General features: G+C 47.8%; 1 protein-coding gene across 1 annotated transcript; it reads right to left on the reverse strand.

The window, feature by feature from the left end:
- Positions 1-1,449: 1,449 nt before the first annotated feature.
- Positions 1,450-45,013, reverse strand: Tep1 (telomerase associated protein 1). Its single transcript, XM_057786103.1, has 55 exons — positions 44,914-45,013; positions 42,649-43,239; positions 41,383-41,568; positions 40,773-40,907; positions 37,810-37,971; positions 37,134-37,292; positions 36,758-36,835; positions 35,587-35,711; positions 35,273-35,430; positions 34,435-34,544; positions 33,354-33,444; positions 33,060-33,243; positions 31,098-31,266; positions 30,421-30,579; positions 29,533-29,610; positions 28,393-28,523; positions 27,886-27,945; positions 24,893-25,051; positions 24,113-24,289; positions 23,766-23,886; positions 22,780-22,904; positions 22,417-22,530; positions 22,207-22,324; positions 21,881-22,075; positions 21,603-21,778; positions 21,370-21,526; positions 21,094-21,273; positions 20,587-20,679; positions 19,756-19,888; positions 19,493-19,643; positions 19,143-19,276; positions 18,930-19,018; positions 18,575-18,689; positions 17,538-17,778; positions 16,147-16,261; positions 15,260-15,384; positions 15,071-15,170; positions 14,727-14,882; positions 14,398-14,610; positions 14,051-14,204; positions 13,727-13,939; positions 13,055-13,215; positions 12,666-12,779; positions 11,280-11,387; positions 9,456-9,588; positions 9,199-9,275; positions 8,989-9,118; positions 7,758-7,894; positions 7,485-7,609; positions 4,417-4,560; positions 4,188-4,284; positions 2,399-2,498; positions 2,095-2,294; positions 1,871-1,975; positions 1,450-1,674 (listed from the first exon to the last, which is right to left on the reverse strand). The coding sequence occupies exons 2-55, from the start codon at positions 43,213-43,215 to the stop codon at positions 1,507-1,509; spliced, it is 7,905 nt and encodes a 2,634-aa protein (XP_057642086.1). The 5' UTR covers positions 43,216-43,239; positions 44,914-45,013; the 3' UTR covers positions 1,450-1,506.
- Between the last annotated feature and the right edge of the window lie 15,771 nt (positions 45,014-60,784).

Here is a 60,784-nt window from a genome sequence, read left to right on the forward strand (position 1 = left end):
CATAACCATATGACTTCTCTGCTAACGTTTGCGAAGCAATGCGTGGGAATTGTGCTGTATTTCTGTTATAACTATGAGATAATGAGAACTGTGTGAGTTATTGCCCACGGTTGACGCACGAAACACAGATCGGTGACGTAGGTAGAGTTCCTTCTTTTCTCTCACTCATAAGAACAGCATTTTAGGAAACCAAGGAGGTTCAGAGAAGGTCTGTCTTCATTATTTCCCACTCTGTGTATTTACACACACGGACATTCTATGGTGTGCACGCAGAGGTCACAGGACAGTTTGCGGGAGTTGCTTCTCCTCCTGTTGTGGGCTCTGAAGATCAAACTCAGGTTGGTAGCAGGTGCTCTTACCCGCTGAGCCATTTCACTGGCCCCTTCATTTTGTGTTTTTGAGGCAGGATCTCACTCTATGTACCCGGCTGTCTGAGAACTCACTATGTAGGAAAGGAGGACCTTCCTTCCTCAGCCTAAGCACAGAAGGCAGTCATAGACCACTATGCTTCACAGTGACTTTTACAGAGCTCACACCATTAATCCCAGCACTCAGGAGGTAAAGGAGACTCCGGCAGATCTCCGAGAGTTCAAGGCCAGAACTTGGTAGGTCAGAGTCTTGAGAAGCCATGGGCGTGGTCATTCCACTTGCTAACATGCTGTAAGCTTTATGGAATCCATGCCTCCCAAATGCTGGCATTAAAGGTGTGCACCACCACCAGCTTTTTTTTTTTTTTTTTTAGAACTCTTTAAGATCTGCTTCTATTTCATGTGTATGAGTGTTTTGACTGCATGTATGTCTGCACCACATGCATTGTCTATGGAGGTCAGAAGAGGGCGATGGAATTCCCAGAACTGTAGTTACAGCCATTTGTGAGCCACCATGTAAGCGCTGAGAACTGAACCCCGGTCTCTCTATGGCCAGTGTCCTTGACCACGGAGTCATCTCTTCAGCACTGTGAACTTCAATTTGAGGGAGAAATGGTCATGATTTCTTTTAAGAGTGTCAATTTGTCTATTAATGAGTGCTTGCAAGTCAACTACAAAGTCAAAAGACTCATTCTGCCTTCAGGGCCTTGGTATCTCTCTCTGGCCAGTTTAGCTCTGGGAAGGACCCCAGCACTGCCCTGGGTCTATCCGTTTTCTAAATGCTCACAAATCTATTGACTTTAACTCATTATTTCTTGCTTCCTTTCATGACCAAACAAGGTTCCTCCATTCTATTCAAACTAAGTACCGTGCAACAATGCTCTCGTTCTACCTCCTGGCGGGAGTGGGACTTAAGATCTCGATGAGAAGGGGGCACAGGACTCCAACCTGCCCACAGAGATGTGGTTTGTGTTCTTGCAGTTCTAAGAAGAATGAACGCTAAGTTAGAGAACATCCATACCCCTCCCTGCTGACGCAAATCCACAACAGGACGCAATCAGGGTGTACTTAAGATCTTCCAACACTTTATTCTTATAGTCTCATCAAGAATGTAGACACTGTCGTCCTCTGGTTTGCATCATCCAGTACAAGTGATGTCACCTTTGTCCTGAGAACTGCATTCTCGTTCCCAAGATAGAAAATACAAGTTTCCTTGTGTGTCACCCACGGCAAGCTGCAGGGTAGAGTTGGGCCCCAGGCAAGGTTCCAGGCAGCTCACTGGCCCATCACATCGGAATAAACCTAACTAAAATGGGAGCAGAAATGGGAGAGGTGAAGCTATAGGCCTGGGATCTCCCTTAGAAACAGGCCAATGCAAGAGCTTGGAGAAAACAACTTTCATCTTTTGCCCCTCCTTAGGCCAAATGTTTTCCTGTAATAGCCTTTCCCAGCTTGCGTGCACACACACACACACACACACACACACACACACACACACTTACCAGCTGCATACTGGGTCTCTCCCACAACTTAACATCTCTATCCTTCGAAGCAGTCAGCAGCAATCCAGGAAGTACGTGGAGGGCTGTGACTGGGCCCAAGTGAATCTTAGAAAGGAGGGGAGCAACCTGAGTTCTCCTTTCAATTAAGGAGGCAGCGAAGGCTGCTGCATCAACAGGTTTAGGACCCCCTACCCCCCACATCCATGACTCATCCCACAGCTTACCTTTTTACCCTGGCGTGCCTTCAAATGCCTGGGCTCTGGCCAGCGCTCCATGCGGGAGTCTGACTCAGAGTTTGTCCCTGGAGTTTTAGGTGTTTCTGCTTTTGTCTGCCAAATGTTGTCTGCAATCCATTCTCCTTCCGGGGTGCACTCCCCTAAGCTCCAGAGCATTCCATCAGAGGTGGCACACAGAAATGATGACTCTGCCGTTTTGAGAGCGAAGTTAGAACACCAGGTCTCAAGTCTTTAGTACCCACTGCCCCCCGAGCCACCCCAGAGCTCCTCTGGTCTTCCCACTCCTACTAACCAGACTCAGGTTTGGCCTGAGTGATTGATACTGGGGATCCATTAGGATTCTTTAAGTTCAGATTGAAGAGCCTTTCAAACTCCCCTGACTCCTTCGGCTCCTGTGAAAGGTAGGTGATTGGGGAACTTCGTTCAGTCTGTCCATAAGACACAACTCCACTAACAAAGCCACGATGTTCTGCTCTACAGTGCTCAGGACATTAAAAAAAAAATCCCTAAGTCCAGCCCAGGTGTCAAATAGATGCGTGTAAGAATCTGTCCCCCCAAGAGAAGATGCAGAAAATGTCTATCATCTTGCCGTTGCCACCACACCTGTCCCCAGCTGGTAGAGCCCCAGAGCTGGCAGCAGATTTTAGCATCAGGATGTTCTCCACCTGTTCGAGTGAGATTGCCAAATTGTGGACATGTTTGTGTCTAGCCTCCTTTGGCAGAACAATGGCATGTCTGTATTTCCCATTTGTCAACACTTCTGCCACAGTTCTACACTGAAGCTACCTGTCTTCTTTCTGGTCCGGGCACTTACATTGTCTTGGCTATGTTGAATTAGGCTGACCTAGATGTGCCTTGCCTGGCATTTGGGGACCAGGTACACTTCTTTCACTGAGGTACATGTTTGGGGACAGAATCACTGCCTCCTAGACAGCCTTTGTAGGTTACCTTAGAAGGTATCAGGTTAGAACTTCATAAACTTTACAGAAAAAAAGAGACCTCAGGAATCTTGGGAATGAAATCTCGCTTTGACATTCCAAATCGCTAAGTGTAAAAACCTACGAGGTAACTGCATCATGACCGAGGCACGATGCAGCCCTTGCCCTCAAATGCTAATGCTGAGAGCCACTACAAAAAAAAAAAGAAATCACAGTTGAAAAAAACTAGGGGACAGGCTGGGCATGGTGGTGCATATCTTTAATCTCAGCACTAGGGAGCCAGAAGCAAGCGGATCTCTGAGTTCCAGGCCAGCCTGCTCTATGGAGTGAGTCCCAAGATAGCCTAGGGTTGCACAGTGAAAGCCTGTCTCAAAAAATAACAACAACAACAACAACAAAAAACAGAAAAGGAAGGAAGGAAGGAAGGAAGGAAGGAAGGAAGGAAGGAAGGAAGGAAGGAAGAAGAGGAAGAGGAAGAAGAAAACTAGGAAGTCAAAGAGATGGCTCAGCAGGTAGGAGCAATTGCCACCAAGTCTGACAACCTGAGTTGTCAGATCTCTAGAACCCACATGGTAGAAAGAGAATCAACCCACCTGGTTGTTTTCTGAGTTCTACATGCATACTATGGCATACAAGTGCCCACACAGACAGACGGACGGACGGATGGACGGACGAACACACACACACACCAATGTAAAACAAAAATTTTAAAAAGACGAAAAAGAACCGGCACTGTGGCACACACCTCCCAGCACTCAGGAGGCAGAAGCAAGCAGATGCCTGTTGCTCCAGGCCATGTGGTGGGACCCTATCTCAAAAGGGAAAGGAAGGGGAGGGGAGGGGAGGGAAAAGGAAAAAGGAAGGGAAAGGGAGGGAAAGGGAAAATAACAACAACAACAACCCTCCTAGGTCACTGATTTTAAAAATTCTACAACCTTTTTTTTTTCATGAAATCTTACATGGAAACTCAGCATCCAGTGATTTAAATTAGAGTTGCTCCAGGGAAAGGAAGACAGAGGACTGCAGTCACCTGCCTTTCCCTCCCCTCTGTCCCCCATGATGGGCTCCAGTGTTTAAATGCACTGATTCTAGAGACTAGAATTTGGACAAATGTCTATTGTAACACATCCAAACAGGACTCACCAAGTAGGAAAGATATCCAGGATCCCCCTGCTGCAGGTAGAACACGCCGTGCTCCCGGCTGGTGCACAAAATTGAAGAATGTACTCCATACTTCTTGCTGTTTATAAGAAAGAGAAAGACGCCACTCTTTAAGATGCTGGTGCTGTACCTTGAGCCTGACTGGGTCTGGGGTAGCCACTAAACCGCCTTTCCTATTTTCAGCTCAAGAGGTTTTCATTTTGTATCTTACCAGATCAAAGACGGAGGACACCCAGGCTTCATCTGTAGTAATTCCACATTCTCTTTCATTAAGATGAAAGACTGGCCGTCAGGGGCCAGCGCCAGGCCTGTCAAGACCCCCAAGCCCTCCTGCAGAACTCGCTTCATGTGAAGACTGTAGCTCAAAATACAAACACAGACAGGAAAGAAAACTTCTTTAGCTCCTCCCCACACACTTCTCATGAACAAAGTATAAAACACATGCCTGACCGTTCCCAGCCATCTGTGTGCCTACTCATTTGCTTTTGCTGTAGCGGGGATGAGGCCGGGACCTCTGGCAGGATCCAGTCACTGAGCCATATTCCCAACATCACCATCACCTCCTGTACCTGCTCAAAGGATGATTCTCTGCCACTGCTGGCTTTTGCTTCCTCAGTTAGCTCTGTGGTTATCTCCTTCTGTAACAGGGCCCCAGACCTTAGTAGCCCTCCAAGCCTCAGCACAACCAACTCCATGATGAAAGTACATTTATAACTCAGCCAAAAACTAAAACAAAGACTTGATCCATCAAAGTTCATAGCCCTGGGCAGGTCTCTAAATGTACTAACCTGCCTGAAACTCTCTATGTAGACCACAAGTTGGCCTTGAACTTTAAGAGATCTACCTGCCTCTGCTCCTGAGTGCTGGAATTAAAGGAGTGTGCCACCATCATCTAACTTCTTCTTGGCCACCATCTTCCCCATCCCCTCTAGGAACCTGCGATCTTGGCTAGACTCAGAATTCTGGCCCTTCACTCCAAGAAGAGCGAGAAAGATGGCTCAGCAGGTAGTCACAACATGTAGAAAAGAACTGACTCTAAGAATTGTCCTCTGACCTCCACATGAGTGCCTTGACCAAGCACATCCCATCACACACACACATCATCATCACCATCACACATACATACACACACACACCATCACACCACACACACACATCATCATCATCATCATCATCACACATACATACACACACACACCATCACACCACACACACACACACACATCATCATCATCACACATACATACACACACACACACCATCATCGTCATCACACATACATACACACACACCATCACACCACACACACACACATCATCATCATCATCACACATACATACACACACACACCATCACACTACACACACATCATCATCATCATCACACATACATACATACATACACACACACACATCATCATCACACATACGTACACACACACCATCACACCACACAAACATCACACATACGTACACACACACACCATCACACCACACACACACACACATCATCATCACACATACATACACACACACACCATCATCATCATCACACATACATACACACACACACACCATCACACCACACACACACACATCATCATCATACATACACACACACGCACACACCATCACACCACACACACACACATCATCATCATCATCACACATACATACATACACACACATCATCATCATCACACATACGTACACACACACAAACACACCATCACACCATACAAACATCACACATACGTACACACACACATCATCATCATCATCACACATACATATACACACACACCATCACACCACACACACATCATCATCATCACACATACATACATACACACACACCATCACATCACACACACACATCATCATCATATTCATCACACATACATACATACATACACACATACACACACCATCACACCACACACACATCATCATCATCATCACACATACATACACACACACACCATCACACCACACACACATCATCATCATCATCACACATACATACACACACACACCATCACACCATACACACACACACCATCACACCACACATACACACACACTAATAAAAAAAAGCAGAATACTCTGTGAACTCCCACGTGTAAATTTTGTTAACACAATTTACTCTTCTGGGTCATGTTAACACTGTTGGCTTTTCTGGAACGCCATTCCCTTCCTTTACGAGCCCAGCAAATTCTTCATCTTTTTATGTCTAATCTTAAAAGACAATCTTTTTGCTAACATTTCTCAAATTTTGCAGACATATCAGCTACTGGAGACTTTTTAAAAATTCAGCTGGATTTGGTGCCACCTCTAATTCTAGCCTTTCAGAAGCTCAGCAGGAAGGACTCTGAACCACTAGCCTGAGCAATATAACAACACTCTGCCTCAAAACAAAACAAAACAAAACAAAAAAAAGTAATAAATGCCAGCCAGTGGTGGCACACGCCTTTAATCCCAGCACTCAGGAGGTCGAGGGATACGGATCTCTGTGAATTCAAGACCCAGGCTGTAGACCCAGCCTGGTCTACAGAGCTAGGACGGGTTCCAAAGCAACACAAAGAAACCCTGTCTCAAAAAACAAAACAAAACAACAACAACAAAAAACAAAATAATAAATAAAAACAATTCATGTGTACCACACTCTCTGGTTCAGAACTTGACATCAGGTAGGCATTTCGGAATTACTCATTTAGCTGGGCGGTGGTGGCGCACACCTTAATTAATCCCAGCACTTGAGAGGAAGAGGCAGGTGGATCTTTGTGAGTCTGAGGCCAGCCTGGCTTACAGAATGAATTCAGGACCTCTAGGGTTACTACATAGAGAACTCTGTCTGACAATGACAAGACCAGAGGCTGCTGTGAGCGGGCTCAGTGGTGAAGACACTTGCCAACAAGCCTGATGACCTCAGCTTGATTCCCAGAACCCACATGTGGCTGGAGGGAGAGCCAACCCCCTCAGGTGAAGGCTACAAAGACATAAACACACAGAGGGAGGCACGACTTTAGATAACCTACCTCAGACTCCTCCATTTCACAGGGTATTACTCACAAAGTAGCAGAAAGCAAAATGACTTAGCTGCCCCACACACCCAATTCCTTGTCACACAGACGCCCAAGATCAGTAGATGTAACCTGAAAACCACTGATAAAGTCAGGGGCAGCTGACGTCCTAGCAGCCTCCCCCGATGCACAGAGAGATCATAGCAAAACCCCCGGCACACGGACAGCAGCATTCCCAGCACGGCTGCTTGCTTCACCTGCCATTCCTCAGCGCTGAGCCTCCCATCGGGTCCACTTGCCACTCGCTGACTTTTTCATTAGCACTGAGAACAAAGAACGAATGTGCCGAGTACCAGATCACATGACTGATACGGCCTGGAGCCTGTGTAGGAAGCAAGTTCAGTTCAACACCTTTGAGGAACAAACATAAACCTTTCCCCTCCAAGGCATGCAAGCAAAATTCTAGGCCACAGAAGTTCCATTAAACACACAGAATTTAAAATGTACAGAATCCACCCAGACTCAGGCACCTGTGCGGTAGCCACAGCTTTGCCTTCCTGCCACAGTGTCAGCTCCCCTGCTTCATCTCCAGACACTGCCAGAGAACCGTCTGGTGCCCACGCCACAGCCGCAATGGCCACAGAACTCCTAGGTTTGTACGTATCATCTGGTGAAGAAAGGAAGGGATACTCCAGCTAAGACCCTAAACAACAGAGGAGAGGGTGCCCGAACCGGCCTTGCCCTGTAGTCAGAATGATGAATATCTTAAAAATCACCATAGAACCTTCATCCAGCAACTGATGGAAGCAGAGGCAGAGACCTGCATGGGAGCACGGGACTGAGTTCCCAAAGTCCAGTTGAAGAGTGGGAGGAGTGAGAATATGAACAAGGAGGTCAAGACCATGAAGGGTTCACCCACTGAAAGTTTACCTGAGCTACTGGGAGCTCACCAACTCCAGCTGGACAGGAAGGAAACAGCATAGGACCAAACTAGACCCTCTGAATGTGGGTGACGGTTGTATGGCTGGGCAGACTGTGGGGCCACTGGCAGTGGCACCAGGATTTAGCCCTATTCTTGTACTGGCTTTTTGGGAACCCATTCTCTTTGGATGGATACCTTGCTCAGCCTAGATATAGGAGGGAGGGCCTTGAACCTTCCCCAAAGCAGTGTGCCTTACCCTCTCTGAGGAGTAGCTGGGGGGTGGGGGAGGGTAGGAAATGGGAGTGGAAATGGGAGGAGGGGAGTGAGTGGGAACTGGGATCGGTATGTAAAATGAAAAAATATTGTTTTGTTTTGTTTTTTTTCAAAAAAATAATAAAAAAGAGCTCTGCTACTGACCTAGGAATAGCAGTCACGCCTTTAACCCCGTTACTGGGGATACAGAGGCAGGCAGATCTCTGAGAGTCTAAGGCCAGCCTGGTTTAAAGTTCCAGGCTAGCCAAGACTACAAAGTGAGACCTGGTCTCAGAAGAAAGGGAAGAAATATCTGGGTTGCTGGAAGGGATAAAGAGGTATCAGGCTACCCTTGGCATCTTTGTTCCAGGCTTCTTTTTTTTTTTTTTTTTTTTTGGTTTTTCGAGACAGGGTTTCTCTGTGGTTTTGGAGCCTGTCCTGGAACTAGCTCTTGTAGACCAGGCTGGTCTCGAACTCTCAGAGATCCGCCTGCCTCTGCCTCCCAAGTGCTGGGATTAAAGGCGTGCGCCACCACCGCCCGGCTGTTCCAGGCTTCTTTTACGCTAACTTCTTGGCCCCTCACTTACCTGCTTCCTCAGGAATCTGCCAGAGCTGGACAGAGCTATTATCTGACGTCAGCAGGAGGCCTGAGGCCTCAGAAGCAGCAGCTGCCGTGACTGGACCACTCTGTCCCTGGAGGGTGCGGATTTGGCACATCTAGGAGAAAGAGGGTTGCAGAGGTTGCCCTGCATGCCTCCTCGATCTCTTCCCTACCACAGTTCTTACAAAGAACTCACCAAGAGAGGATGCCATAACTTTGTGGCCCCATCCAGTCCAACCGTCAACACCAGAAGCTCTGATCCAGGCTGTCCAGCTGAAAAGACAGAGAAACCAACTCAGGAGGAAAAGACCAGGCCCAGAGGTAAAGGTTTGAAATGAGTGCCAGGGTAGCGAGTGCCAGGCATGGGTTTAATCTCTAGTACTGAAAAAGAAGAGAAGGAAACAAAACAAAAATGGTAGCAGCAGGGAAGGGGAAGGGCTGAGGGATCAATACCTGGGCGGGGCTCCAGGACAGCTGCACATTGGCTGATGGGTCCCAAGTGAGCAGGGATGCTGGTCAGCTCCACGCCCCGATGGTCCCACACCTTCAAGGTCCCATCCCGGCTCACAGATGCTATATGTTCCTCCTGTCCAGGATCACGGTGTCAGAGGACAGTCATGGTATGCGGGAGGTGGGAAACAGGAAGGCAAGCAGAGGGAAGAGTTTAGCAGTCTCGGACTGCCCTCGTCTGGAGTATGAACACCACCGTCTCACACTAATTCATCTGGCAGCCTGGGACCCTAACCTGCATGTGCCATGCAGGCCCCCTCTACAAACAACACACCTAACAACCTGCCAGTAACTACACCCCCTCTACAAACAACACACCCAACAACCCATCAGCAACCTATACCCCCTCTACAAACAACACAACTAACAATCCGCCAACAACCTATACCCCCTCTACAAACAACACACCTAACAACCCGCCAATAACCTATACCCCCTCTACAAACAACCCACCCAACCACCCGCCAGCAACCTAAGTCCCCACCTGCACAGTTCTGCACACACTCCTACTTTGAACAATGGAATAAATTTCTCTTTACCCTAACATGTATCAAACTAGACAGACTTCCATCCAATCATATCCTCTCTTCCCTTTGGTATGAGGGTAGGGGCTATGATCTGGCCTGAACTGGTTTTGGATACATGTGCAATAAAGCCAATTGTGTCCCTATTTGATATACACATAATTAAAAGTAGATGCACTGTGGTAGAAGACCTGTGCAGAGAGCAAAAGGCTTATTTAATACAAGTCTATGAACAGAAATAGAAAACCCTGCAAACGATACCCTATGCCCTAGTAACCCCTAGTAACCAAACTCCTTCCTTCAGACCTCAACCTGGGCCTTTGGGTATTCTTCCACTTATATGGCCTTCTGTCCTTGTTGATGGGCTATTGTTTTGATTTGAATAACATTACCTCTCTGCCCTCACAATCTGTGTTGCTTTAAAATTAAAAAAAAAATAAGTATGTGTGTGTGCGCACGCGCACACACGTGCAAGTGTGAGTGGGCATGAGTGTGTTCATGTATATGCATGTGTTCATGTGTGTGAGTGTATTCGTGTGTGTGTGCATGTGTTCATGTGTGTGTGTATGTGCGTGTGTGTGTGTATGTGCATGTACAGGCATGTGCGTAAGAGTAGAGGTGCCGGAGCCGGGCGATGGTGGCGCACGCCTTTAATCCCAGCACTCAGGAGGCAGAGGCAGGCGGATCTCTGTGAGTTCGAGACCAGCCTGGTCTACAGAGTAGTTCCAGGACAGGCTCCAAAAGCCATAGAGAAACCCTGTCTCGAAAAACCAAAAAAAAAAAAAAAAAAAAAAAAAAAAAAAAAAAAAAAAAAAGTAGAGGTGCCTAGGGAGAGTAGAGGCTTCAGATTTCCATGGAGCTGGAGATACAGGCAGCTCACAGGTGTTGAGAATTGAACTCGGATATTTAGGAAGTGCTCTTAGCTACTGAGCCCATGTGCTTTTAATTCCTGATTCAGACACCAAGAACCTGTAAAACACCTGGCCAAGACGCTACCTCCCTCCAGAGAGGGGAAGGCAAACAGGATGAGGGACTCAGAACTATGGCGCTGAGGGGCACAGTAATGCAGTCCTGCCAGAAATTCACAATTTTCTGTGGCACCCATCACATCTGACTCAGCACTGTAACACAATCTTAAGTATCACAGCTTTACCATTCGCCTTTGAGAGTAGACACCTAACGTGTCCAGTCTCCCGGATTCTCCTACCCTTCCCAGAGCATGCTGGTGAAGTCCACTGCTTACCACAGCAACCACAGAGCTCACGGCACTCTGGTGACCCAGGAACTGACCAAGCTGCTGTCCTGACTCGGGATTCCAGAGTCCCACAGAGCCATCACTAGAGCAGGAGACCTGCAATCAAAAGTGAAGGAAGCAAGATCATTAGCCTTCGCCTAGCGTTCTGCTGTGTGCCTTCCAGATGGGGCCTCACTAGGCAGCTCCGGCTGGCCTGGAACTCACCACGCCAGGATTAAGGGAGTGCAGCACCATGCGTGGGTCCGTTCTTATCTCTCTCTCTCTTCATTTTAAAGAAACAACGTAAGAAGGGCTAAAGAGATGGCTCAGGGGTTAATAGCATGGTCTGCTCTTCCAGAGAGCCTGGTTCAAGTCCCAGCACCCACATGGCAGCTCACGCCTGTCTATAAGTCCAGTTCCAGGGCTTCTGACACCCTCATGCAGTCATACATGCAAGCAAAGTAACAAAGAACATAAAATAAATTATATATTTAAAAACAAAACAACATAAGCATTCTACATAGGGAAAACATATTTTACAAACCCTAAGAAGATACTCTGAGATCTCTAAATCAATCTTTCACCCTCAGACATTCCAGAGCTAGAGAGATGTTACTGTGTTCTTGTTGGGAACATGGGCTTTGGGGCTGGAGATGACTCCAATTGCAAAATTTCTTTGTTCTAGAAGGCAGAAATTCGTTCCTCAGCACCCACATCAGGTAGCTCACGATGACCCGGGACTCTGGATTCCGGGGATCCATCGTCCTCTTCTGGCCTCCACAGGCATGGCACTCACATGCACAAACCCACACCCATACATATTAAAAACAAAAGTTTAAAGATTTGAATCTTAAAATAAAAAAGGTGTGGGCTAGAGGGATGTGGCTAGATGGTAGAGCTCCTGCCTGGTGGGCAAAAGGCCAACACCAAAGGCAAAGGGGTGTTTTTATCAGGATGTTTACCAGCTCAGGGATGGCGGAACAGCTCAGCAGGTAAAGGTGCTTGCCACCAGGCCTGAGAAACCGAAGCTCAGGTCCTAGAACGCATGTGTGAAAAGAGCACTGACCTCCCTGTGCGCCTGTGCGCCATGGCCCACGCACATATGGACACGCATGCACACAGCAGCGTAAAGGACTAAGACAGAAAAGAATGCTTATTGGCTCAGCTTTATTACTGATACGACCTTAGAAATGCTTTTCCGGGGTCGATTTTCTTATGTAAAGTAGTGACCACTTTACAGAGCACTGTAAAGAGCCATCACGGTAATCAGTAAGACTGAGCTCGTGTCAAACCAGCAAATACTGTGTACCCAGAAGACGCTACCGAGAGCGTGAACCGGAGAGGTTTCCCTCCAGGTTGTCTGCTGGGCTCTGCCTCACCCCTCCCCTCACTCACCAGCACTTTGTCTTTGGTCCACGCACAGCCAGTGACCCAGTCACGGTGACAGGAAGAGAAGGAGCGAATCAGAAAAGGGGCTTGGGCCGTCTTCACGTCCCAGCACAGAAGATTCTGGGCAGGGAAGGACAGGGATAAGGACCCAGACCACAGCAATGTCGAAGCCACTTCAGATACCGTGGTCTTTTGGCTTTTGACAGAGTCTTATTGTCCTAAGCGGGCCCTTGCTAGTGATCAATGAATTTCTGATCCTCCTGCCTTCATCTCCTAAGTACTGAGGTTACGGTCAGTGCCACCACATCTGGTTTCAAGCAGGAAATTTTAAAGAAAAGAAAAATGTGAGGCATGCAGGTAGACAGTACCCAGGGCTCCATCCTTCTGCAGCTCACCCGATCCCTGCCCGCAGTAGCCAAAATGCCTCCATCAGGGCTGAAGCTACAGCAACACACTGGGCCCTCATGTCCCCGGAGCTCAGCACCGCAGGGAAAGTCTCCTCCCTCCTGTGGCCGTGTCAGCAGCCTCCTGGGCCACAGTCGCACTGTGAAGTCCTCTGCATTGGAAACAGAAAGGGAAGTGCGTCCTGAACACCAGGATGTGCACAGGTCCTGCTCCCCAGCTCCTGCGTGGCAGCCAGGCAGGAGTGTGGCTTCTTAAATCAGTTTCCTGCCACACTTCCCACAGCAGCTGCTACAGAAGCTGTGTTTCGCAAGGCCTCAATGTTGCCTTCACCTCACCATCTCTGAGGTTCAAATCTCTCACTTCCAGAGGACCAAGGCTATCCAGCACTTCCTCTCCTCTCCTCTCCTCTCCTCTCCTCTCCTCTCCTCTCCTCTCCTCTCCTCCCCTCCCCTCCCCTCCCCTCCCCTCCCCTCTCCTCCCCTCTCTTCTCCTCTTTCTAGAAACAATCTAGAATAATTGTGTAGGAAGAACACACTCAAAAGCATTGTAAAAGTTGTGAGTGAGAACTGCCTGTGCATGGATTTTGATGAGCATGTGTAATTGATCACACACTGAAGGGTGACACCAGCAAAGAAATGATTCGGAACACTGTTCAGTCGTACCCGAGGCGGAAGCCAAGAGCTCCTGGGAGGTGGCCAGTCCACGCACAGGTTTCTGGTGTTGGGATACTAGCCACAGGGAATGAAGGGAACATCCCTTGACCACCCAGCCACACAGGGAGCCGTCTTCTGAACCGGTCACCAACACGCTGGGACTCAGCCAGACCAGTGCTGACACTGCTACATTTAGCGCTTGACACGGAGTCCCCTGGGGACCTAGAAAAGGGAAGAGCACATGAAAAACAGACATTTGAGAAAAGAAATGAGGTAGCAGGTACCTTCTCTCCAAGGGTGCAAACCCATCCACACCCCCACCCCCTCTGATACCTGAAGAAATGTTGTAGATTTTAATACCGTCTTCTCGGTACCCAACAGCCACCTGGTCACCGTCTGGGTTGAGAGCCACGGAGAGTGCAGCAGACAAAGGAAGAGAGCCCAGGCAACCCCTGGGGCGGCCAAGAAATCCTGACCATAACTGAGCCTAGGATGCAAGAAAAGAGTTTAAAGATGCTCCCATCTGCTGCCTGGTCCTCGTCCTTACGTCACCTTCCTTCAAAGTCTCTGTCACCACCCAGACTCCCCCAGGATCCTCAGCAGAGGCCGCCAGTATCACCTGAATACACCCCTACTTTTGCTGCTCCCCTGAACCTACCATAGGCCCTCTGTAAGCTCACCTTGCCATCTTCTCCAGCCGTCAGGAACCGGCCTCCAGCATGTAGGAAAAGAACAGCAGCAACACAGCCACCGTGAGCAGCGAAGGCCGCCAGCCGTGTCCCCTCTTGCCAGGCCCACAGCTCCACTGCCCCATCTATCCGGCCTACAGCCACAGACTTCCCGGGAGCATTGAATGCCAGAGTGCGGACAGAGGCTCCTGGGGCTCCTAGCTCCTAGGCGTGGATGCAGAAACAGAAACAACAGGGTCTGTGCTCAGCCTGGGCTCAACACGACAGGGAATGCTCCTGCCCTGCACGCTCTCCCTAGGAGCTACACAAGACCTTCTTACCTGGATGACTTTGAGTCCATCTGCCTGGAAGAAGGTAATTCTGCCAGCCCAGTTGCCTGTGGCTACCGTCTGCCCCTCTGGGTGGAAGGCAATGCAGTTCAGGGACTTGGGATCGGTGTGCTGGAAAGCCAGCTGTCCACGGACTGTGTCCCACAGCTGGAGGAGAAAAGAGGAATCGGGACGTTGGGCACCAATGGCAGAGTTTCTCAGGCCCAGAGCTCCTGCGAGTTACCTTATCCAGTCCCCTGCCTCAGCAGAGCTTCCCCAGGACAGGCAGTCAGCAGTTCTGCCATGCTGAGCAACGAATCAGGTTTGTCTCATGGTTTAGGGTTACTTTTTGTTACCTTTAGGTATCCTCCCAAACACACGGTGGCCAGCAGGCGTCGGTCTGGGCTTAGGCAGCAGCCAGTGATTTGGTGCTGGTGGGCCTTGGACTGGAACACCCTGTCCCAGGAAGACAAAGCCAGGGTCCTGGCATCATCTGGAAATTAGGCTCCTTCCTCACTGCTATCTAACATGAGGGGAGCGCTTACCAGCAACCATGCTGCAGGTCCCAAAGCTCCAGGAGCCCATCAAAGGCAGTAAGGAAAAGGGCACTGTCCGAGAGGAATGCAAAAGAGGAGATGCCATCACAGCCGCTCACCAGCGCCTTCTCCTCCTGCAATGGCCAGTTGGGAAGCGTGGCTCCAGTGATCCCCTCAGTCCAGGGCCAACCCATCCCTGGCCCCCACCATGCAAAGGAGGCCAAGGCAAAAGGGCATGGCTGGCTACACTCGCAGCCCAATCACAGGTACAAGGCACTTCATAATCAAAGCCGGGTCAGCATTTCTCACCCCGTGTGTGTGTGTGTGTGTGTGTGTGTGTGTGTGTGTCACATACATGCAAGCGCAAAGGTGAGGGTGACGTGGCTAAGAAGAGAAAGGTTGCGGCTGCGTCTCCCCTCCCTAGCCTGGTATTGCCAGCTTGCTGCAGTCATTCACAGCGGTTTATAGAAACATTCTCTCCTGTGTCTTTACGAGGCTCCTGTGCAAGTCATAAGGACTGCCTTTTTCCATCCAAGGCCCTCCTCTATCTACACAACTCACACGGATCTTAGCATGATCCCTGTGTTCCTCAAAATGCTAAACAGCGTGCCCGAGTGGAAACTGGACAGTGGTAGCCCATAGTCATGTCTGCTGTCTGAGCTTCATTTTGTTCTATGCCTTGAACTTAATGGACAGCCCAGGTTGGCACTGAGCCTGCAGTCCTCCTGGCTCAGTCTCCCTGACGCTGGAGTTACAGATGTGAGCTGCCACACCCTTTGACCAGGATGTCTAATTTGATAGGAGGTGAATGATGTTGCTAAACGAAGCAGGGTTTTAAGGATAGCTTGGCTTGCCTAGACCTTCAGGGCAGTATGTGAGGGTTTTCTGCATCATACCTGCCAGGTTCTCAGGTCCAACAGATAAATTGTCCCACTGGCAGTGCCCACGGCTGCTCTTTGCCCATTAGGGGATAAGGCCACCGCGGTGGGGGAGGAAATTGCCAGAGACAAGCTAGAGAGGGAGGAAAAAAAAACAAGAAGAGTAAGTGGGGAAAGTCAGTGGGAAGAGGAAGTGGGGGAAGTCAACGGGAAGAGGAAGTGGGGGAAGTCAACGGGAAGAGGAAGTGGGGGAAGTCAACGGGAAGAGGAGGTGGGGAAAGTCAGTGGGAAGAGGAAGTGGGGGAAGTCAACGGGAAGAGGAAGTGGGGGAAGTCAACGGGAAGAGGAAGTGGGGGAAGTCAACGGGAAGAGGAGGTGGGGAAAGTCAGTGGGAAGAGGAAGTGGGGGAAGTCAACGGGAAGAGGAGGTGGGGGAAGTCAACGGGAAGAGGAAGTGGGGGAAGTCAACGGGAAGAGGAGGTGGGGGAAGTCAACGGGAAGAGGAAGTGGGGGAAGTCAACGGGAAGAGGAGGTGGGGGAAGTCAACGGGAAGAGGAAGTGGGGGAAGTCAACGGGAAGAGGAGGTGGGGGAAGTCAACGGGAAGAGGAAGTGGGGGAAGTCAACGGGAAGAGGAGGTGGGGGAAGTCAACGGGAAGAGGAAGTGGGGGAAGTCAACGGGAAGAGTAAGTGGGGAAAGTCAGTGGGAAGAGGAAGTGGGGGAAGTCAACGGGAAGAGGAAGTGGGGGAAGTCAACGGGAAGAGGAGGTGGGGGAAGTCAACGGGAAGAGGAGGTGGGGGAAGTCAACGGGAAGAGGAGGTGGGGGAAGTCAACGGGAAGAGGAAGTGGGGGAAGTCAACGGGAAGAGTAAGTGGGGGAAGTCAACGGGAAGAGGAGGTGGGGGAAGTCAACGGGAAGAGGAAGTGGGGGAAGTCAACGGGAAGAGGAAGTGGGGGAAGTCAACGGGAAGAGGAGGTGGGGGAAGTCAACGGGAAGAGGAGGTGGGGGAAGTCAACGGGAAGAGGAGGTGGGGGAAGTCAACGGGAAGAGGAGGTGGGGGAAGTCAACGGGAAGAGGAAGTGGGGGAAGTCAACGGGAAGAGTAAGTGGGGGAAGTCAACGGGAAGAGGAGGTGGGGGAAGTCAACGGGAAGAGGAAGTGGGGGAAGTCAACGGGAAGAGGAAGTGGGGGAAGTCAACGGGAAGAGGAGGTGGGGGAAGTCAACGGGAAGAGGAGGTGGGGGAAGTCAACGGGAAGAGGAGGTGGGGGAAGTCAACGGGAAGAGGAGGTGGGGGAAGTCAACGGGAAGAGGAAGTGGGGGAAGTCGGTGGGAATCAAGGTCTGCAGTTCTATGCCTGAGCCCGCTCCGTGGCAGCTCTACCTGTCCTCTTTCTCGGGAAGGAGGGCCTTACCTTTGCTGGCTGTCCAAGGTATGGGGTTTATTAACCCATCGTAGTGTGCACTGGAGGTGACATCGCTGGGCGAGCAGGGGGGCCTGGCGGCAAACAGGTGACTCTACAGGCTGGCTGGCTGCCTGCTGATGCAGGAGCAGAGGATACTGGGCAAGCAGCGAGGCCTGCTGTCTCAGGAAGGTATGGAACACAGCGACATCCGCCTCCAGGGGCTTTGGGTTCACTTCAGACGTTGAAGAAGCTGTTTTAAAAGAGGAGAGACTGAGAGCAGCTGAGGAGATGACTCAGAGGGTTGGAGAGCTTGCTGTGCAAACAGGCGGACCTGAGTTCAGATCCCAGCACCTAGATAAAACGTCAGGAATGCCACATGCACTTGTAGCCCTAGTGCCAGTGTTGGGGGGTCGGGGTAGAAAACAGAAGAACCGCTGGATCTCGCTGGCCATCAGTCTACCAAAAAAAGTGAGTTCCAGATTCAGTGAGAGTCCCCACCTTAAAAGAGCAAGGTGGAAGCAACAGATTACAACCAACAGCAAGCAACTCTAGTCTCTAGTGAGACTGTGTGCTGTATTCACACATTCACGCACACACTCACACACACACAAACACACACTCATACACATACTCACATACAAACACACACATACACACACACACACACTGAGGGAGTGGAGGTCAGAAAGAAGCACAGTATCATTAGGAAACCAGCCTAGACTCCATTAACCTCAGCACCAAGTAAAATTATATTGTGTATTTAAAAATTCACAATTTAAAAGTCTCAAAGTGTGACCACTGAACGTCACATCAGAAACACCTATTCAAAGCATAAAGCTTTGGGCCTCACTGCAGAACTAGAGAGGTGGAATCTTGTGACCTCAGAATCTGCAATTTTAACCAACTTCCTAGATAATTCACTGTTCAGTCTAGCAAAAGGGTCCACTAGGAGTCTGTGCTTACACCTGTGGCTATGCTTGTTCCGCCTACCCTTGAGCAGGGAGGGTATCCCACATCACAAAAGAAACATCCATGGCTTATCTCACCATAGAGCACGTGTGCCTCCAAGAGGTCAGAGACCAGACCCGTTTCCAGATATGCAGCTACCACGTGGAGATTGCTGAGAAACTTTGCAAGGAGAGCATGGTTCCCGCTCTGGAGCTGGGGAGAACATATTGGGCCCATGAGATCAAAGAGCTGGAGAGGAGGACTAGTCCGGTCTTCGAGCGTGCCTATGCAAGCAGGACAGAGACACGGGGGAAAGCGGGAAAACTCGAAGAAGGCAGAGGAGTCTGTAAGGAGACTAAGGACACCGGCGGGACTGGTCAGAACGGGAAGAGGAATGAAGGATGGCCCAAGAATATGTGTGGACTAAGGACTCTATGAGGTGTGGGCACTAACCAGATGGTAAGGTAAATCTTTCAGAGCCTCAGGAGGACAACTTCGGAAGGTGCCGGAGGCATCAGGATCACACATTTTCCAGAGGTGAGCTGCAAGAGCAGACATTAAGAAAGGCTTATCCCTGGCATCTCCTAGGTCTTGGGCTACAGCACAGGGGCCAGCGTGTGGTCCTGACCTTCAGGTCTCGCCCATGCTGATGTGGGCTGCAATCACCTGCAATGAGGACGTGCGCAGTCTTCTCTAGCGCCAGCCTTTTCCCATAGCGATGTTTAACTGCTGTCCTCAGAGGCCCGTCAGAGAGGCGGAGCCGGGCACCAGGGCGCTCCACAGGGCCCTCCCCTAGTAAACTGTCCTCGAGAGAAAAGGGGAGAGAAGTAAGGGAGGAGAAACAGTCACTCAGTGAGCTCACTGGCATTCCCTCGGCAGAGCGGGAACTGCATGGGCATGGGCGGCATTCAGGAACCTGGGAGGCAAGTGCTGGGGCAATACTAAGAAAAGAATCACAGGATGTCCTAACTGGAGAGGCGATGAGGCTGTTGGGAGCTCAGCTGGGGCAGCATTACCTTCGCAGGCTCTGGACAAGGTAGGCAAACGGACCCAAAGGGTAAGGGCTTCCATTCTGACCAGCAGCCACTGCTTCTTCCCAGCTCTTCGTCTCTTTGGGCAAAACTAACCACATGCTCAACACTGCATGCAGCTGGTCCACGGTCAGACCTAAAACCATAAACCCTATGACGCCCCGAACCACACAGGGAATCCACCTGCATCGTGCACGACCCCTCCCCATACCTCTGGCTAAGATCCCATCCCCCCACCCCCCACTGACCGCTCCGTGTGGCGTCAAGGGCAGCCAGAGCTCGAGGAAGGACATCCGGGCCATGCTCTTGCTCCAAGGTACTCAGGATGTGCTGCAGCAGCAGTGGCAGAGTGGCGGGCAGCGTTCGCAGCCTGTCAGACACCTGGGGGTGGGGGCAGCAAAGGATGCCAGGTGAGGCCTGGAGGTGAGATGGACCTGGGCGTGCCTGTGGGGAACCGCCTTGAGGTGGGAAGACCTGCTCGCTGTGAGCAGCACCAAGCCCTGGACGGAAGCTAAGGGGAGGGCGTAGAGGAACGGCTCAGCAGTTAAGAGTACTTGTTCTGGCAGAGGACCTGGGGTTTCATTCCCAGACCCACCAACCATCAGTAACTCCAGCTGCAGAGGATCGGATGCCCTCCTCTGACCTCTGCGGGCACCAAGCCTGCACACAGTACATGTACAGGTCAGGCACTCACACGTAAAATAAAATGAATAAATCTAACACTTTTTTAAAGTACAGAAGCTAAGCAGCGGCATGCATTCATCCTCCTGTTTCCTGATTCTAGCTCCTCGTGGGCTACACCCGGGAACTGTGAGGCAGAAGAAGCCCTTACACCCTTAATTAATATCCTGCACTGTATTAAAAACTGAAACTGTGTTGAGAACAAGCATTTATAGCTCTTTGCTTCTGGACTGCAGGTGCAATGAGACCAGCTGCCCCAAGCTCCCACCACTATGGCAACCCTGCAACAAGGGACTATACACCCGAAATGTGAGCCAAATAAACTCTTCCCTCCTAAGAGGTTTGTGTCAGGGAACGCAGCCCGAGGAGGCTACAAGCAGTGGACAGGAACGACCAACCTGCTCGTAGAGGGTGAAGAGCCTCAGGTAGTCAGTGACGAGGTGCAGGTACAGTGGCAGGCCCGACCCCCGCTTTACCAACAGCAGCCGCATCTGGCGAGAACCGGAGGATTCAGCCCGGGGACGAGGGAGGCCCACCATAGCTTGCCTCTGCTACTGCGTTGCCTCCCCTGAGAGTCCAATTAAGGGATGAGCACATAGCATCACCTCCAAACACAGCCCCGCTCCTACTTCCCAGCCAGATCCTGTCAGAAAAACTTCCGCGGCTCATCCCAGCCCACCTTACCCATGATTCCACTCACCCTCCCCAGGGAGACTGTTCACCATGGAAAAGTCTGGGTGGTCTTAGGAGAAATCAGAATTATCTTACGAACAATTTCCCATGGCAGAGAGGTCTGGAGAAATCTACAGAGCAGCCCCAGCGAGGCAGCTACTGGCTTCAGCAGCTGTACCCTTGTGGTGCTCCAATTGATGCTACATTCCCGCCAGTCATGGTCTGGGTCCAACCTGGTTGTTAAAAGGTGACTCCTCCAGCCGTTTCCCATACAGTGCCAGCTCTTCTCTCACAAACTGAGCCCTCGAAGATGGCACCAAAGGCCCCAAGGCCACCACTGAGGCATCCTGACTTTGCTGAAGGGTCTCTCCCAGGCCCGAGTCACTAGACACACTCAGCACCAGGTGCACTCGCTGAGAGAAAGGAGCAGCATTAGCGAGGTCCCTCTCCCTGCACCTCCACTGCACCCTCCTCTCCAACTTCCTTCCTCAGCCAGGCCTCACACTCACCCGGGGAAGGGACTTGGGGACCCAGTCTGAAGTCAGCTGTCCGTTCTGACCCACCAACTTATCCGCCCCGTCGATAATAAGGACCAAGGTCTGACCAGGTTTCAGTGACTGAGCAGATTTGAGGAGCAGCCTTTGCTGCAGTTCCCACACCAGGCCTCTGTGGGTGAGGAGGTCGAGGTCAGAGATGGGGAAGCAGGGAAGGCAGCAGAACCTACTAATCTAGGGGTACACACCTGTAAGAGCTGGGGAGGGCACTTGGCTCTTGCAATTTTCCATGCAGGTAGGTACAGAGGCGTCTGAGAAGGTTGAGAGCAAGACACTGGTCGGGGCGGGCTGCTGAAAAGTGGAAGAAAACCACGGGGGGCACGTTGGGCTGGTCGGGAGCCTGCAGCGCTGACACCAGGGACGCCTGCATGGGGCAGGACAAACACGTTTACATTTTAGGATACACACAGTCTCCCCGCCCCGCCCCCTCAGCTCTGAAGCCCCTCCTCCTGCCTGAGATGCCTACCAGGAAGGCAGTCTTTCCCTGTCCTGCCTGCCCAGTCACCAGACTCAGTCTCCCACGGGGCAGCATCAGCTGCTGCACCATGTCCTGCAGAAGGCGTGGCCGCAGAGGACTGGGTGGCTCCTTCAGCTGCTGAAAGGTGGCCTGGATCAAATCATCATCCAAGATGGATTCCGGCTGCTCCAGCTGGGCCCCAGGCTGAGGGTCACAGGGTACAGTTACGTTCTCATGCTCCTCAGGGCCTCCTAGCCTACAGCCCACCCTCCACCCACTTGCTTCCCACCCAGGACGACCACACTGACTCCCCCGTCATGGGCACGCCTGCTGACCTGCAGGTAAAGCTTCTGGATTATGTTCCACACATCCTGGAGAACCAGCTGTCCAAACTCCTCCAGGCCCCTAGTATAGGGCCGGCCACCAGCTACACCTCCCCATTCACAGGAATACCTGTAGGCAAAATAGACATAAGCAGTCAGAGGAGGCCTGGCTGGCCTCATCACACCTCACCTGGATAGGTGCCTCCACCCCGCTCAGCTCACCTGCGACAGGTAACTTCTTTCTGTTCGTGTAGGTATCTCCTCAGTTCTGAGACCCGATGTGCAGTCTCTTCCGACTCAGAAATAAAGTCAGGTTTCCAGGCATCTGGCACAGAGCTGACCACCAAAGACACCCCAGGGGTGGGGCCAGACTCAGAGCCTAACCTCCCGAACCAGCTAGGAGATAAGGCTCTGGCTCCCCGAAACTCTGCCCTCAGTTTGAGATCTGACTTGAAGTGGCAAAGACAGACTCTCAGAGGCCTCCTTTGGCACCGGGTGCTGGGGGCCGGGGACTGAGCCTGCCGAGGACTGGGCATGCCCAGCTCTCTGGGAAGGGAAACTTGGCTAGGTAGCAAGAGCAAGTACCTGAGGAATTCAGGGTCTCGGAAGTAGACAAGAGCTTGAGCGGAGGGCCGCAAGCGTCGGCTACGATCCAGGAACTGCATCATCTCCATCTCTGTCACTGAACGCCCTGAGGGGTACTGCTGGGCCTATGTGAAGAAGGAAGACATGGGCAGGGTCAGCCTCAAGGGTCAATCCATCCCTGGAAGCCTTCAAATGCCTGAGATCACCCTTATCACAGGAAACTTGTGTCCTTCCCGCAGACACAGGCAGTAAAATGTAGTTACCAGCTAACAGTTACCAAAGTGATTGACATGTACTGGGTATTTTAAAATATATTTTCCCCTTCCTGTTGGAGACTGAATTCAGAATCTTACATATGGTAGACAAGTACTCTACCACTAAGCGATATTCCCAGATGGTGTGTGTGTTTGTGTATACGAGACAGGGTCTCACTACTCTGGCTGGCCTGAAACTCACTCTACAGACCAGGCTGGCTTTGAACGCGCAGAGATCCTTCCTCTGACTCCCTGGTGCTGGAATTGAATGCATGTACCACCACGTTCCACTTCCCTGACATTTTTCATTATATTCTGAGATAAGGGCACTTGGTTGTCCTGGATGGCCTGGAACTCCTGACCTGTCTACCCAATCTCAGGCATGCATAACTACACCCAGCTAAATAAAATTCTAATAGTAACATTGAAATGTAGATATTGTTTCTATTTAATGTGTTGAAGCTAAGACTAATTTAGATCACTCTGTTTCTAAAAAGTTACAGAATGTCAAAAAGGAAAGCACAACCAGACCTGTCTGTCGGCAGAAGCTAAGCAGACCCTCTGAGAACCCAGGCCAAAGCTCCTTCCCAAAGAAACTGCTTCATCTGTCTTCTGCCTGTGTTTCACTTCGAGACTCAAGGAACCATTGGTACATCACTCCAATGTCCCTGTCAAACCGGCTTTCCCCCACTCCTGTTTCTTCCCCAGCCACTCCAACCTTGCCTGTCTTACCCAGTGGAAGTGAGGATGGTCAGGTAGGTCATAGCTGGGGGGGATGTAGCCATAGCGGGAGCCCAGAATCCCCACAAACAGCTGTGAGTTCTCCACCTCCCCAAGGCACACTTCCAGTTGTCTGTAGGCATGATTGTGGGGACAGGAAGGAGTCACTGGGTATAGTTCCAAGCAATCCAGGCAAAAATACAGAGGAGGAAGGGCCCGATTCATACAGGCAAAGTGGAGACCAACTCTTGTTGGTGTATAAAGGGCAAAGCTTGTTCTTGCAGTCCCACCATGATTACTTGAGTTCACGCTCAGCCCTCTCATCCCTGACCCAGCCTCTCTTCCCTGTGGCCCTGTACCTGTTCCTCCGGGTCTCTTCCTCAGTGACACCCCAACGCAGGTCAATGGCATGGAGACTGATGCGGTGGGGGAAGACTCGGGCCTGCAGTGCTGGCAGCACAGACCTCATCAGCAGGTCTCGCTCCCCATGCATGTCGCGGAAAGTGGATGAAATGAAAAGCCGGATGTTGCGCCACCTGGGGGAACGGGGAGGATTGGGCTCGACCTAGGAACCAGTCCCCACCTCAAGTCCATGGCCATAAAAACACAATCACCCTTCTGCGCTTGACACAAACCCCACAACAGGCAGCAGAAGGGTGCCTGCCTTGTAGGGCTCCGGAGAATAACCTCGCTATGGGATCAACTCAAATACCTGAGATTTGAGCCCCACTGGCCACTTCTCTGATGTTCCTCTCTCTTCAGAAAACCATCACTCCAAAGTCACTACTTGACCAATGCAATATTGCAGGCAAACCTTAACCTTATCCTTAACCCTATCTTTAAGGAATTAAACAAGCAATCTAAGCTATCGTTTGGCAAAGCCCGTGTGAAAAGCCCGAACCTCTGCTCTAAAGCCCTGGAGTCTGCTGCTTTCCCTACATTCAAACATTGCTGTTTTCTAGTAAAGCAAGGAATAGTTCCCAATCTGACAGTTTCCAGGAAGCCCCTGCCTGGGGAGGAGAACAATTACCTTCCTTAGTAAACACAACAAATGTCACCTTAGCAAAGAGAGTGGCAGTCACAGTATTTCTCCAGGTGCTGATGGCCACCCTCCCAGTGGACACAGAACCTTGACTGACCCATGCTGGGAAACAGGGCCCAGGGGGCCTGGGATGTCCTCCTCCAGGGGCCGGAGAGACAAGGCCTGTGTCTTTCCTGGGAGTGGGGGAATCTTGAATACTTTATCTAGTTGGCCCACGTGATCCAGAAGACGAGAGGCTCCATGCTCTGCAATGAACCTAAGAAAAACATAATGAGAATAGAACATTAGAGTTCAGAACCAGGAAGGTGTCCCAAGAGAAACAGGACAGAAGACATGCCTGCCCAGTTCTGTGGTGCCCCTTAGGAAGACAGACACAAAGCAGGCCTGGTAGCTCATGCCCATCATTTTTAACCTCAGCTGGGAGGATCACAGGTTGAGGTCAGCCTGGGGCCACATAATGAGACCCCATCTCAAAAGACAAAACAGATAACCACAAGCTGGGAAAGCACACTTGAAAATAAATGAGATACAGAACACCACAATGAAGGAAGACCCAGCCCAGCCCACCCACTGTGCACGGCGACCTTAGGATCCCCGTTAGAACGCTGGGTCCCATCCACTGTGCATGACGACCTTAGGATCCCCGTTAGAATGCTGGGTCCCACCCACTGTGCACGACGACCTTAGGATCCCCGTTAGAATGCTGGGTCCCACTCACTGTGCATGACGACCTTAGGATCCCTGTTAGAATGCTGGGCCCCACCCACTGTGCATGGTGACCTTAGGATCCCCGTTAGAACGCTGGGCCCCACCCACTGTGCATGGCGACCTTAGGATCCCCGTTAGAATGCTGGGTCCCACCCACTGTGCATGGTGACCTTAAGGTCCCTGTTAGAACGCTGGGTCTCACCCACTGTGCACGGCAACCTTAGGATCCCCGTTAGGACGCTGGGTCCCACCCACTGTGCATGGTGACCTTAGGATCCCCGTTAGAACACTGGGTCCCACCCACTGTGCACGGCGACCGTAAGGTCCCTGTTAGAACGCTGGGTTAAGTTACAGAGTAGGACCTTCCCGTCTTGGGTGATCAGCTCTGTACCGACTACAAAAGCTGCCCACTGCTCAAGGCTTCCCAATATGAGCTGAAGAGATGGTGGCAGCCAGAGAAAGAATAAAGCCAGGGAACAAACACAAAGGTTAGAGTCCTTGCACCTCTTCCACCACCCACAAGTCCACATGGATGCGCCCATCTGTTGACATCCTCTTCTAGCCTTGGCCACAGGCACACACATAGTACATAAACACATATGCACATATACACATAGCACATATACAGATATGCACATGTACACACATAGTACATATATACACACATAGCACATACACACATATGCACATACACACATAGTACATAGACACATATACACATAGTACATATATACACACATAGTACATAGACACATATGCACATAGCACATATATACACACACATAGACACATATGCACATAGACACATATACACATAGCACATAGACACATATGCACAATGCACATATACACATAGCAATATACAGATATGCACATATACACAATTGTACATATATACACACACATAGCACATAGACACATATGCCATATATACACATATACACATAGCACATAGACACATATGCTACATATACATATACACATAGCACATAGACACAGCACATTTACACATATGCACATATACACACATACACATAGCACATATACAGATATGTACACATACACACATAGTACATATATACACACATAGACACATAGCACATATGCACATATACACATATACACATATGCCACAAAACACTCAATCATAAAATAAAAATAAGTAATGCCATTTCCTATATCTCTTTTCCTTTTCCCTTGTTTGTTTGTCTTGGTTTTTTGGTTTTTGAGACGGAGTCACATGATGCAGCCTTGGCCGTCCTGGAACTCACTATGTGGACCATGCTGACCTCAGACTTACGAGATCCAAATGGTGGGATAAAGGCTGCAGCACCACGCTCAGCTGTCCTTTCCTTTTTAAAAATATTTTTTAAAGTTTTGATTATGTGTTTGTGTGTCTGTCTCTGCGTGGCTGCATAAACAAGAGCTGAGGAAGTGCAACAGCAACAGACACTAATGTGGAAGAGGTTGTCTCACTGGCCCGTCCTAAACAAAAAGGAACGGAGAGTAGGAGGAAGAGTCTTCCCCGGGACAGTGGTGAGACCTGCACGCAACAATACACACAAGTGACACCAAACAGACCGAGCAAACTGTATTCATATATTTATGTGTGTGTATGTGTGTGCATATGTGTGAGTGCATGTGTGTATGCATGTGTATGTATATATGTGTGTGCATGTGTATGTGTATATGTGTATATATGTGTGTGCATGTATATATATGTATGTGCATGTATATGTATATATGTGTATATATGTGTGTGCATGTGTGTGAATAACAAGGAAAAGGAGACTATGAATTTAAGAGGAAGCAAGAAGAGCAGGACATGGGAGGAGTTGGAGAAATAAAAGAGAAGGGGAAAGTGATACAATTATAATTTAATTTAAGAAACTAAAAACAACAAGGAAATAAATAAGGCTATGAGTGACAAAAATTCAAACATAAGATAAAATAGGAAACTGTAAAGATCTCATTTTTTAAGAAAAACATTGTGTGTGTGTGTGTGTCTATGGGTGTGTGAGCATAAATGTAGTGTCTGTAGAGACCAGAGGCTTCAAACCTCCTCAAGCTGCAGGCGGCTACTGGATCCTTCTGGAGCTGGAGTTACGGATGTTGTGAGCCACCTGGAATGGGGCCTGGGAACCAAACCTATGCCCTCTGCAAGTGCAGTGCTCTTAACCAGCTCCAGTCCTGGGGCCGCTCTTCCTCCGTCTCACTGAGTGTCGCACAGAGCACTCCCTAACCAGGAGACAGAGGCTGTGAGGGCACACAGGCGTAAGTCAGCGAAGGCTGGAGTCCCTATCACAGTGTTGCTGACGAGCCCTGGCATGTAAGGGTAACCTAACGCAGCTTCCATCTGCCCCAAGCCCATTCTGTACTCACTTCAGTATTCCATCAGTGCAGCCTGAGAGCGTCACATCATTGGGATTCAAATTTGGTGAGCTGGCAAAAGAAGACACAGTTACTAAACACCAAGATCGATGCCTGGAACCAGGTGTGGTGGCTTACACCTGCAGTCCCAATACCTGCCCTACGAAGACAGGAAGATAGCAAGCTCAAGACCAGCCTAGGCTACATACCTAGACTATTTCCCAATACCTTAAGATATACACTTCATCTCTGTATAATAGATTTGTGACCTATAGCCATATCATTGAGGGCACCCAATCTTGTCTTTAATAGAATTATGTGTCCAGCTCTGGGTCCAGCTTCCAATAGCACAAAGGGGTAAAAAGACTTCAAAGAAGGTCCTAGAAACTCAAGTTCTGTAGAATAATAAAGCAAGAAGACAAGAGACGGGAAGTATCAAATAAGTGAGACTTTGGAGGAGCGACAGGAAGTACGGATCACTGCCTTCAGACACTGAACAAGAAGGAGCGGTGTCCTTACATGTACTGTGTCTTCTGTAGGAGGACACCAACAAAGAGGCACTTGGGATTCACATGCTGCCAGATCATCTCTTTGGCTGCATTCAGCACATCGGTATCCATCGTTCCACCAAACAGGACGACCCTGTCAACCTGTAAGATGGGGAGGCTGGGATCTGGGAACAAGGCTACAAGAGGCCTGCGTGAGCTCAGAGCAGCAAGACGTCTAAAGAGCGAAGGGGAAAGGAAAGTGCTTACGAGGGACACGGCTGCACCCCAGCCTAGGGTAGCGACAGAGCAAAGACAGCAGGGAGGGTAAGAAAATAAAGAGGGGTTGGGCAGCGTTCTGTAGCTCATTCGAGCTCAGGAGAGACGGCTGCTCATTTTGTGAGCCAGTTTTGTCTGCTTGGTTTGGGGTTTTTGTTTTGTTTTTCTGAGACAGGGTCTTTCTATGTAGCCTTGGCTGTCTTGGAGCTCACTGTGTACAGCAGCCTTGAACTCACAGAGATCCTCCTGCCTCTGCTGGGATTAAAGGTGTATGCCATCATACACGCTGAGAGTCTGTTCTTAAGCTTGGTGTGGACCTTGAGCATCCTAAGCTAAGTACGTCCTCTACACGTCCAGTCAACATGGCCGTTTTAAACATTCAGTTTGATAAATAAAAGGCTGTGAGTACAGTTCAAGGTTAAGCACTTGCCCAGACTCCGATCCTCAACACCACAATATGTCTATTATTTACATTCTCAAAATGCATCACCTAATTACCTCACTACATTTAGCTATTATCTCGGTTCTGTGGATTCACTGCAACGACAACCAGCTGAGCATTTCTGCACAGCTCTGTATGTAACGACACAGTGCAGGGCCGCTGAACAATGTACACTACGGGAACCATCGTTAAACAACCCTCCATCATTAAAGCTTTATCAGCACAACCCTGTCTGAGGGACTACACTGAGCAGTGAGCCGATGAGGACACTTCAAAGTACGAAATGTCGTGTTGAAGGGTCAAGAACTGAGAAGCAACCAGACAGCTATCTGTAACCGCAGCACTGGGGAGGTGGAGGCAGGAGGATGAGGTATGGAAGACGACAAACGTGAAGAACAGGCTGTGGAGGAACCGCTAAAGCGGGGAGTTTCATAGGAACTGAGCAGGACTCACGGGGGTCCTCTGGACAGCCAGAGACAGCAAGTACTTCTCAAAAGTGTACACGGACCAATCATGGTTTTCCTCCAACTCCTGACGGAAAGAAACCTGGGTTAGAAGGTCGTGCCCAAGGTGTCAGTGATCATCTGTTGGAATCTGATCCCACAGAATTGGGATCTGGGCCATGGTATTGGCAGGTGAGGCCCAGAGAGATGCCCTCGGCTGTCAGGGAAGCGCTCTTGGTATCTGAGGTATCTCTGAGCTCCTGCAAAGATGGTTGTGAAAACCTGAACCTGAACCATAGCTTCCTCTCTAGCATGTTTCAGGATGCAGCCCTTTCCTTCCACATGTATTTTCCACACCCCGAGTGCCATGAGATCCTCTCCGGAGTCAGCCAATGCCAGTGCCGGCCTTGGGCCTGAGAGCGTGAGAAGATAAACATCTTCCCTCTATAAAGTGAGCTTGCCTCATTATGGCAATGACAGACTAATATAATTAGTTAAAAAAAATAGTAGTATCGATTTGTTTGAGAAATCTTCAAAGTTATGTATAGCTGTGATTCTTTTTATTTTTTCTTTCCCGATACAGGGTCTCTCTATAAAGTCCTGACTAGTCTGGAACTCGCTATATAGGTCAGGCTGGCATTGAACTCACAGAGATCCACCTGCCTCTGCTTCTCAAGTGCTGGATTAAAGGCGTGTGCCACCATGCCCAGCATATATGCCCAGAAACAGCTACGCATTCCAGGCTGGCCTCACGCTTGCAGTTATCCCGCCTCTGCTCCTGCTCTCTGAGCGCTGGGTCGAAGGCACTCACTCTGGCACCTGGCTCCCTTACTATCTGAAATGCTCTAAGGCTTGGGTCATTGGTACGTTTCTGGGTAGCAGGGGGTGCGTTTCTGACCTGGACTTGAGCCTGGAGTTTGATGGCGGTTTTCAGGATACCTTCGTCTGTCTCAAGGACTGGTATCTTCATGGCTCCTCTTCCACACAACAAGACAGTCACCTGCTCTGCCCGAGCCACCATCATCCCAATCAACAGCAGTACGTAGTTCAGAGGAGGCTGGCGGGGCAAAGCATCATCATGAAACCGAACTTTAGAACCCATGCTTGCATAGCCAGCTTTTGAAGCCAAACTCCTGGTTTGGAGAAATGGGGAAAGGAGTGTGGGTCTCTCAGGAGACACCAGCTTCAATAGCTCTCTGGGAGAACTGACTTGGGGGCAGCAGGAGGCCATCAGAACCCCTGCCCAAGTCAATACTGGGAAACAGCAAAGTGAATTTGATACACTTGTGACAGAAATTTAGAGGCTGTCCTTAGCCAGCTGAATTTGAATGCTAGTATTATGAGGCCTAAGCAAGCTGACTAAAATTGTCCCCGGGAACCAATAACTGGCCCTTGAAGGCAAATCCATGACACTTCTTTCAGCCCGTGTGGCTCTCAGAGAACCAGAGGGAAACCAGATCCTCTCAAGTCCCTGCGTCCTGCCAGCCCTGTGGAAGATGTTGTTTGTTTGTTTGGTTGGTTGGTTGTTTGTTTGTTTGGTTGTTTGGTTGATTGGTTGGTTGGTTTTTTATTTACCCCTTGTGAGTGACTCTTGGGACAGAGCCTGTTAGCGTTTGCATCTGTGAGATAGACCAAGAGGGTCCGGCCTGGTAGTGGGGCTAGGTTGTGCTTCACAGAGAGGTTGACAGCCGTTTCCAGGGCCTGGCGATACCGCTCCAGCAACTGAACATCACAATTCCACTGTCTAAAGCAAGAAAAGACACAGACGCGGGACTCAGCAGCTCATCTGTCCGCCTGGGACTCTGAAGCAGACGGAAAGACGACGATGCGCCTCGCTCTCCCTCCCCAGCACGGCCCGTTCTTCCTCATCCACTTTACAGTTGCCACGGAAGCTTCCTCTCCTGCCCAGGACTGGGAGCCATTGCTGAAGTCACCTGTCACTCTCGGCTGTACTTGCTTCAAGAGACACAGCTTAACTGCTACAACTTTATTAGGGGGCATTAATTTTTCAAAATCATTTTACTATTTTGTGTGGATGAGTGCTTTGCATACATGCACATACTACCTATGTGCAGAGTCTGCAGAGGCCGGGAAATGGTACCGGATCCCCTGAGGATGGAGCTAAAGACCGCTGTGAGCTACCACATGGTGGGTGAGCTTCAAACCCAGATTTTCTTTTTCTTTTTTCTTCTTTCTTTCCTTTCCTATGTTGTCCTGGAACTCATTCTGTAGGTCAGGCTGGCCTCGAACTCACAGAGATCCGCCTGCCTCTGCCTCCTGAATGCTGGGATTAAAGGCGTGCGCCACCACCGCCCAACTTTAAACCCAGATTTTCTGAAAAGCATCCAGTGTTCTTGTCTTTAAAATTTTCGTTTATAATTTGATTTTGCTGTTGCTTTGTTGTTTCCTTTTATTAAAAATGGATTTTTTTACATAATACATTATAATTATGGTTTCCCCTGCCTCCATTCTTTCCAGGTCCTCTCCACCTCCCTTCCCTCCAGATCCATTCCCTTTCTGTCTATTAAAGAACAGGCTTCTAAGAGATAATAAGAAAATAAAATATAAGATGAAACAAGAACTAACTCATCAAAAACTTGCACAAGACAGACAGAAGGAAAACAGCCTAAGAAAAGGTGCAAGAACCAGAGACCCACCTGTTCCCACACTCGGGAATCCCACAACAACACTAAGCTAGAACCATAATGTAAGCACAGAGGGCCTGGTGCAGACCCGTGCAGGCCCTGTGTGGGCTGCGTCGGTCTCTGGGAGTTCAGATGAGCTTTGCTTACGATGATTCAGAAGGCCTTGTTTTCTTGGTGTGTTCCATGCTCTCTGACCCTTACACTCTTTCTGCTTCCTTTCCTGCGGGGCTCCCTGCTCTGTGGGGTGTGTTCCCACCCACTGAGCCATCACTCTAGTCATGGAGGTTTTATTTTCTAGATAAGCTCTCATCTAGACCAGATGGCCTTCATATTGCTGATCCTCGGGCCTCCACCTCCCAGTGCAGATGAGGGAATCGCTTTTTAGATTTCCAGCTAATAAATACAACAGAAGGACAGAAAATTCATTCTCCAACTGCCAATAGCACGGTCTGGCTAAGGCAAAATCGTCAATGAAAAAACCATCAACTACACCAAGGAGTTTGGCTGAACCTGCTGGCACACAACTGTGATCTCAGTACTGAGGCATCTGAGGCAGGAGGCTGCACACCTGAGACCACCTGGGCTACACAAGGTCAAGCCGCTGACTCCCCACAACCCGCATCAGGTGGTTCACCCCAATTCTAACTCAGCATGCAGCAAGAGATGATACACAGTCAGACTCCATCTGAGCCAATGAGATCGTCTCAAGCAACAAAGAGGGAGCTGGAAAAGTTTGGGTTTCGTAATTCTCATAGAATGAAGTTCAATGTAAGTTCTAGTGACTGGGTTGTGGTGTAAAAGTGACAGGAACCCAGTGGGTGTGCAGCACAGAACGCCGGCCCCCAGATGGCTCCGCAGCCCGTCCCCGAGTTCCCAGCTGGCAAGCACAGACCTGGCCTTATGAAGCCTCAGCTTCTCCCGCTTGAGCTGCTCGTACATCACAGGTATGGTCATGGCCGCCCGAAGCTGCCGACGTGTCAGGGTGCATAGGTAACTCCGAACAGCGGGCCTCCTGATAGTTTTTGGGTTTCTGATCACTCGCCTCATCAGCGTTGTATTGGAAGGGAAGGGCAATGCTGTGTGTGACAGGAAAGCACCCAAACCAAGAAACTTCTGTTAGCTCAGTATTCTAAACCCCTGTCCTTAGGGCTGGAGAGGGAAACGGCAATCGGGAGAGAAAGAATACCTTTATTTCTGAGTTGGGCCTCAAGTTTATCGATAGAATCATGAGCATTAAGGAATCTGAATGGAAACTGCCGACTGTGGACCACAGATTTCTGAAAAAGAAGGAAGAACCGTGAGCAGAGGGCCAGGGAAGACGAGGGCCGCGGGGCCTGGAGGACCTGGGAAGACGAGGGCCATGGGGCTTGCAGGACCCAGGAAGACGAGGGCCGTGGGGCCTGCAGGACCCGGGAAGACGAGGGCCGTGGGGCCTGCAGGGCCAGGGAAGACCAGGGCCGCGGGGCCTGCAGGGCCAGGGAAGACCAGGGCCGCGGGGCCTGCAGGGCCAGGACTATGGAGCAGCAACTCTACTGGGCTTGTAGGAAGGTAAAGAGAAAAAAATAGATCTCAAGAAGGAACAGGGAAAAGGAAAGAAAGGTATGAAAAGAGATTAAAAAGAAAATGTAACAGGAGTCCCATTTCTTTCTTTTTATTTTTTATCATTTATTTATGTATTTTGGTTACTCAAGATAGGGTTTCTCTGTGTATCCTTGGCTGTCCTGGAACTCACTCTGTAGACCAGGCTGGCCTCGAACTCACAGAGATCCATCTGTCTCTGCCTCTGGAATGCTGGGATTAAAGGTGTGCGCCGCCACTGCCTGGCTTTTTATTTTTTAATTAAAAAATATTTTATATGTATGGTATATATGCATAGCACATGTGTGCAGTACCTAAAGAGGCCAGAAGAGGGCGCCAGATACCCTCGAAATGGAGTCACAGATGCCTGTGAGCATGTTGGAGCATGTTGGTGCAGGGACTCCAATCCAGGTCCTCTGGAAGAGCAGCGGTGTTCTTACCCCCTTCAAGCCATCGTTCCAGCCCCAGAGCTGCCCCCAAGTGAGCTAATTCATAAATGGGAGCCTTTTTGCATGTTTTTGAGTTTACAGAGTAATCACAACAGTTATTACTCTCCATTGTAAACTCCTCGCCCTGTCCTCCCCAGTATATCTGTGCTTCCGCAACTATTACACTCCACACAGAAAGCAGCCGGCGGCCAAGACCGCTCTCAGCCGTGCAGAGACGCAACAGCCCCTGCCCACACTCACCTCATGCTGGAGTCTCTGCAGAACAAGCTCATGGTGGCGGGCACTGATCCCGGTGCGCAGCAGGTTACACAGGTTCCGGAGCATGGCCATGAAGGGGAGCTTCCCGTTGTCTTCAGACATGGGGGACAGGATAAACAAACTTGCTACCACAGTATGAAACACAGAGCCACACAGAAGCTCAAACTGGAGAGTGCAATATGTTCTGCTCAACACACTGAGTAGCCTGAAGCGGACGATAAAATTTACGGAACTCTGCTTATGGCGTAGCTGTTTCAGGAACAACTTGGGTCGCTACCCATCGGCTCCAGCTGTGGCCCAGCTAGTAAAGTGCACCCCCGTTTTCTTCACCCACCTGACGGAAGGTGATAACTGTCTACTGCAAGTTGTGCTTTGACCTTCCACGCAGCTCCTCCGTGTAGCCCTGACTGTCCTGGAACTCGCTCTGTGGACCAGACTGGCCTCAAACTCAGAGATCCACCTGCCCTTGCCTCCTGAGTTCTGGGATTAAAGGTGTGCACCACCTCCACCTGGCTTTTTTCTTTATAAAATTATTTTGATTCATGTACACGTGTGTGTCTGTGTGGAAGCATACTCCATTACAGATGGTTATGAGCTACCCTGTGGTTGCTGGGAATTGAACTCAGGACCTTTGGAAGAGCAAGCAGTGCTCTTAACTGTTAAGCAGCAGTATAGTAAATAGCAAAGCTCAAAATTCCAATCATTTTTGGTTATGCAAATTAGATGCACCATTTTGTGGAACTTTTCGACACGGGATCTACGATACCAGAAGCACGAATGGGGAAGAGCGGAAAGGAAGACGGTGGCCAAGGCCACCTACCTATGAGCTCCTCCCAGACACCAGCTTTGTTCCCCCGCAAGCTCAGCTCCCTTTCCCAGGTCTCTGGCCTTCGGAGCTTCATCCGCTTCCCAGCTCTGCTAGAATCCCATGGCCCGGGGAGGTGACTCTGAGAAAAGAGCTCTAGGGTGGACGGATACCTGGGAGAAGAAAGACAGTCCCATGGTTTCAAACGAGCCAAAGTTTGGCTCACAGGACTGTCTGCCTGAACCAATACGGCTAGGACTGCCACAGTCAGAGCCATGAAGGACAGGGATGGTCACGTCCATCCCTGTGTCTGAAACATGGCGTCTCACCTGTAGCCCAGCAGGGCCTGGACGTGCTGCGCGGGCTCATGGATGTGTAGTCTCTCTACCAACTTCTTCAGGGTGAACCTTGGCAGACTTTCCCCCCCTGGCACTGCATTGTAAGCTGCTTCAAACTGTGGACACAGGCCAAGCACCATGGTGTTAGCCTCATCCACAATTATGGGGATCAGAAACAAAAGCTGTGCCGTATCAGGACGTAAAGCATAAAATGATTATATTCCAAGGTGATTTCATTCTCCAAAACTGATTTGACAAAGATCAGAAGCAGCAAGGAAAGCCCTGCGGGGAGGAAGGAGCTCCCAAGGGCAGAGCTGCAACCAAACACTGCAGCAGGGGCAGCCCCAGCCACGTGGGAGGCCACGGCAAAAAACTGCACAGCAGATCCCCAAGATGCAAGGCAGCGTGGCAACACAGCAGGTGATCTCAAAACAAAAAAAGAAATAAACCTTAGTAGTTCTTTGGGATCCAAAAGATAAGAAAGGGGGGGGAAACAACAGATTTCTAGGGGTCCCTGTGTTTTATTCACCTAAGATTGAACTATCACGGTTACTAGGGGGTGATGGTTTATAAAACAAGCAAGGCAGGGAATGAGAACAGAGAACATCCTTGTTCTCTCAGAGAAGGAATAAGAAGGCAACTCTTATCTATATCATAAGCCTGTAATAGTGGTACCATCTGTTTGTTTTGAAAACTTTCTGTGAGGGGCTAGAACACTGATTGCTCTTCCAGAGGACCTGGTTCAGTTCCCAGCACCCACAGGGTGACTCACAATGTCTGTAACTCTAATCCCAGGGGCTCTGATGCCCTCTTCTCGCCTCCAAGAGCACCAGGCACACACGGTACACAGACATGCATGTAGACAAAACACCAGCACCATAAAACAAATAAATAAAAATAAAAAGCCTTCATTTGTCTAATCGGATATGTCAGCTGTCAACGAAGTATAACAACAATGACAAAGATGCAAAAAAAAAAAATTCCCTTCCCTTTATCCTCTGAACCAAACCTCATAAGCACAACTGAGCCTCCCCGGGTATGGATAAGTAAGTGTCTACCACACTGGCTACGGGAATTTCTAAATTAATGGGATTCTATTTCTAAATGCAATTTCAGAGGCGATTGTGCGTATGTACTAACAACTCCCAAGCAAGTGACTCACCGCGATCTGTTCATCTCTAAGGGGCCAAAGGCTCTTTGGAAAACATTTCCCTCGCTCTGAAAGCGGTCGTTCTGTTTTCTGTGGGGACAGGAGAAACAGTTTCAAACAGGGAAACAGAAGTTGCCCCTGCAGATTCCCATTCTAACAGTCCTGAAAGATCTCTACTAAACAGGAAGTGAGTTCACAGAGGTGACCCTGTTCTTTCTTGTCCTGAGCCCCACAAAGGTCATCTGGACCTCTTTGGCTCCTTTGCTTTCTGATGTGTGAACATGCCAGATACTTCCGTGTGGGGGCCCCAAAGCCCACCATGTTCTTTTATCCTTCCCTTTCCAGAGAAAAGGAACTATGACTGCCCAGGGCTTAGGCAAATACTGACTTGGGGACGGGGTGGCTGGCGGGAACGTTTCTTGGATCGGTGTTTCCGTGGATTGTACTTAGCTAGCTGGTACTCATCAAACTGGGCAAATTTGTCAGTCATGGCAGCACGGAGACAGGCAGGCAGGGGCACCAACTTCTCATCCTTTTCTGCCAGGCTCTGTTGAGGACAGAGGAGATCAGCAGAAGAGAGACCCAACCTCCCACCTCTAACACACACACACATGCGCGTGCATGCACACACACACACCACAACAGAGGAGATCAGCAGAAGAGAGAGACCCAACCTCCCACCTCTAACACACACACACGTGCATGCATACATGCACACACCCACGCACACACACACCACAACAGAGGAGATCAGCAGAAGAGAGACCCAACCTCCCACCACTAACACACACACACGTGAGCACACACACACACACGCACACACATACACCACAACAGAGGAGATCAGCAGAAGGAAGACTCAACCTCCCACGGCTAACACACACACATGCGTGCGCGTGCATGCACACACACACACACACACACACACACACACCACAACAGAGGAGATCAGGAGAAGAGAGACCCAACCTGAGGGAAGGCTACCCTGTCTGAAAATCTCCTCAGTGAACAAAGGAAAGGGGGGACACCGTGATGGTCAAAGTGCAGGGTACTAAATACCGTACCTGGTAGAACTCAGCTACCTGGATCCAGTCTGAAGGCAGGTGAACAATGGCAGAGTAATACCGTCGCACATGGGGGCGGCAGGCTGGCAAGAAGGCAGCAATAGCCAAAACCATGTTGGCTACCTCCCGGATGTTAAGTTGCTGCCTGGCGTACAGAGATGCCTGGGATGGAGCGTGGAAAAGATGGGCACGTCGGTCACTTATCTCACAGCTCCATGCCCTAAACTATCTTGCTCAGAGTCTGCCAGTATAACAGCTTTCCTGAGCACACCACAATACCTACAAAACAGTCGACAGGCCCTGTCCTTGTTTGGAAAACCCTTCACACCAACGTCTATCAAAGACTTACCAATTGCAACATGGATGTTCTGTAGACATTAAGAGAGAAATAACGAGACAGTAACTAGCTATGATCTTCCTGAAGGCAGTTTCTGAAATCTTTTCAGTGACTTTCAGTCTCAGAATTATGCTAAATTATATTGATTAATATATTCATTAGATTATTTCTAAGTAAAATAAAGTACTGCAACTTAAAAAAAAAAAAAACTTATCCAGGGTACAAATTGCTGGCTAAACCTGTCATCTTTCAAACCCCATAGAATACATTTCCCCCAGATAAGACTGGCCCATGGGCATGTCTCAGGGAGATTGTCTTAATTAGTAATGGTGAAGGAGGGCCCACCCACTGTGGGCAGCACTATCCTTAGGAAGGTCATCCTGAACTGTATAACAAACCTACCAAAGAGCTGGGGTTGGTAAAAATACTTTTAAATTATGGTTGAACAATATTTGTTTATCTGAAATTTTTATTTATTTATTCATTTATTTATTGAGATAGGGATTCTCTGTGTAGCCTTAGCTGTTCTTGACTGAATTGGAACTCACTTTGTAGACCAGGCTGGCCTCGAACTCACAGAGATCCGCCTGCCTCTGCCTCCCGAGCGCTGGGATTAAAGGCGTGCGCCACCATCGCCCGGCTCCAATATCTGAAATTTTAAATCTTGGTGCAAAAACATAACATGAAAGTGCCTGTGTGTATGCGCCGGAATGGCATGTGTGTTCGTGTCAACACTGTTTGTGATGGCCTAGAAGTACAGATAATTCACTATTAAATTGTGGCTGTGAATAGATAGGCTGTGGTGTATAGATTTATAGCAACAGGAAGCTTCAGCTGCATGCAACGTTGTGAATGAATGTGATAACGTTGACAAAATACTGTCCTCCTTCCCCATAAGAGCCCAAAGTATAATTCTCTCTATCTGTGTGGAACTGAGGATTGGTGTTTGAAGTGAGTATCCTAATTGTCCCCACCCTTCCCCTCAAACAAGGAGGATCTAACTGAGGACGCTTTCTCCTCACTGGGCACCTTGGGTAAGGGTGTTTTTACTGCAGGAGGGAGTGACAGGGGCTGGGTCTGAAGTAGGTGCTGGGAGAGGCTGTGGCTGTTCTGTTACTGGAGCCAGTCAGCCAGGTGAAAGAACCGTGTACGCTAGGCAGGAGCCTGTGTACGCAACACATGGGCCTGTGTACACTAGGAATGGCCTGTGTATGCTAGGCAGGAGCCTGTGTAAGTGACACATAGGCCTGTGTACGCTAGTCAGGGGCCTGTGTATGCTAGGCAGGAGCCTGTGTACGTAACACATGGGCCTGTGTACACTAGGAATGGCCTGTGTATGCTAGGCATGGGCCTGTGTAAGTGACACATAGGCCTGTGTACGCTAGTCAGGGGCCTGTGTATGCTAGGCAGGAGCCTGTGTACGCTCAGCATGGGCCTATGTACACTAGGAATGGGCCTGTGTACGCTAGGCAGGAGCCTGTGTACGCTCAGTATGGGCCTGTGTACACTAGGAATGAGCCTGTGTACGCTAGGTAGGAGCCTGTGTACGCTCAGCATGGCCTGTGTATGCCAGCAAGCAGAGTTCTTCCATGGTACCTCATGTTCCTGTCCTAGCTTTCCCCAGTGATGGGCTGTGACTTGGAAGTATAAGCCAAAAAGTCTCCTTTCCTTCCCTAAGTCGCTTTTGGTTAGAGTGACTCATCACAGAAACAGAATGAAACTAGAACATGCCTCCTCTCTGGTTCAGACACAGCCATGATCCACTCCACACGTGATACTATCCAGTCCACACGTGATACTATCCAGTCCACACGTGATACTATCCAGTCCATACGTGATACTATCCAGTCCACACGTGATACTATCCAGTCCACATGTGATATTATCCCCTTCACATGTGATAGTATCCACTCCACACGTGATACTATCCAGTCCACACGTGATATTATCCAGTCCACATGTGATATCCCCTTCACACGTGATACTATCCAGTCCACACGTGATATTATCCAGTCCACATGTGATACTATCCAGTCCACACGTGATACTATCCAGTCCACACGTGATACTATCCAGTCCACATGTGATACTATCCAGTCCACATGTGATATTATCCCCTTCACACGTGATAGTATCCACTCCACACGTGATATTATCCCCTTCACACATGATAGTATCCACTCCACACGTGATATTATCCAGTCCACACGTGATATTATCCCCTTCACATGTGATACTATCCACTCCACACGTGATATTATCCACTCCACACGTGATATTATCCCCTTCACACGTGATAGTATCCACTCCACACGTGATATTATCTACTCCACATGTGATATTTTCTACTCCACACGTGATATTTGGAGAAGTGCTTTATTTTCTGGGAGCCAGATCCAAGTCCCATCATGCTAATAGACTCCCAGACCTAACACTGTGCATTTAGATGTACAAACCCAGTCCTGGTAAACCTTTTCCCATCTCTCCTTTCTCCACTCCACAGAGAATTCGGTCCCAGACTCACCCAGAGCAAACATTCTCTCCGCCCCTACCAGGAGTCAGTCACCAGCTCTTCATACGATAACCACAGTTCACCTCTTCTTCCCACTCCTTCATTCCACAATACCTTAAGGATGAACTCAGGTTCCAAGGGGGCCAGTTCACGGCAGACTTCAAGAATGGATGTTCGGGTAGAGTCTGATGCACTTTTCACATTTATATGTGCAGCCAGAGCAGAACATAGTAAGGTCAGGAGAGCCATCTAAGAACAGGCAGCACAGAAGAAAGGAGAACTCAGGATCTACCCAGACCAGCTTGTACACCAAGAGGACCCAGGTTTAGTTCCTAGCACCCACAGGGTGGTTCATGACCTCCCTTTAACTCCAGCTCCAAAGGCTGCAACGTTTTTAGGAAGAGGAGGCTGAGTCTCCGTGTTAGTCCTAGCTTGAACTCACTATTATAAAGCGGGCTGGCTTCAAACTCCCAGAGATCCACCCGCCTCTGCCTCCCATGCACTCGGACTAAACATCACGTGACACCACCAGGAGGGGTCTGACCTCCCAAGCACAAGACACGCGGTGCACATATGGACTCCAGGTCAGAACAGGGTCAAAAGCGGATTGAGAAGTAGGGAATGAGAACAGGATCATGTATCTTCTGCCACCTCCCTAGGGAGAAGCCCTGGTTCTGGTCTCTTCCCTCACCATTCCCTGCAACACCAACCACCCAAGTTTTACCTTCTTTTCCTGGAGGATCCGATCAGTGGTTTCCGAATGAGATTCCAAGTCTCCAGATGTGAGTTTTGGGACCGGTGCATCCAGCTCCTCTTCCTCTCCCAAGCTTAGACAGTACAGCGGCATTTGGATTTGTGTGATCTCTTTCTGTCCCTGCACTTCCTTTCCTTCGGAGAAGCACCTCTGACCCTAGAGACAGTGGCAGTTACAAACCACACCGAGTACTACAGCCTTCAAAGAGGGATTAAAAGTGTCTCACAAAGACAATGAAGGCCTATATCTCTAAGCCCCACTAACCACCGTTAGTCCATCCTATCTCAGCTTGGGCTCTTATGCTACCTTTCTCTACTCAGGCTCCTCAGCTTTCTGCCCAGGGGCTCTGCGATCTTCCCGGCTGCCATCTCATGACTGCCAGTCCGGTAGCCCAAGGCCTCCCTCTCATACATCTTCTAAATGTTTTCTGAGTCAGAAGAATGTCAAGTCCCATGTCAATCCCCCAGAACCAAAGAGCTTCTCCATTCGCTACCACCTCCCTGACAGGGCCATTGGAAAATTCAGTGGAATAATGCATGTTTGACTCTGCAAATTGCAAAACCCCAAATCCCAGCAGGGTAGCAGCAGTTGTGCTTTGAACCAGAACTTTGTGAAGCACATTTTTACTGGGATGTCAGCTTTGCCCAAGGCTAACTTGTTAGTTAGCAGAGACACCATACGGCTCAGGTAAACTTTCCCCCAAGAGTCCACAGGGGAAGTATGTTCCTGTCTGCCAGTTCTGATCTATATACTAAGTGTGTTCACATGGATGTGTCGTGTCAGCACACAGGTACACAGGAAGTGAGTCCTGATGTAGCAGCTACTGCACATCTAACCTCGGACGCACCCCGCTGACTGCTGTGAAAATTGTGCTGGCCTGCTTCCCAATCCAAGGCTTTCTGGAGACATGGACTGTTCTTGAGATCTATCACCCAGAATCTCTGCACTAGATATTTGGTAAGAATGAAGATGAAGATACCAGTGAAGACAGCCCTAAGGTACAGAGTAACTCGGGAAAGGCCATGACAGACTCTTGGAGACACAGCTCAGTAGTAAAGCCTAGCTATATGCATGCCTGCGGTTCAATTCCTAGAACTCTCCCAAAGAAACAAAAGGCTGAAACCAAAATGCTCTGAGAAAAGGTCCCCAGACACAGAAATCAGAGAAACGAAGGCACTGAAATCGCAATAATAAAAGATAAGGCTAGAATCAAGATCAGCATCCAAAAACAATTACCAAAGCTACTTCCTGAACTCCAGTAGTAGTAGGGATGGGTCTCGGGGTCCTGGAACAAGCTGGAAGGTCCAGATTCGCAGAGAAACATGGAACCTTCTTGGTAGGAGACTCAGGGAACAGGCAATTGCTAGTGTTCGGGCTATGCAAATCAGCCTGCATTGTATGAGCTACATGAAGACCCTGGAGCAAGGGGCTGGTAGATGCAGTGCTCTTGACAGTGGATAGGGTGGCAAGACATCGGTTCTCCAGGGAGAGGACGTCAGGGTGGACAGATGTCTGTCCACATAGCTTCTCCAGGGGCTGGAGGTCAGGGAGCATGGTCAGGCACCGGTTCTCCAGGGAGAGGACGTCAGGGTGGAGAGATGTCTGTCCACATAGCTTCTCCAGGGGCTGGAGGTCAGGGAGCATGGTCAGGCCCCGGTTCTCCAAGGAGAGGATGTCTGGGTGGACAGATGTATGTCCACATAGCTTCTCCAGGGGCTGGAGGTCAGGGAGCATGGTCACGCCCCGGTTCTCCAAGGAGAGGATGTCTGGGTGAACAGGCACATGCCTACAGAGTTTCTCCATAGCTGCTGTACCACCAACATATACCTGGAGGGAAAGAGCAGGTGATGAGCTGTGTTAGAAACATACCAACTCCAGATTCACCTGTTTGTGCCAATGATATGCAAAGAACAAACCATATTTTTATTTCTTTTTAAAAATAGGTATGTATGTATGTATTAGCAGTAGTAGTAGTGTTTAGTGTGTGCGTGTGTGTGTGTGTGTGTGCGTGTATGTGCTGGGGAAGAGTATGTGTATAAGTTCAGCCACGTGTGTCACAGCACACATGAAGTTAGAGGACAACCCTTGGGGGTTGGCTTTCTCCTTCAAACACTGGGATCAGGGATTGAGCTCAAGTGGTCAGGACTGAACAGCAAACACTTTTAGCCCTTGAGCCACCTTGTTGGCCCTTCTTTTTTTGATTCATCCAGAGAGAATTCTAGGGGAAAAAAGGTGGGGAAAGGTAAAGCAAAAGCTTAGCATGAAAAAAAAAGCCTGGCTCGGTGGAGACCTGCCTAGTGGAAGAGAGAGGAGGGCATCAAAAAGACCAGCCTGGGCTGCATTGCAAATTCCAGGCCTCTGGGAGCTACGCTAACACACCCTACCTCAAAAGAAAACATGTCCAGCTTATTCCCGTCTCTGTACTAGAATAGGCGGGGGGGGAGGGCACAGTAAGGGCAGGCATGGCACACACCAACCCTCTCAGCACTTGAGGCAGAGGCAGGAGGATCAGGAGATCGAGGTCATCCTTGGCTGTCTAGCAAGTTTGTCCAAAAGGGGTGGGAGCTAGGAAGATGGGTCAGCTGATGAAGCACCCACGGGTGGATTCTTCCAGCTAGCTGGCCAGCCAGCCTACCAAAAGCAAGCTGGGAAGCAACCAAGTAAGGCACCTGATTGATGTACCTGCTAGCCTGGAGATAGTGTATATACATCCGCACATGTCCATACTATCGCACACACGAACATGTACGTACACACATACACCCCATACACGAGTAATAATTAATCCCAGAATTAATCCAAGATTGTCTTTATTTTTTGTTTGTTTATTTATTTATTTGGTGAAAAGGGTTTCACTACGTAGGTCTGGCTGTCCTGGAACTACTATATAGACCAGGCTGGCCTTGAACTCACATAGAACCACCTGCCTCTACCCCCCACCTCCAGTGCTAGGATTAAAGGCATATACAACCACACCGTCCAACCACGTACTCCAAAATTGAAAAACAAGTTCTCAAAATAAAAATTAAGTTAACAGGAAAACAAAGACATAATTTTTTTCCTTCCCTGGAGTTTATAAAGATTCAGATGAACCAAATCAGAAACTTTATCCCCATGTCCCAGAGATACTGCTATTGATTCAAACACTTTCTGTGCATATATACAAGTATGTACTTCTGCCCCCACTTCTACCTCCCGCCCCTTTTCTTTGGCTTCACAACTGGGGCCATACTTCAAACGTTATTCTGGTCTGGGGAAGTCGTGAAGGCCTGCTATGTTCGCACCTTAGCGTCCACCTCTCTGTGTTAAGCGCGGTGGTCAGTCTAGCGGGTTTAGCACCCCTCATTTGTGACAGTCACTCCTTCTAGGGCACTTAAGGCAAAAGGAATCTGTTCTCCACCCCACACCCACCAGGCTGCCCGGAAGGACGAGGCAGCTGCACTGCCCTCGCCCGGAGGCCCTGCCCGGAGTCCAACCACTCGGTCTCAGCCAGGGTTCTACCTGCGCTCGGGACTGGAAAAGCTGTGCACTGTGAGGGGCGCGTTGGTTCGCTGCAACAGGGAGCAGAAAGCGGCCTGGGTCAGCCGGTGGAAAGGGTGGAAAGATTGGAAACGGAACTGAAAGGGCGCAGGAGCAAGGGCGAGGCTGGGCTGTGGGCGGGGCGGGGCTGAGGGCGGGACTGCAGCAGGGAATATAATCACAAATGCTGGGAAGGCAGGCTTCGCTAACCACACCCGGTTTGAGTCATAGGGTTCCCTGATTCATACTCAAAGCCAGGCCAGCTTTACCAACCGCTGCATCCCTACCCAATACGTCATGTTCTGATGGTATTATGTATCTTCAAAATCCCCCAAAGGCTTACATGCTAAAAACATGATTGCCAGCTATTGCAAGGTGGCGAAACCTTTAGAAAAGAAGTCAAAGCTCGGAGAGTGTGCCCTTGAAGGGACAATGAAGGGCAAATCTCTTCTCTCCCCCTTCCTTCCTTCCTTCCTTCCTTCCTTCCTTCCTTCCTTCCTTCCTTCCTTCCTTCCTTCCTTCCTTCCTTCCTTCCTTCCTTTCTGCCTGCCTTCCATCCACCATGGAAGTGAACAGTTTCCTCTGCCAGTGTTCCCCACCCCACCCCACCCCACCCCACCCCACTCCACCCTACGCCCTCCATGAACTGCTTTGCCCCAAGCCAAAAGTAAGAGAGTCAAGAGACTGTCAGCAGAAACCTCTGAAACCATGATCCAGAATGGTGGCACACACATTTAATCCCAGTTTGTTTGTTTGGGTTTTGTTGTTGTTGGTTGTGTTTTGTTTGTTTTGAGACAAGGTCTCTCTAGCCGTGGTTGTCCCGGAACTCACTCTGTAGACCAGACTGGCCTTGAACTCACAGAGATCCACCTGCCTCTGCCTCCCAAGTGTTGGGACTAAAGCTATGCACCACTACGCCCAGCAATAAACTTTTTAAAGTTTTGATTTGGGGGTTTTGGCTTTTGTTTTTAGACAGGATCTACCTATAAAGCCCTGGGTGTCCTGGTGTTAGATGAAGCTGACTTTGAATTCACAGAGATCCACCTGCTTGGAAAATGGAAAATAAGAGAACTTGTTTTTTGCAGAAGACCCAGGTTTAGTTCCCAGTACCCACACCGTGCCACCTGCTACACAACCCCTGGAAACTCCAGTTACCAATGCTGCCCTCTCCAAACCTCTGAAAGTACCTGGTATGCACGTCCCTGGAGGCAAAACACTCATAAACACAAAATGAAAAGATTTAAACTACTCCATAGCCAGGTAAGGCAACACACCCTATAATTTCAGAGATTTTAGAGGCTACAACAGAAAGATCCCAAGTCCCAGCCTGGTTACTTAGGGAGCATTTGTCTCTAAATTAGAAACAAACCAATAAGCAAAAACCCTAAAGCTAAATCGTAATCTCAGTGGATTTTTAATAAACGTGAAAGACGGGCAGAATCATTCAAAGTTGTAAGTACAAGAATGCCCCTCACTGTGGACATGCTGTGCACTTTTCTAAATGTCTAGCAGTCTTGGGTCCCTCCTATTAAATAGTGGATGCCAAAAATAAGCCTGATTGTGTGTGTGTGTGCGCATGCGCACGTGTGTGTGTGCATGCGCGTGCATGCGTGTGTAGAGAATACATCTAAATCATCCCAAGTGTGCGGTACCACCCATATTAATAGCTGTCAATCTCAGTGGAAATCTCTCTATAGAAGTTGAGTTTGCTGATCCTGCAACCAGACCTCAAACACCTAAAAGCAGCAGCTTTGCAAGGTTACTAGAATGGGATGTTCTGTTTGCTTTCTGTTGTTGTGATTTAAAACAAACAAACAAACAAACAAACAGAAGCCTGTTCTATTCCCCCCTCGCAGGGAGAGCCCATGCCCTACTTGGGTGCTCCTTGTTACTTAGCTTCTCTAGATTTATGGCTTGTAACCTGGTTGTCCTTTACTTTGCAGCTAATGTCCAGTTATGAGTGAGTATATACAATGTTTGTCTTTCTGGATCAGGATTACCTCACTCAGGATGATTTTTTCCTAGTTTCATACATTTGCCTTCAAATTTCAAGACGTCAGTTTTTATTTATTTATTTATTTATTTTGTTTTTCGAGACAGGGTTTCTCTGTGGTTTTGGAGCCTGTCCTGGAACTAGCTCTTGTAGACCAGGCTGGCCTCGAACTCTCAGAGATCCGCCTGCCTCTGCCTCCCAAGTGCTGGGATTAAAGGCGTGCGCCACCACCGCCCGGCCAAGACGTCAGTTTTTAAACAGCTGAGTAATAGTTCAATGTATAAATGTATCACATTTTCTTTATCCATCCTTTGGTTAAGGCACCTCTAGGTTGTTTCCAGGTTCTGGCTATTACAAATAAAGCTTCTATCAAGATAGTTAAGCAAGTGTCCGTGTGGTAGGATTGAGCATCCTTTGGGAATATGCCCAAGTGGTTCTGGGTGGACTGGGGGAGGGAGTTGGGGTTGGGAACTGAGGGATCAGGTTGGGGATGGATGGAGCAGGAGAGATGGCTGGAAGTTGAAACCTGATGCAATGGAAACTCCCAGGAGTCTTCAGGAGGACCCCAGCTAAGACTCCTAGCAACAGTGACTATGCAGCCTGAACTGGCCATCTCCTGTGATCAGACTGGTGACTACACCACTTGTCAGCAGAGAACCTCCATCCAGTAACCAATGGAAACAGATGCAGAGACCCACAGCCAAACATTAGGCTGAGCTCAGAGAACCCTGCAGAAGACAGGGAGGAAGGAGTGTAGGAGCCAGAGGGGTTAAGGTCACAAGAAATGCCACAGAAACACCTAACTTGACTCCTAGAAGCTCAGAGTCTGAATCACCAACCAGAGAGCATGCATGGGACTGACCTAGGACCTCCCGCATGTATGTGACAGTTTTGGAGCCTGGTCTGCTTTTAGGACCCCTAACAGTAGGAGCAGGGGTTGTCTCTAACACTTTGGCTGGCTCTTGGGAACGTATTCCTCATACCGGATTGCCTTACCTTTCCTTAAACCAAGGGAGGTGTTTAGTCTTACTGCAGCTTGATATGCCGTGCTCTGTTGGTACCCATGGGAGACCTGCCCCTTTCTGAACAGAAACGGGGGAGGAGTGGATTGGGGGTTAGAAATGGAAGGAAAGAGAATGAGAGGAGAAGAGGGAGGGAGACTGCTGTTGAGATGAGAAAGAAAGAAGGGGGGGAGGGAGCAAGAGAGGGAAAAACCTGACCACAACTTGGGAGAAACGGGTTTATTTCCTCTTACAGATCTATCCTCCCGGGAAACCAAGGTAATAACTACAGAGGAACGCTGCTCACTGGCTTGCTTCCTGCTCACCAGCTTTCTTACACATCCCAGGCCCATCTGACCAAGGGGTAGCACCACCCATGGTGGCCTTGGCTCTCCTCATCAATTAGTAAAAACAATAATAAAGTGCCCCACAGACGTGTCCATAGGCCAGCTTGACCAGGTCAGTTCCTCATCCGAGAGCCCCTCTTCCCGCGTGTGTCAAGTTGACAACAAGAAGGCGCATCCCATGGCTCTGCAGCACTGAGCCCTACTCTTGCCAGGACCAAGATCCAACTCTCAGTACCCGCACAGTGCTAGCCATGGCAACTCCCTCTCCAGAGGATCTGAATCCCTCTTCTGGCTTCCTCAGGCAATACGCTCAAAACACTCATACACAGAAAATTAGTAAATACATATTTTATGTTTTTTTTTTTAAAAAAGATAACCATCACAAGAGACATAGTGAGGAAATGGAACTAAGAGGAGAGACCCCACCGATGACCTTCTTTCTCTTTTAGGTGGTGCTGTGGGAGCTAACCAGGTACTCTGTGTCAAAGTTACACCCTCAGTCATTAAAGATTGTCTTTAGATATGATCCGAATTGAGCGGCCCTTCAGAAGTACACACTCCTGTAGGCTCAGCAGGAAACATTGCCTTTGCAGACAGAAAGGTGGGAGAGGCAGATTGGGTATTTCAGATACTTCCCTGACGACTGTGGACAGCAAGACTTAATAGTAGAAAAACAATTGGTTAACTAAGGGTTAAAGCAAAGACATTGTCCCTGTCCCTGCAACTGAAACTAGGTTGTGACCTTTGAATCCCAGTTCTCAGCTCACTGAGGACTCAAGTTTCCTGGAGCTTTAACCTCAGTAAGGGTATTTTGAGTTTTGTTTGTTTGTTTGTTTGTTAATTTGTTTGATTGGTTGGTTTGGCTCTTTGAGAGAGAGTCTTTCTTACTACAAAGTCCTGCTTGTCCTGGAACTCAATATGGAGACTAGGCTGGCCTTGAACTTGAAGTAATCCTCCTGCCTCTGTATCCCCTGTGCTGTGGGCTCAGAGGCATGGTCTACCACACCAGTTTCCATTTTTAGTGTAGAAATGTAATCCAAAACAATGGTTTCCTGTAATTTTTATTGAACAAGTTTAATAAGGAATAAACCTTCCAGACTGAATTGTAAGTGTATACATTAAAAATTTGACAGGCATAATTACTTGTCTGTAATCCAAGCACAGAAGCAGAAGCAAGAAACTTGTTGTATGCTTAGGATCAAACTCCAAGCCAGCCAGGGCTACATGAGATCCTAGTTTAAAAAACAAAACAACAACAACAACAAAAACAAACTACAAATTGAATTGGACTTAGTTTCCAGAGACAGTCCCCAACACTGACCAAAAGATGAAGGACATGTCTGCTGGGAGCTGGGGAAAAGATAACTTTTGTCTTTGCCTGGAACAAAGAAAACTTGTAACTAACTTTTGCACCAAGTCCAGTCTCTGCTTGTCTTTGGATTGGGTGATGCTAGATGTCCACTGCCCACGTTTGCTTCCTTACACCTCACTCCCTGAGCCGCAGCGTCTGTGGGTTGGAGCGTCTGTGGGTTGGAGCGTCTGTGGGTTGGAGCGTCTGTGGGTTGGAGCACGAGCCGCATCGTCTGTGGGTTGGAGCATCTGTGGGTTGGAGCATGAGCCACAGCGTCTGTGGGTAGGAGCACGAGCCACAGCGTCTGTGGGTTGGAGCACGAGCCGCAGTGTCTGTGGGTTGGAGCACGAGCCGCAGCGTCTGTGGGTCGGAGCACGAGCCACAGCGTCTGTGGGTCAGAGCATGCTTTCCTTCCATCGCTATCACTGATGAACTAGGGGTCCTGACAGTTAAGTCACTCTTCGGAGCCTATGAGACACTGCCGTTTTCCACCACGGAGAATTCATTTAATCCCCCAATGTCATATTTTCTTTATTTTCAAGTGCTTAAATAACTGCTCAACTTTAAATTTTATTCTCTTAGATTGACTTTTAACGTCATGTGCGGTGTGTCTGCACGTTGCCCTCAGTGGGGGGGAGGGCAGAGGAACTGGAGTTGCGGTCACCTGGCATGAGCCCTGGGGATTGAACTCAGGCCCTGTGGAAGAGCAGAGTATACTCTTAACCACTGAGCCATCTCTCTAGCCTCTATAATTTGTTTTTTTTAAGTTAGCGTACAAAGTAATGGATTTAACTATGACATTTTTGTAAATAGTTTTTAATCCTTAGAGATTTTGTTCAATGCATTTTGATTACATTCACCCACTCTTTTCCCCCTTATCCTTATGGAATTTCCATATTCACATGCCATCACACTTTATACCCCAGCTCCCTGGCTCCCTCTGGCTCCACTCCTCCCCAGTAGCTGCCCCTTATGTTGTCGTGTCACGTGTCCCCCATCATCTTTCCTTTTCCCCCCTTAACCCTTCCATTAAGATCTCCTCCTCCCCATCGTGTTTTCCTCTCTCTATTACATACACCCCTGACTGTTGCTGAGTGACACTGAGCTTCAGCGGCTATGGGTAAGTATAATACATACACCAACTTACCTCTGAGTTGCCAGTATTACTTCCCTTCAATCTTTGGAAGCCTTAATATTCTTATTGCAATTTTATCTGGTTAGTTTGTGTGTATGCACACATGCGAGCATGCTCGTAGCACATGTATGAAGGTCAGATAGCCAGCAGGAAATGTCTTTCCCCTACAAGCAGGCAGGTTCCGGGATCAAACTCTGTGGTCAGACTTAGCAGCCTGTCTCTACCGACAGAGCCACCTGGAAGGCCCGGGAAGCCCTTTTGAAAAGTCCCTTACATCTATTAAAATTGCCTGCAGTAGTAGTCAGTTTTATTTCCCACCCATTGTCCTCCTCCACTTTGATTCAACAAACCTCTGTCAAGTGCAAAGGACCATGCTACAAGCCATAAACTACAGGGTTATATAGTGTGTTGGTGCAGAGAATTTCCAGCAACATCCCGGAGAAGCTAGACTTTGAACTGGGAAGGACAAACCTCTGATAAGAAGCTTAAAAGGGAGTAACAAAATCTGGAATGGAAACACCATTGACTTTCTCTGAATATTTTCCCCTTCATCTCCAACAACTTTCTTTAGATTCAGACTGCGTGTTTCTTCTGTAAAACCACCAATGACTTTACTATTTTTCTAAAAAGCCAACTTCACTTGGTTCTGTTACTTTTATTTACAAAAAATATTAGGCTCACATATAAATTCTTTATATGGAAGAAATAGTAACTAAATTACTCACTCTCAGGAAGCAATCTTGTTCTTCAAATAACGGACTATGTGAAAGCTATGTTTTATCTGATTTTAGTAGAGAAGCTATTCAGAAAATATGGGTTTATAATAAGCTTCCATCTGTGAGTTGTCTGCACCTTTCCCTGATACTTATGAGGCTCTCTCTGTTTCTATCACGTGAACTATTGATGTCCTGTAGAATTTTAGAAACACAGGTTTTGCTACATTCCATTAATTTGCACAGGTTCTCTCTAGTAACAAGTTCTTTGCATATATTGGAATCTGAGTTGACCCAGAGGGCAAAGCCACTTGCTGCCAAGACTGACAACCTGAGGTTGATCCCCGGAATCCACGTTGTTATGGGGGAGAAATGGGGTAAGAGGAACCTGGTTAGGGAATTGTCTGGGATTGCTCTGTGTGGTGACAAAGCACTGGACCCCTGGGAAAGACAGTAGACAGAGCTGCGAAAGGAACAACAGCAGCAGATCCCAGGAAAATGCAAGGGACAGCCGGAGGATGGAGAGCAGAGAAATGACACACTTTTCAGAACAGACAGACGGATCCCCATCGTTGTTAGGGTTGCTGGTGCTGGGATGAGACGCCATGACCAAAATCAAGGTGAGGAGGACAGGGTCTGTTTGGCTTACCCTCGAGCATCACATTTCTTTCGGTTTTATTTTTCCAGTTTTTGTTTATTGATTTTTATTGAGCTCTACATTTTTCTCTGCTCCCCTCCCTTCCTTTCCCCTCCCCTCTTCAACCTTCCCCCAAGGCACCCATGCTCCCAATTTACTCAGGAGCTCTTGTCTTTTTCTACTTCCCATGTAGATTGGATCCATGTATGTCTCTGTTAGGGTTCTCACTGTTGTCTAAGTTCTCTGGGATTGTGATTTGTGGACTGGTTCTCTTTGTTTTATGTTTAAAAACCACTTATGAGTGAGTGCATGTAATAATTGTCTTTCTGGGTCTGGGTTACCTCACTCAATATGTTTTCTACCTCTTTCTATTTGCCTGCAAAATTCAAGATGTCGTTACTTTTTTCTGCTGTGTAGTACTCCATTATGTAAATGTACCACACTTTCCTTATCTATTCTTGGGTCTATGGGCATTTAGGTTGTTTCCAGGTTCTGGTTATGACAAACAGTGCTGCTATGAACATGGTTGAGCACATGTCCTTGTGGCATGGTTGAGCATCCTTTGGATATATACCCAAAAGTAGTATTGCTGGGTCTTGAGGAAGGTTGTTTCCTAATTATTTGAGAAATTGCCATACTGATATCTAAAGGGGTTGTACCAGCTTGCACTCCCACCAGCAATGCAGGAGTGTTCCCTTTCCCCACAACCTCTCCAGAATAAGTTATCAGTGTTTTTGATCTTGGCCTTTCTTACAGGTGTAAGATGGAATCTCAGAGTTGTTTTGATTTGCATTTCTCTGATGACTAAGAATGTTGAACATTTCCTTAAGTGTCTTTCAGCCATTTTAGATTTCTCTGTTGAGCGTTCTCTGTTTAAGTCTGTACTCCATTTTTTATTGGATTATTTGTTCTTTTGATGACAAATATCTTGAGTTCTTTGTATATTTTGGTGATCAGACCTCTGTCTGATGTGGGGTTGGTGAAGATCTTTTCCCATTCTGTAGGCTGTCGTTTTGTCTTGTTGAACATGTCTTTGCTTTACAGAAGCTTTTCAGTTTCAGGAGGTCCCATTTATTGTTTCTCTCAGTGTCTACTGGGGTTATAATTAGGAAGTGGTTCCTGTGCCAATGCATTCAAGTGTACTTCCCACTTTCTCTTCTATAAGGTTCATAAAGGCTGGCTTTATGTTGAGGTCTTTGATTCATTTGGACTTGAATTTTGTGCATAGTGGTAGATATGGGTCTATTTTTATTCTTGTACATGTTGATATCCAGTTATGCCAGCACCATTTGTTAAATATGCTTTATTTTTTCCATTTGATATTTTTTGCTTCTATGTCAAAAATCAGGTGTTCAAAAGTATATGGATTAATATCTGGGTTTTCGATTCAATTCAATTGGTCCTCCTGTCTGTTTTTATGCCAATACCAGTGTATTTTCAGTACTGTAGCTCTGTAGTAGAGTTTGAAGTCAGAGATTGTGATACCCCAAGAAGTTCTTTTATTGTACAGGATTGTTTCGCTTTTCCATATGAAGATGAGTACCGTTCTTTCGAGGTCTGTGAAGAATTTTGCTGGGATTTTGATGGGCATTGCATTGAATATGTAGATTGCTTTTGGTATGACTGCCAATTGCCATTTTTGCTATGTTAATTCTACCTACCCAAGAGCATGGGAGATCTTTCCACTTTCTGTGTCTTCTTCAATTTCTTTCTTCAAAGATTTAAAGTTCTTGTCATACAAGTCTTCCACTTTTTTGGTTAGAGTTACTTAGAGATATTTTATGCTATTTGTAGCTATTGTGAGCAGTGATGTTTCTCTGATTTCTTTCTCAGCCCATTTATCATCTGTGTAAAGGAGGGCTACAGATTTTTTTTTAGCTGACCTTGTATCCTGCTACATTACTGAAAGTGTCCCTGGTCCTGCTTGGGGTTGGCCTTGCAAAGGTCTCTGGCTCTGAGCTACTACTCCCTTGGAGGTTCCAGACCAAGGCCCACACCCGCAGAGGTCTCTGGCTCCGGCCCACTTGCAAATGTCCCTGGTCTGGATCAGCTTTGGCTCCTGTGGAGCTCTCTGCCTCTTTTTAAGACTTGCATGTATGCCTGAAGGCCAGAAGAGAGCACCGGATGTCATTTTGGATGGTTGTGAGCCACCATGTGGTTGCTGGGAATTGAACTCAGGACCTCTGGAGGAACAGTCAGTGCTCTTAACCGCTGAGCCATCTCTCCAGATTCACACACACACACACACACACACACACAACACAACACATCACATTTCAGTGTGAAAGAAGTCAATACAGGAATTCAAGAAGGGCAAGATCCTTGAGGCAGGAGCAGATGCAGAAGCCCAGGAAGGGGTTGCTTGTTTACTGGCTTTCTCCTCATGCCTTGCTCAGCCTTGTTTCTTATAGAACCCAGGACCACCAGCCCAGGGATGGCACCACACATAATGAACTGGGCCCTCCCCATCAGCCACTAATTAAGGAAACACCCTACAGGCTCACCTACAGCCTATATTGTAGAGGAATTTTCTTAATTGAGGTCTCCTCCTCTCAGATGACTCTAGCTTGTGCCAAGGTGACATAAAACTAGTCAGCACACTCCCTAACTAAATATTTGCATTTACACCCATAGATAAGTGAGGTCCTCGCCCCTCATCGAGGCAGCTTCTCCTGGCAGCAGACATAGACCATTACAGAAAACTGCACCCAACCAGCATGCAGTTGTGGAGCCCAGCCCCAGTGGGCACAGCTACAAGGCAACTCCTACCGCCAAGACTCGGGGATCACTGTGGAAGAGAGGGTGGAAAGACTGAAAGAACCAGGGGACCAAGGCGTTTACTATGAGATTGTGTCTCCTAGGTATGTCAGATGCTACCCCAGAAGTCACACCAAAATGGCTGCCCAAGCATGTCCTGAACTGTGAACAGACGCTTAAAAAAAGTCCCACACTAGCTCAGAAATGAGCAATAGATAGTTATTTATTTAGGGGTAAACCCACAAATCAGAATTCTCTGCTTGAACGGTGGACATAGATGGAATCCAGCAATCCAACAATCTGAACGAACAGCCCGGAAAAAGGAGCGGAAAAAAGGGCTGGATGCAGGCTCTGCATCTGTGTATATAGTATAAGAGGCCACGCCCCAGCAGGCGAGTAACCACAAGCTGCAAGCTTTCCGACAGCATCTCCCCCTTTTGTTTAAATAAGAGAGTTCTAAGCCTAATACAAAATTATATACAATAAGAACAAATATCCTATTCTAACCAGCTTAAGCCTTGTATAATAAATAATTTGGCCAAGTCATGAGAGGAAAGTAACTACAGTTATCTAGTCTTCAACCCCATCAAAGATCCGAGAAGGGAAATAATATTACTTTAGTAAACAGGAAGTGCACTCAAGCAATTTGCAAAATGTGCAACAAATGACAGAAACAGCTGGCTACCTGGGCAGTCACCCAAAGTCACATTTGTAACGTTGAAGCAACCAACTCTGGCTAAGGCCTAGAGTAACCGACAGACCATTTTTATAGGCAGGAAAATTTTCAAAACTGTCTTACCCTGTCTTGGCGAGATTTGATAGTCCTGTTTTGTCCATTTCCGGATACTATATATCTTGTCAGTGGTTGAGGCATGGGCATTTCTTTGCCCAAAGGCCAGTTTTGCCAAGAAGAAAACAAGCTCCAAGTGGAGTGTCTTCGGTGCTCAACATTCTCTCGGGAATAGATTGGTGCTGACAGTAGCAATTGTGTCTCACTTCAACAGAACTCTAAGTTATTTAAATGTCATTTTCTACAGCTCTTTGAAGTGGTTGAAGATTATCTGTCTATGCAGAATACAATCTCTATGTATCTAAAGAACCTGATTAGTCTATCTATAAGTATGACAAACATAGATGACTATTGATCTATATTTCTTAATACCTATATAATTTAAAGACTAAGACAATAAACAACTGTGCAATAAATGAGGACAATGACCTCCAAATGTAAACAATGTATAAGTATCTTGATCAGAGGTAGAAATGTACATTGCAATATAATAAATTTATATCAATATATAAAAAATATTTTAAGCAGAGATTGAAGCATGCATGCATACAGTATTCAGTATAATTTAACTTTGTATCAATATACAAGAATCTACACCAACCTAATTGCCTATAAACAATAACTCACAAGTATTCACTCTATGACTCACTATTATTATTAGTGTGAGTAAGCTCACACCAATCTATTATCCCATTCAATTTTTTTTTCAAAGAGATCCCTAAGCCTATAAAATTTCTCCCTCAACCCCCAACCACATACCAATTATAATCAACTCCTAAATGATATCCCTAACCCTGAGGACAAACTTTGTTGGGAGAGGGGATGTCATCTTCCAGAATTACTTGCAGCTGTCATGGAGGCAACGTGCTTTCTATGGGATCCCGTGAAAGTAAAATAATGGTTAAGTTCCAAGATTAATATCTGGTATAATTGTAAATAGTCTCTGAGTATTTGGTGGAGGTCTGGCCAGAACATTGTAAAAATGTGCACCATTTCAGCTAACCAAGTTGGAATCATCTTGATCAGCTGATACCCAAAACAGGTCTTATAGTAGCACTATCAGCGTAGTGACGTCATATCAACCAGGTGGAGTTGTTGTTATGGGGCCCCATCTTCTTCCTGGAAACTTCAAAGATTACTGTGGGAAAATGTATTGTTCATTGTGGAAAACTTAAGCATTATTTACATAGACATATACAGACATATATATTCAATGAAAGGTACAATAAAGACAAAAATAGGTATGAAGCAAAGTAAAATTTTTTATAAATAGTTTTTTTTTTGTCCCATATCATGACTCCTGACATGAGATAGAAACTCTGGGTTTTTCTTTTAACAATTTGCTTGGATTTAAAGGACAGAGCCGTTGTCCAACTGCAAAACCAGCTCTATATATTTATAAATATAAATACATACATTTTTTAAGATGTGTGCTTACAAATTATATTTGATATTCCCGATGATTCTTTTTGGGTAGTTGTTTTTACATCTGTCAGTATTCAAACATCCAGGGTCCCTTGAATTTTTTGAAGATAAGTGTTTTTCTTCGAAGACAAGAACAGGATCCTGCCCCCACCCTATATGCTTTCCTTACCACCTGTATGGTTATCACTATTGTGGACGAGCTGCCATTTCTCCTTTCCAAAAGGTTTCTCCTCTTCAAACCGAATCTTTATTAATTTTGATGGTATCCACAATTTTTCTTTTCCTGTGGAAACAAGAGCAAAACCCCTTCCCCAACACAGCACATCTCCTGGCTTCCATTGCGAGGTCAGCACATCCTTGGAATAAACTGATTGATTTAATTCAGAAGACCTTTCTATTATCCAATGTCTTTCTGCTGCTGTTGTCCCTTTCTCATTAGCATTAAGAAAATTCAAGGTTAATAAAGCATTATGCAATCTATTTTGGGGGGCATCTCCACTCCTTTCTGTTTGTTTAACATATCCTTTATGGTTTGATTTTATCTTTCTATAACTGCCTGACCTGTAGGATTATTTGGTATACCTGTAACATGCTTAATATTATAATAAGCAAAAAAACCATTTCATTTTCCTAGAGACATATGCTGGACCATTATCTGTCTATTTGTGCAGGTATACCCATGATGGCCATAACTTCTAATAAATGTGTGATTACTGAATCAGCCTTTTCTGAGCTTAAAGCAGTTGCCCACTAAAAGCCTGAATAAGTGTCAATGGTGTGGTGTGCATATTTTAATTTTCCAAATTTTGCAAAGTGGAACACATCCACCTGCCAGATTTCATTTCTTTGAGTACCCTTTGGGTTACTCCCTGCAGGCAACAGTGTTTGATTATAGAAAGAAGAAGTAGGACATCTCTTTATAATGTCCTCAGCTTGTTGCCATGTAATGGAAAACTTTTTCTTTAAACCTTTGCTATTGACATGATGTTTTTAATGAAATTCTGAGGCCTGTAACATGCTTCCAATCAATAATTGATTAATTTCTGCATTACCTTGTGTTAGAGGACCTGGCAGACCCATATGGGATTGGATGTGTGTTAAATATATAGGACAAAACCTAATTTTGATTATGTCTTGCACCCGGATAAATAATGAAGTCAATTCTGTATCATCTGGCATAAATTCAGTGGTTTCAATATGTAAGATAACTCTTTCTGCATATTGTGAATCAGTAACTATATTAAGGGGTTCTTTAAAATCCCTTGGCACCATGAGAATAGCATTAATTCTGCCTTCTGGACAGAATTATAAGGGCTTTGTTCCACCTTACTTAATTCTTCTTATTTGTAACCTGCCTTCCCTGATTTATTTGGATCAGTATAAAATGTACGGGCTCCAGTTATTGGTGCATCATGTACAATTCAGGAAAAAATACAAGAAGTTCTCTTTATAAGGTTAAGTCTATCACTTTTTTGGGATAGTTGCTACTAATTCCTCCCCCAAAATAAGTACAAGCTCTTTGTCATGGTTCATTGTCTTCCCATAACTTTTTTTATTTCTTCAGCAGTAAAAGGCACTATAATCTCTGCCGGGTCTATACCTGCGAATTGACACAGTCTCAATTTACCTTTTGTAATTAATTCAGAGACTTTTTCACATAAGATTTTAATTTTCTACTTGGCTTATATGGTAAAAAAAATTCATTCTAAAATAATATGATCCCTTTGCATTAAAATTCCCATAGGAGAAATTCTGGAAGCAATATGACTAGAATACAATTAAGATTTGGATTCACCCTATCCACATGTGCTTCCTGCAATTTTTCCTCAACAATTGTCAATTCCTTTTCTGCCTCAGCTGTTAATTCTCTGGGACTATTCAAATCTTTATCACCATTTAAGGTTTTGTTTAAATGAATTATTAGATCAGGTGTTATCCCAACAGCCAGTCGTAGACTGGAAATGTCTCCTAATAATCTTTGAAAGTCATTAAGAGTCCGTAGCTGGTCTCTCCTAATTTGTGCCTTTCGTGTCCTAATTTTCTGCAAACCTATTTTATAACATAGGTACTTGACAGAATTTCCTCTCTGTATTTTTTAGGAGCAATTTGAAGTCCCCATTTTGGCAAAAACTTTCTTTACTTCTTTAGACAGTCTTTCTAAAGTATCCATGTTTGAATCAGATAGCAAAATGTCATCCATGTAATGGTAAATTATAGAGTTAGGAAATTGCTTACGTATTATTTCCAATGGCTGACTTACAAAGTATTGGCACAAGGTGGGGATATTGAGCATCCCCCGTGGGAGGATAGTCCTTTGATATCTCCTAGTAGGCTGCTGCAACCCTGACAATACATGCTTTAGTTAATCAGCTGTTTGGGAAACATCATTTTATTCATGAGGTGGGTCCTATTCATAAAGGATTACAGTATGTCTTCCCATATGTCTTAGTTAGGGTTTGTATGCTGAGAAGAGACACCATGACCACAGCAATTCGTACAAGGAAACACTCAATTGAGGTGGTGGCTCACAGTTTCAGAGGTGGAGGCTGTCATCATGGCAAGTACTCCAGCAACGGCAGCGTGGAGGCAGACATGGTGCGGGAGAGGAGCTGAGAGTTCTACATCGTGCAGGCAACAGGAGGTGGCCTGAGACACTGGGTGCGGCTTGAGCATATTTGTGAAAGTGGAGTGTTGGCGGGTGTAGGAGTGAGGAAGCATACCAGGGCAATCATGCCTTCTTTTGTGCAGTATGCTGCGGTGGAGGGAGTGGCACCATTAGGGGGTGTGACTGTCCGAGTGTGTGTGTGGCCTTGTTGGAGGAAGTGTGTCACTGTGGGGGCGGGCTTTGAGGTTCCCTATGCTCGAGATACTGGCCCGTGTCTCAGTCTACTTCCATTACCTTCTCATCAAGATGTAGTCAGTACCATGTCTGCCTGCATGCCACCATGCTCCCTGCCATGACGCTAATGTACTGAACCTCTTAAATGTTTTCCTTTAGAAGAGTTGCCTTGGTCATGGTGTCTATTCACAGCAAAAGAAACCCTAACCAAGACACCCAGGAAATTGATTTGTGACCTATGGAGGCTACTTTCCCCCAAATATGCCCCCGAATTTGGAAGTGTGGTAACACTATGGTGTTTATAGTAGGGAACTGTAGTGCGAGCCAATATTATGGATTAGGACGTTAGCACAGAACCTGAGTGGATGACCAATTCATGGCTACCAAGGCAGCAATGGAATTGTGACTTGTACCCGTGTTTGTAATTCTAGCTCAGTAGACTTTCAAGACTTTATCTGTTTCATTATTCTGGGAGGAAACACAAGTCACCATATTTTGAGTCAACTGTGGTAACAATACATGAACATCTTTCAGAAATGGACCCACATGTGTGTATAAACAAACACATAAGTTCCCAGTAATTACCAGAAACTGTATAAATTCGTAATTATTGTGTACAATCCCAAAGGTTAGCTAGGATTTAGAACACAGTCTATACCATGAGAGAGTGGTTAGGACGGCCCTGTCTTCCAGCCTCCCCTGGGACTGGGATGGTCCTGCCAGCCAGGCTTCCAGATCTCATGCAGTTACAGCACTTAGAGGCTACGCTCGAATAATCCATCCTTTTTGCTTTTTTCCCCCTCCCACTCCTCTTCACTTTCTAAACTCCGCAGGTGCAGCACCTCCCTTTATTTTCCTTCCTTTA

Source organism: Chionomys nivalis, chromosome 12 (assembly GCF_950005125.1).
Source record: "Chionomys nivalis chromosome 12, mChiNiv1.1, whole genome shotgun sequence".
NCBI lineage: Eukaryota > Metazoa > Chordata > Mammalia > Rodentia > Cricetidae > Chionomys > Chionomys nivalis.

Excerpts from the sequence above, each read along its gene's own strand:
- Tep1 (XM_057786103.1), bottom strand. The coding sequence starts at position 43,215 with ATGGAGAAACTCTGTAGGCATGTGCCTGTTCACCCAGACATCCTCTCC. Across the intron at positions 37,972-40,772 it reads AACCTGAGTTCATCCTTAAG|GCATCTCTGTACGCCAGGCA; the intron begins GTATTGTGGAAT and ends GCTCCATCCCAG. Across the intron at positions 2,499-4,187 it reads CTGGATATCTTTCCTACTTG|GAGCCGAAGGAGTCAGGGGA; the intron begins GTGAGTCCTGTT and ends TACCTTTCACAG.